The 72,089-nt window shown below is 46.0% G+C and overlaps 3 protein-coding genes across 3 annotated transcripts in view; all 3 read right to left on the reverse strand.

The window, feature by feature from the left end:
- Positions 1-2,079: 2,079 nt before the first annotated feature.
- On the reverse strand, positions 2,080-30,549 carry LOC138766412 (complement factor B-like). The gene is made up of 15 exons (XM_069943999.1): positions 30,449-30,549; positions 27,295-27,513; positions 26,385-26,530; positions 25,711-25,849; positions 20,667-20,798; positions 20,359-20,454; positions 19,603-19,740; positions 19,166-19,263; positions 17,596-17,713; positions 17,338-17,482; positions 9,535-9,614; positions 7,339-7,442; positions 5,460-5,586; positions 4,879-4,928; positions 2,080-2,425 (listed from the first exon to the last, which is right to left on the reverse strand). The coding sequence occupies exons 1-15, from the start codon at positions 30,480-30,482 to the stop codon at positions 2,270-2,272; spliced, it is 1,782 nt and encodes a 593-aa protein (XP_069800100.1). The 5' UTR covers positions 30,483-30,549; the 3' UTR covers positions 2,080-2,269.
- A 3,364-nt stretch (positions 30,550-33,913) lies between these two features.
- Positions 33,914-59,450, reverse strand: LOC138766415 (complement factor B-like). Its single transcript, XM_069944002.1, has 15 exons — positions 59,343-59,450; positions 56,967-57,170; positions 55,192-55,337; positions 54,551-54,689; positions 52,837-52,968; positions 52,436-52,531; positions 46,008-46,145; positions 43,600-43,700; positions 41,505-41,622; positions 41,254-41,398; positions 37,959-38,038; positions 36,605-36,708; positions 35,673-35,805; positions 35,031-35,080; positions 33,914-34,268 (listed from the first exon to the last, which is right to left on the reverse strand). Exons 1-15 carry the CDS (start codon positions 59,395-59,397, stop codon positions 34,113-34,115), a joined length of 1,797 nt encoding a protein of 598 aa, XP_069800103.1. The 5' UTR covers positions 59,398-59,450; the 3' UTR covers positions 33,914-34,112.
- Positions 59,451-68,205: 8,755 nt separating this feature from the next.
- Positions 68,206-72,089, reverse strand: part of LOC138766413 (complement factor B-like) — a 19,603-nt gene continuing 15,719 nt past the window's right edge. Inside the window, exons 12-15 of the mRNA XM_069944000.1 lie at positions 72,000-72,089; positions 71,235-71,367; positions 70,659-70,708; positions 68,206-68,714 (exon numbers count right to left, since the gene is read on the reverse strand). The exon at positions 72,000-72,089 is cut by the window's right edge and continues 14 nt beyond it. Of these exons, the coding sequence (XP_069800101.1) occupies positions 68,559-68,714; positions 70,659-70,708; positions 71,235-71,367; positions 72,000-72,089 (429 nt within the window). The 3' untranslated portion in view covers positions 68,206-68,558. The remainder of the gene's footprint in view (positions 68,715-70,658; positions 70,709-71,234; positions 71,368-71,999) is intronic.

Below are 72,089 nucleotides of genomic sequence, written 5' to 3' on the forward strand. Positions count from 1 at the left end.
TTGTAAATGTACTGAAAACGAGCACCGATCTTTTAGTGTAACACGATAATGGGTGAAGAAGTCGTCTTCTTCTTCACCCATTATTTTTCCCGATGAGATCCCGATTGTCAGATGGTTTCTATTCTATAAATCTAATGGATTATATGAATTGCCAGGAACCTTAAAGGAGTAGGAGGAAGTGGTGTATTCTTTCCAGTCTGACACAGTGCTCTCTGCTGCCACCTCTGTCCATGTCAGGAACTGTCCAGAGCAGCATCAAATTCCCATAGAAAACCTCTCCTGCTCTGGACAGTTCCTGACATGGACAGTGGTGGCAGCAGAGAGCACTGTGTATGACTGGAAAGAATACACCACTTCCTGCAGGACATACAGCAGCTGATAAGTATGAGAAAACTGGAGATTTTTAAATAGAGGTAAATTACAAATCTATATAACTTTCTGATACCAGTTGATCTGAAAGAAAAAGATTTTTGCAGGACAACCCCTTTAAAGACCTATTACACAAAATGATTATTGGTCTTACTTAATAATAATAATAATAATTGTTTCATGTAATAGCGCATGTTCAAAGGCAAGGATCATCCAACAGGCACTATGAAACATGCTGAAACAGCATGATCATGTCAGCAATGACGTGTAATAGGAGTGGTGGCAGTAGACTGCAGCTGACTTCAATGGGCAGTCCGAATGATCTAAAGACTGTTCGGGCAGCTCCTCCTGCTGCTTCCCACTCACTTTCTGTGTGTGTAATAGCAAAGGCAGCAAGCGGGTAATGAGGGGAATGTTAGTGCTGAGCTGACAGGTTGGCGCTTGGTTCCCCCAGTAAACGTGCCGTGCTGTACCAGTAGAGTTCCTATCATCTTCTGTCTACCCCCCCCCACACACACACACACATACACACACACCTCACAGAACTCATGTGGTGTGTCCCAGCACAGGTGTGCCACTAAGTCCTTTATGCATTTGGGCAAAGTGACTAACTCAGGTCCTCACAGGTGGGATGAAGGAGAGTTGCACTGTTACTTTTTTCCACTAGGTGTCTCTATTTTATTCTTTGTATGCATTATGTGGAGCACAGCTGAAGGAAGCATTGGGTTAACTATTGTTTGTCACATGTCATGTGTTATCTTCTGAGGATCACCTTGTCCACGTCAGATACAGTATACACTACACAGGGCAGTATGTATGGTACCCCAGCAGGACAAAACTGCAGATTAGGCCTATGTATGCTGTAACGCACGGCTAGTCTGAGAAGCCTTGGAAAGTCTGCTCAGCCCAGTGCAGGGACCTAGGACCTTGTACTACCCTCACAGGACAGGTATCTCGACATTGTAGGGCATAAGTCGGTCAGATCAAAGCTATCTATACGTGAGTATGAGTATCTTCTTCCTGTATTCTTCACTACGCTATCCCAGCAGAGTACACAGCTACATTGTACAGGGCCCTCAAGACGCTCCTCTACTCCACTCTCCTCTGGTATACAAACTACATCTACTACCTCTTGCCTGCACATGCAGTTACCAATGTGTTATTGTATTACACTGAAGATGATCTTCACTATTCTGGTTAGGCTATTGGACTCTGGTCTGTTCTTGCAGCACCCGCACCTATACACCAGGCTTACACTTGGGTTATCCAAAACTCTGGGAAGCAGTGCCTGTTTGTCCGGGGGTGGGATCAACACCACTCCAGACTACTGTGACAAGTGCCCAAGTGACCCTACACCCACAGAGCTGCCACAACACTGCTTAAGCTACCCCAACATACGTGGCCCGGCCTTCCGCACATGTCCAGCTAATGTCTCCCCTCTACCTGTCCAGGGACTGCCTACCAGGTTGTGTTCCTCTTGTTGCCTCTCCTACCAATTTTCGATACCTCACCTACTTCTTTCAACTCAGAACTGTTACCCACAACAGCCAATCAGATTACAGCTCTCACCTCTATAATGGAAAATTATATTAACAGACAACAGTATTGCCTCCTGTAAATGCTAGCTTTCTTTTTTTTTTTTTTTAGATTTTAATCATATTATTGGTTTGTGCTCAAAATGGCAGACAGAATGCTAAAGACCAAATAGGATTAATTTCAGAGGTACCATTTATATAATTCCATTTGTATCTGTGATCCTATATTGCTGTGTATAATGTAGTGCTGGGGATATTTTATTGCTGTCACTTCCTAAAAGGTATTTTTCCAGTGTGTCCAACCAAATCTTAGGCCAATGGAGCGGCCCAAGTCATTGTCTGCATGGTTCCATCGCCTGGAAGCTTTAGGCCAGGAACTCCAGCTCTGGCACCTTTTCCTTCAGCCAATCCACCATATGGAACAGATCGATATGGAAGTCCCGAGACAGCGGTGATACCGGGTCACGTCTTCTTTTAGGTCCAACACAGCTGTTGATTGTTCCCCAACTAATAATGCCCACCTAAATGGTAAAGGAGACGTGAAGTCAGTACAAACCTTACAAACACCAACAAATAATACAAGTAACGGCTATTATAACATTGATATGATTAAATGTAGGTTCTTTCAATGTACATTATGGGGGGAGATTTATCAAACATGGTGTAAAGTGAAACTGGCTCAGTTGCCCCTAGCAACCAATCAGATTCCGCCTTTCATTTTCCAAAGAGTCTGTGAGGAATGAAAGGTGGGATCTGATTGGTTGCTAGGGGCAACTGAGCCAGTTTCACTTTACACCATGTTTGATAAATCTACCCCTATGTGTGTTATGTAGAGGATATATCTGTAAGAGAGGTAGCAGTAACCAGGTAGCCAGGCCACAAACTGCTGTGTAGTAGACGTAGGGCCCTGTTAAGGTATAAATACATTTTCAATAACGGTTGGCTGACAGTAATATCTTCCTACGCATCATTTGGAGCAGTCAAGTGTTCATTTGTTTCCTATAGGGACGGGAAGGATTAACCACAGCCTGACACCGACTTATTCCTCCAAGAACAACAGTATTGGGTGGGGAAATCCATCATGCCCAACCTATCGCTTCACCAACATCATCAGTGGAAAGAAGGGAGGCCACCATACCTTATGGTTAGCCATACCCGCCTGTGCTGCGAAAGGGAAAAGGGAGGAGCCTCTGGGTGACCCATGGAAGAGAATATGGCTGACAGGAAGGAGCTGTCTGACAGTTATTGCCTGTCTTAGCGGCTCATGGTAGGGGAAGCATGGAGCACATACTGCTGTACACATAGGAGAATGATCTTTTTGGGTGTTTTACCAATGTGGGACAAATTACCCAAGGTATGCGGTTGTGTGTGTACAGGTGCCGGTGCTGACAGAGGATGACAGAGTCCTATTTGTGTAAAAATATAACATCTTTACTGTAAGGCTTTTTAGTTTAACAGTACATGTTTTACAGACAGTAACCTTGACACACTGGAGTCCTTGACCTTAGTGCTTAGAGGAGGTGCTTGAGAGAAGTAAGAGAGGTAGTTGTAGCAGTGCTTACAGAGTGAAGATTAGAGCAGAGGTGAGGAGTTTGACCGAGGAGCCCCAACCCAGCGTAGCGGTGTACTCTGCCAGAACTTTAGAACTTGCAACTAGTAGATATCTTGAGTGAAGTATTACTTGTACTCACATATAGACAATGTCTTACCTCCTTCTGCCCTCTGGTATCGTAGAACCCGTCCCAGTAGGGTAGTACAAGCCTCAGCCGTGGTTATCTGGGTGTAGTTAGGTGTCCGAGGTTTCCCAGTTACCTGCACTGCGCAGTAGGATATGTAGACCTTTACTTTTATGGTTGCTTTGTCCTACTGAGGCTAGTTCCTATCTTGTCAGAATACTGCCCTGCTCTTTTCTGACGCGTTCCTGGCATGGGTCAGGGTGTTCCTTAGTTACTACTCTCCCTGTTGTGTGCTTAGCACTGCGTAATAGATAGTGGTTTGACTGAAAGAACTGTTGGTGTCTAACTATCTGGTCACACTTGTGACTCAACTCAACTGAACTGCGTACTTACTCCCATACAGAGCTAACTAACTGCTCCTATAGGGGGTGAGTGTGTGTAGAGAGCCAGGATAGGTTGAGAGAGAGAGAGAGAGAGAGAACCTCCTATTGGTCAGCATAAAACACATGGTACACAACAACATTAACCCATGACCTTCCTCAGATGTGCAATAGAATACATATAAGTAAAAGAAACACTGACACCTAGTGGGGAAACTGTTAATTCCTCATTCACCACTTAACCTGAGAGAAAGCTTTTTGACAGGTGCATAGAGCACTAATAGTGGGACACCACACCAAGAGTCCGAATGTGTTCGAGTTGTAGAGGAGACAGGAGTCATGAACCCTGCCCTTTTTGCTGGCATATAATGTCTGAGGGGAAATACATTTGACCTCTCCATAGACTGCTGGAACTACCTCTATGTATTAAGGGAACTTTGGGTTTTCCATGCCTACACCATTACATCTTACTGTAGCACCCATGTACAATGTTAGGCTATATTCATACAAGGTAAGTTTTATATTAATCACGGCCGATTTTGCAACAATGTCCGTTATTAATACAAAACCTATGTTGTATTGCAGTCAATGGGATCCTGGCCGGAGCGTATACACATAGCATAGGCTCTGGCCGGGATCCCTAGCGGACGTACAAAAAACTGAGATGTCTACCCAAAACTGACATGCACAACCCTGACAGTGCACACAATGGAGCGCTGGCTGCACTCTCCATCATGTTCAATGGTGAATGCGGACACATGGATGTGCTTGCATCCCAATTCAACAGAAAAGAAGTACTGGCCGGGATGATCTTCACTCACGGCCGGTGTCTTACATGGAGTGAATGTGGCCTTACAATTAAACCAACATGAATCAAATTCAGTAAGAAAGTCAGACGGACTATGAAATGTCACCCACCTGGATGAAGCGTTGCTTGTACTTAACAATAAGTGGACCTCCACCGTCACCTTTAGTAGGAGAAATGGAGATACATTTTAGAGCATTGACACTAGGCCGATCCCAATACTTCACAATCAATATCCAGAAGTCAGGGGTCCAGCTCTACCTCAAGTTGTTGTCCATGAACGGAACAACCTCTTTTGTAATTCAAGAATGCCCCCTCATCTTGATACCTCATCTTTAGCAGTGGAGATGCCTGATGGACACAATCATACATTTAGTGGGCCCTGGTGAAGCTTCCATCTCAACAATTCTCAATGTTCTTATGAGATATCTGGATGATCCAACAGAGCGTTGTCTCTTTCTTAACTTGGAAACCCACCGCCAATGGTTCTGTGGGCAGCTGCCTACTCTGTCAACCTCATAAAGGACTATAACCCTCATCCTCCTCTGTCCTCAGTGTGCAGCTCAGTACAGACTCTGAAACACAACCCCGGCACAGGGATGATGGCTGCAGCTACACATGGATCATCGATGGGTATTAGAGATAAACATGAAAGTGAATGTTCACCTAAGACATATGAAGATGAATGAGTTACCTTTGCAGGTTGGTGGATCCACCTCAGGTTCTGTTCCTCCCGTACATAAAAAATTATCAGTTATCAGGTCTTTAATGTCTGGAATGTCCTTAAATTTCTTTTTGGTAGCCTCAAGACAGCTAAGCCTCTGTGGAGGAGAAAGGAAGTTGTCAATGCAGCAAGATATAGTCTGACTGGCAGATACTGAGCTAGTAGACATCCTCTCTAGCCAAAGGCCAGGCTCAGATTGGTTTTTGTTCCAACCCGTTTCCAGATTAACAGGAGCTGGACTATGGATTGTCCCAATTGATTGAGAGACATCATGTGACCAAAGCATCTAACCTCCATACATGTGACACTCAGTGTGGTAAAGACACATTAAAAAATGTTACTCTTGGCACTGACTATATACTTCAGGGTTTGCTGTTGAGCAGTGTGACAAGTAAAGTGACAGTATGTACACAGAATGTATGATATGTTTAAAGGGAACCTGTCACCCCCCGCTAGAGCCCCTCATACTTACCTGATCGCGCCAGGTCCCGCTTCTTCGGCCAGTCCCGGGATGGAGATACCCTTGTGGGAAGCCCCACGCGCGCTGCAGAGGTGAGTCCGACGCTCGTAGAGAATGAATGGTGAGTCTGACGCTCCATTCATTCTCTATGAGCGTCGGACTAATCCCAGCGGCGCGCGCACTGGGCTTCCCGCGGGGATATCTCCGTCCCGGGACAGGCCGAAGAAGCAGGACCCCGCGTGATCAGGTAAGTATGAGGGGTTCTAGCGGGGGGTCGGGTCCTCTTTAAATAACAAAGCAAAGTATTACTCAGTCACACAACAACCTTATAAACACAGTAGCTGGGAAATGGGTACCGGGACGCTGCATGAAGAGACTTGAACTCTTTAGGTGGACTTGTAGTTTCTTTAAAGAAGCATTCAGTTTTTGGATTTTGCTGTGGGATTACTTGCAGTGTCTGGTCCTTCTTTCACAGGGCAGCGTTATTTACCTTTTCTAGTCTCACTAATCTACAGCTTTGTCTGGACAGACTTGATGGGACTAGTAGTTCTGCAACAGCTGGAGGGCTCAATGTTCCCCCTTTCTGGTCTATAGGCATGGTGAAATGTCAAGAGGAGGTGGTCACCAACTGTTCCTAAAGCGACTCTGTACCCACAATCTGCCCCCCCCCAAACCACTTGTACCTTCAGATAACTGCTTTTAATCCTAGATCTGTCCTGGGGTCTGTTCGGCAGGTGATGCAGTTATTTTCCTAAAAAAACAACTTTTAAACTTGCAGCCTTGTGCCAAACAGCCATAGCCTAGAGTATCTGTGCCTTAACTTTGCACCACCCCTCAGTCCCTCCTCCCCACCCTCTTCATCATTAGGAATGCCACTGGCAGGATTTTTCCTATTCCTCTGCAGTGAACACTACACAGGTGCCTTAACGATCCAGCCCATGTGCCATGTTCTCACAGGTGATGAATAGGAGAAATCCTGCCTGGGGCATTCCTAATGATGAGGAGGGTGGGGAGGAGGGACAGAGAGGGTGTGCCAGCCTAATGCACAGACACTCTCGGCCACGCCAGTTTGACACAGGGCTGCAAGTTGAAAAGTTGCTTTTTAGGACAATAACTGCATCACCTGCTGAACGGACCCAGGACAGATCTTGGATTAAAAGCAGCTATCTCATGGTATAAGGGGTTTGGGGGGGTGGGCAGATTGTGGGTACAGAGTCACTTTAATGATACCAGAGAACAGAGATGTAGTGACCGCCCTGTTGACAGTCTAGGTCCACACATGCCTATGTACTGCCCCAGACCTGGTAATCCCATGGAGGGGTCCGCTAGGAGTTTTACTCTACTGGAGATCAGCCGAATAATCCTAATTTTACTATCCATTCTTCTTACCTTATCCCCTCGCTTTATGAACACATCTTTCCACTCTAAATTCCTAGAAGTTTCTTCTGCGACAAACATGGCCTTCTCCTCGTCTGATGGGAGTAGAGTTTTTTCTAGAAAACATAAAATGTTATGGATTCCGTGTCCCAGATTACTACGTTCCTATAAAAGCTAAATGGCGCTTGGCTGTAGAGGAAGGAGGAAAGAGCCAGCGGAGATCACATAAGTCCTGGCTGCTGATGTCCAGCCCTCCACCTATGACTGATGACAAGTTTATACATCTCTCATTGTACTCAGTAATAAATCTGTCTTCTATAGGCTCCCAAATTCCTATAAATAAAGGGGTTATTCCAAATGATAAAACATGGCTGTTTTTCCCCTAAAACAGCGCCTCTCTTGCACTTAGTTTGTGTGTGGTATTACAGTTCCAAATGACGTGAATGGAACCCAGTTGTAATACCACACACAATATATTGTGGTACTCAGCCAGTGATGTTAGTGTTGTGACGCTAGTGCTAGTCCAGCACACAGGTGTGATGTTGGTATCTGTTTTGTATATGGCCGGTAGTTGTCCCCAAATGGTCGGTAACCTGCCGGGTTGTGATGGGTCCCTTGGGCTCTTGCCACGGCAGTCCTGAGTGGCAATTGACCCACCCGGACTATCGGTACCACCACCCACAGAAAGGGTAAAAATAACTCAAGGTGTGCAGCTAGTGTGTATAGGTGCTGGTGCGTACAAAATATGACAGAGTCCCAGTGATGTAAAAATAGAACAGCTTTACTGTCAAGATCTTCAGTAGTACAATACACTTTTGTAGAATAGATAAATCCTTGACACAGACTTGTGCTTGAACCTGTGCTTAAGGAGGTGCTTGAGAGGAGAGGAGTTTGTCAGAGGAGCGCCAACCCAATTAAGCAATGTACTCTACCAGAACTTAAAGATATACTTTGTAGTGAATACTTTACTTGAAGTTGTGTTTAGACTTTGGTCTGACCACCTTCTGCCCTACAGTGTCGAGCTACTCGTCCTGTGAGGGTACTACAAGCCCCAGCTGTGGTTATCTGGGTGTAGCTAAGTGTCTGGGTGTGTCCCAGTTACCTGCGAGATAGGATACGTAGACCTTCTTTAGGGTAACTTTGTCCTATCAAGACTAGTTCCTCTTGTGCTCAGGATACTGTCCTGCTTTTTGTAGACGTGTTCTCGGCATGGGTTAGGGTGTTCCTTGATGACCTCTCCCTCTAAAGTGCTTAGCACTGTATAGTAGATATAGTAATACTGTTAGTAATAGTGTTAAAAGAACTGGTTGTTGCTACATCTATACACTCTGGTGTCTAGACTCAACCAAACTGCTCACTTCCTCCCACACGGAGCTAACTAACTCCTCCTACAGGGGTGAGTGTGTAGAGAGCAGGGTTAGGCAGAAAGAGACAGAGCACCTCCTATAGGTTAGCACAAAACACATGGTACAACATTAGCATTAACCCATTACTGATTTCAGCTGTGTAATATACATAGACATATAAAATACTGACACCTAGTAGTGAAACCTCACAATACCTCATCAACACTTTTAACCTGAAAGAAAAGGCTTTTTTGACAGGTGCACAGGAGAGAGTAAAAACACCCATGGTGGGACACCACAGTATGAGTACATATGTGGTGCTTTTTGGGAAGAAAGACATGTTTTTCTATTTCTAGACAGTCACTTTAATCAGTTTAGGATTTTAGATCCCACCCTCCTAAAAGTACAATATTAAAAGTACTCCAGAGAAAACATCAACTGTTGCCAGAAAGATATATAAATTTGTAATTTACTTTTATTTAAAAATCTCCAGTCTTCCAGCACTCATCAGCTGCTGTATGTCCTGCAGGAAGAGGTGTATTCTTTCCAGTCTGACACGGTGCTCTCTGCTGCCACCTCTTTCCATGTCAGTAACTGTCCAGAGCAGCAGCAAATCCCCACAGAAAGCCTCTCCTGCTCTGGACAGTTCCTGACATGGACAGAGGAGTGTGTCAGACTGCAAAGTAAACATCACTTCATGCAGGACATACAGCAGCTAAAAAATACTAGAAGGCTGTTTATTTAAATAGACATACTTTACAAATCTGTATAACTTTCTGACACTGGTTGATTAAAAAAAAAAAAAAAAAAAAAAGATTTTCATTCTGGAATATCCCTTTAAATCCTTCCCTCTGACACTCACCATGGTCACTGCAGGTCACAGCGTTCCCGCTCTTCTTCAAAGCCCGGGAGGTGCCAGATGTACAGGGAAGACAGATAGGTCTGCAGGAGGAGGAAGCTGGGTTATTTCTGTTATCAGAATAATTGCATTCACTTCCACTCTATCCAAGTACAATAATGCAGGCTCTATGTCACATCAGAGATGCAGTGAGCCCCACCCCACCCTGGCCTACTGTCCATGCCTACTTGACGTGCTGCCCTAGACAGCAGACCCCAACTGGGCGATGGTCCCTACTCTGCTAATGTGCTGGGACTGTCAGTCTATAGTCCACGTCAAAAACACTGATAATGGCCTGGACACAAATCTGAACCAGAGAAGAGTCAAGTAACAAGACAAAGTGTCAGAACTAGAGATGAGCGAACGTGCTCATCCGAGCATAGCTTGGTAATCGATCGAGTATTAGGATACTCGATGGTACTCGTTACTCGGACGAGCATCTCGCGATACTCGAGGAAATCTCATCATCCGTTTCCTGTAAGTTTGGGCGCTATTTCTCAGCCAATAAACATGCAGGAGACTCTTTGGGACCCATACATGTCGATAGCAGCGATTGGTTGGCCAGATCAGATGACCCTGCCATATAAAACAGTGCTCGCTTCAGACGTATGCTGTGAGAGATCAGGGACAGAGCTGCTGCTTCTCAGGGAGAGTGTCAGTGTAGGATTTAGTGTTCCAGTAGGCAGGGTATATACTAGCAATACAAACAAACAGCCCTTTTCAGGGCTTAAAAGGTTTTATTAATACTATTACTACAGATTGCTGGCTGGGACTTGCAGTGCTGCTACCGCGATTTAACCAGCACACTGTGGTGACCGGCTGCTGGCAGAAAGGGGACATTAGGTGTTGCATACAGACCCCTAAGAAGTGCTTAGTGTACTCCTTTTTGATTTTGGGGCTGGTGGTCTTGGTGTACTGCACTGTATAGCTGGGAGTTGTAGTGCATCCCGCATAGAACTTCACTGCTCATTGTATTGGGGTGACAAAGTGTGTACAGTTGTTGCCCATACCAGATAGCACCATCAAGCCCCCCCCTAAACTACTGTGTACTGCATTGTATAGCTGGTATTTGTAGTGAATCCCGCATAGAACTTACTTCACTGCTCATTGTATTGGGGTGACAGAAAGTGTGTACAGTTGTTGCCCATACCAGATAGCACCGTCAAGCCCCCCCTAAACTAGTGTGTACTGCACTGTATAGCTGGGATTTGTAGTGCATCCCGCATAGAACTTACTTCACTGCTCATTGTATTGGGGTGACAGAAAGTGTGTACAGTTGGTGCCCATACCAGATAGCACCAACTAAACTAGTGTGTACTACACTGTATTGCTGGGATTTGTAGTACATCATGCATAGAACTTTACTGCTGATTGGAAGGGGGTGTCAGAGTGTGTATAGTTCACGCCAATACCAGATTGAACCGTCCAGCCCCCCCTAAACTAGTGGGCACTACACTGTATTGCTTCTGTATAACTTCTAATTGTTCTCTGTGTCCTCACTGCCATGCTCTGACATCACACTACGTCTGCGGAGGAGCGGGACTGGTTGCTGTACCCTTGATGATGACCCCCTAAAACCCGTGGGTACTACACTGTATTGCTAGGATTTGTAGTACACCTGCATAGCACTTCACTGCTCATTGTAATGGGGTGTCACAGAGTGTGTATAGGTCCAGCCACTACCAGATTGTACTGTACAGCCCCCCCAAAACTTGTGGGAGCACAAGTATTTTTCCTGATTTCTGTATTTCATACGCAAGGCCTATCTAAGTTCCATACTGTGCAGTGTCCATAAAACGGTGAACCCCAGGGGTAAGGGTCGAGGACGATTGCGTGGGGTTCCAAGTGATGCCATTGCCGGAGGCTGGGGTTCAGGGCAGGGTGACACAGCAGCCCCTGTTGAGGAGGTAGCAGTGGCACACCGCAGACGTCCACTCCCTAGCTTCTTTGCCCAACTTACGGGGTCTCAAGGTAGACCGATATTGAAACCGCAGCAGTGTGAACAGGTGATCAATCACTCACTCACTTTTAATGGTTCTCTGTGTGCTCACTGCCATGCTAGGTCTGGTATAATTTTGGGGAGGCTCACTGGCTACCGCTTCTACCTCGTTCACTCTGTCCTCACCACCATGCATGAATTTTTGGGTGGTTCATGATATGCTATCTCTGTTTTAATGGTTCCCTGTGTTCTCACTGCCATGCTGTGTCAGGTTTTTGGGTGGTCCATATGCCTACCTCTGTTTTAACCAGGCTGTTGCACAGAATTAGGCATAATGGTGGCATTAGGCAGCCTCAGAGGCATGCATACATGCTGCCCCTGCTGTTTCCTGTCCATTTCCGTTGTGTTTCCATCAATTTCTGAGGTTGACAGGTTTTCACACGACCTTCCCTCTACCGAACCTGAGTCCCCTCCAAAAATGCTCGAGTCTCCCATTGACTTCAATGGGGTTCGTTACCCGAAACAAGCACTCGAGTATCGGGAGATATTCGTTTTGAGTAACGAGCACCCGAGCATTTTAGTACTCGCTCATCACTAGTCAGAACCGAGAGAGCAGCTAAAGGGACCAAATCCGAACCAAAGAGAAACCGCCAAGGTCAAAAACACAGACAGGAGCGCAGTACAAAATCTTAGATAAAGCCAATGTCAGCAAACACAAAGGGTCAGGTACACAGATATAGCAAGGGAATAGGGAGTGCTAGTGTAGTATAGTAATCCACAAACTATCAATATTCCTCCAAAACTGTCTGCAGGAGTGCCAGGCCGCACGTTTGGCCTAGTGTTCCTAAGGGCCGTATTACACTGCCTGATAACTTGGTGTAAGTGAGTGCCGATCTGCTAGATCGGCACTCGCTCCCTGTGCCCACACACAGCTCGATAATTGTGCAGCAAGGGCTGTATCTCTCTGTCTATCTATCTATCTATCTATCTATCTATCTATCTGTAGTGTCCCAGCACAGGTATGCCACTAGGTTTTCTATGCACTTGGGCAAAGTAACTCACTCAGGTTCTCACAGTGGGATGAAGTGAATGTGTATTATGTGTTTTCCTCACTAGGTGTCACTGTATGTATTGTCTACTTATTGTCTTAAGCACAGCTGAAGGAAGCATTGGGTTAAACTGTATATTTTCAGCCTATTTCAGGTTCAGGCTTGTTTCCCTCTCTTTTCTGCCTTATCTCCCTCTTTTACGCACACAGTCCCACCAATCACACACTAGCTAAGTTGCCCCTATAAAAAGGAGCTAGTTCCTTGTAGGAGGGTCTTTCTAGCCAGTCAGTAGAGAGAGCAAGACACAGAGACTGTTCCTGCTGCAGTGAAGTCAAGGCCTGGCTCCGGCCAGGACCCTTTTCAAGGAGTTTGAAACTTTCTTTTATGCCAGTAACCACCGCTAGCATGCAGTGCTAGAGCCCTCAGGAGGAAGGACTTCCTCTGGGACAAATCTTGTCCACGCCAGGGATACCATCTACATGATATGCTACACTAGCAGGACGGTACCCCAACACTATAGGACATAAATCGGTCACATCAAAAGGGATATACGTGAGTACGAGTATCTTCTTCTTATTGTATCCTCAACCATGCTATCCTGGCAGAGTACATTCCTACATTAGACAGGGCCTTCAAGACGCTCCTTCTACTTCACTCTGCTGTTGCTGACAAAGTCTACTACTGCAGTGTCCCAGAACAGCCATTCTTATGCTCATATTTTTATTATAACTAGTTCTGTTCTGGAAAGCTATGGTCCACTGCAAACTGCGTGTATTGTGTCCCCCTTCTCAGTATTTAAGTCTGCCATTTCAGTCATTTATTGCATGTGAATTCAGGTATCAGTGTCAAAAGGTATTATGTCCCCTCCTAGTGTTCAAGGATGGTACTCCTCATGTATATTCCTCTGTATATGCCTAATGGTGTGATGATGCAATGGCTGGATGTCACGTGACTGTGCCCTGCTTCCATGGTAACACCAATAGTCATCGAGCTTTTGGCTGGGGTTACCATGTTACTTCCTGTGCTACCTTAGTCTATTCCCTGCCACATAGGGGGTAGGTCGTGAGTCGAGTCTTGTCCTCCACCTTCAGGAGACAAGTTGTGTTTGTCCTCTCTCCCTGCTAAGAGAGAGAGACCTGCGTGTGCTCTGCTGCTCCAGTCCACTGGCTGTGTTCCTGTCTCAAGTCTCAAGATTCTCATCTGGGTGTCGATTCTTCAGTCATTCTTCAGTTCCTCTCATCATCATCCTCTCAATTCATCAACAGCAAGTATTCAATTCAAGTCTCATTCCACCCAGCATCTCTGCTTCAGTATCACTACTACTCCCATTATTCAGCACGCTAATCTCACAGCCTATTGCAGCATCACCCATTATTCTGCTTTATTCAAGATTGCCTTATTCCCGGTTGCATCCGGAGAGACTGTTACTACTAGTTACCACCGTTACAATAAATACACAACTACCGTTGTTTCTGAACCTTGGCATTGGTGTGATCATTGGTGCCCTGACTAAGGACAACGAAGAATCGCATGCCCAGTATTCCCGCATGGTCAGGAGCCCGGCTTCTAGCTGTAGCACCCTTGTGCCTAAATCGTGACCACTACTTCCTACAGCTGCCCCGATTCCTGGACCCATCCAACATCTGTATAGCGGAGTGGCCCCTAGGGGCCAGGGCATCGCACTACCTTTACTACTACTGCGCCTGCAGTTACCAAAGTATTATTATTGTATTGCACTGAAGATTTTAGGTAAACTCACGTTATCCTGTATAAGTTGCTGGGCTCTGGTCTATTCTTCCTGCAATCGCACCTACACACCAGGCTAACACTTGGGTTACCCTAACCTTGAACGCAGTGTCTGTTTGTCCAGGGGTCCAACACCACTCCAGGCTACTGTGACAAAAGCCCAAGTGACCCTACACCCACAGAGCTGCCGCAACACCGCATGCCTGCCGCGGCATACAGCACATTCTTTGCGATATCCATGCAGCCCTTGCCTAATAAGTGTAACATAATAAATTATACATACTTCTCTGCACTACCTGATATCCTGCCAGCTTCTGCCCGCTCCTGGGACTGTCCCAGTGATTAGCTGAATGCTCTGTCACTTTAGACACTGCGAGGAGCGGGCTGAAGCTAGCAGGATATCAGTGAGCGTGGACAGGTACCACGTTTACCCGAAAATAAGAAATTCTCCTTAAATAAGACACCCCAGCTAGCCTACCAACTAGCCTAAAATAAGACATCCCCTGAAAATAAGGCACCCCCAGGGCCAGGGGGAGAGAACCAAGGGGGTGGCAGGGGGAAGAGCCGAGGGAGGAGCTCGGGGGACAGAAATAAAACATCCCCCGAAAATAAGACATAAAGCCTCTTTGGGAGCAAAAAATAATATAAGGCGCTGTCTTATTTTTGGCGAAAAACAGAGGGGAAGATTTATCAAACATGGTGTAAAGTGAAACTGGCTCAGTTGCCCCTAGCAACCAATCAGATTCCACCTTTCATTCCTCGCAGACTCTTTGGAAAATGAAAAGTGGAATCTGATTGGTTGCTAGGGGCAACTGAGCCAGTTTCACTTTACACCATGTTTGATAAATCTCCCCCAGTATGTTTAGTTTATTATATATATATATTTTTTTTACACAGCCTTCAGCCGCCGGATGCTGTGGAGTTGAGTCTATTTTATGTGTGTTATTGTGGAGTTGAGAGGACATTTTGTCTCTGTTCCTCCATTCTATAGTCTTAGGGTCCAATTCCACCGGATGAGCAACGACGTAAACGAGCGCCGATCTGCTAGATCGGTGCTCGTTTACTGGGCCTATTTCACGGCCCTATGATCGTGAAACAAGGGCTGCAGGGACATTGTTACCGATGTCCTTGCAGCCCTTGCTTCATACATTACCTGTCCGAGCGCAGGTTTTCTTCTCCCGATCCCGCGCGGCAGCATCGGCTTCGGAGCGGGGCTGACTGAACTGACAGACCGCTCAGCCAATCACTGGCCGCGGTGGTCCTGGCCAGTGATTGGCTTAGCGGTCTGTGAGTTCAGACAGCCCCGCTCTGAAGCCGATGCTGCCGCGCGGGACCGGGAGAAGAAGACCTGCGCCCGGACAGGTAATGTATGGTTCTGCTAAAATCGTCGGTCGGCGCCGCGCACCGATATTCAGCCGTAGCGATGCGCTGGTGACGAATGACAATTTTAGGTCTGAACCTAAATGAATGATCAGCCGATGACATGATCATCGGCTGATCGTTCTCTCTATTTCACGGAGCGATAATCCCCATTTGGCCCAATTTGGCTGATTATCGTTCCTGTGGAATAGGCCCCTTACAGTGTGTACGTGCTGTGTATAATGCTGTCTATGCAACTATTGGGAAAGAGGTCCTCTCTCTGTCTATTTACCATCTTTTATTACAAGGAGAACTTGTTTTTTCCCTGCTCTTTCTTCTCTTTAGTTTAGGGTCTGAGGATCCTTGACTATAGATAAGGGCAAGGACAGCCGGGGACAAATATCATGGCTGCTCTTGCAGAATATGTAAACAACCTGGGGCCTCCTACCTTTTTTCTAAGTTCTTCTGTTAAGATATAACTAAGAGATTTTCACTGAATAAATCAGATCAGCTTGAACACTGAAGGTGCTCTTCATGTGTCTTGGTTGATAGTCACGGACAGCTGTCACATCACTTCCCTGATTAGGCAGCACCCAGGTATAGCTGGGAGACTTTATTTTAAAGGGGTAGTGCGGCGCTAAAAAATTATTCACAGAATAATGTAATGTATGTTATGTCTGTGAATCGCCCCGTTCCCCGTGTCCCACCACCCCCACCCGTGTACCCGGAAGTCTTGGTGCATTATACATTACCTGATCCGTGTCGAGGGCCGTCCGCCATTTTGTGCCAAACGTCATCTTCGGACGGATGGCCGAGTTGCTGCCGCCCGTCCCCCCTCCGCCGCATCACAACTGTGCTCAGCCGCGATTAGCTGAGCACAGTTATGCTCAGCCAATCGCGGCTGAGCATCGGACGGAGCTGTTCGCCGGCCGGCCGAAGAAGACGTCACTGAATGAAGATCGGAGACTGGTGTCGGCACGTGACAGGTGAGTATAGCGCACCACACTTCCGGGTACACGGGTGGGGGTGGTGGGACACGGGGAAGGGGGCCATTCACAGACATAACATACATTACAAAGTTGTATAACTTTGTAATGTGTGTTATTCTGTCAATAATTCTTTACCACCGCACTACCCCTTTAAGTCTCACCCTAACAGATGTACAGTGCTTGGAGAAGTGCTTTTCGGCTGCGTGCCCTTCCTAAACTTCTTAAAAGCCCAGGTATTCATCCATTCTGCCTGCTAAAGCAGAGATACCAAGGGCCTCAAAAGGGAAAGCTGACAAAACAGATTCTCAAGTGCCACAAAACGCATCTTGTGAACCACGGACTTTTGTGTACTGTACTTTAAAGAAACCTGTTTAGTAAAAGTTAGCTGTTCTGCAACTACATGTGACTGTCTGCATTTTATTCACATACTATCTCACTGCATGGCACGGAGAGGTAATAGTAACATTTCAAACATTTCAATGGGCATGTATAGGGTCCCAGGGTGAGTGGACTACCACTCCGAGCCCTGTGCCGAGTGCCACAGCGGTACTGCAACATCCTAGCCCTTGCCTACCCCACCTGCAGCCCCTGGGCTACCACACCATGATTTGCTGATTGTGTCCAATACCTTGAAATCTTTATGTTCACTTTAACCAAGTGCAAAGAAAACGTTCCCATATTTTACCTGATTGTTCGGGAAAACTCAATCTTTTTATCCAGTTCAATGAGAGCCAAGTCATAATCAAAGGATTTTACCACCTTCTTGTCCTGTTTGCTGAGTGGGTTGTACTTGGGATGGCGGTAGAGATCCTTTGCTTTAAATCTGTTCTCTACAAGAGATGTAGGTGAATATGTATATGTAGCCGTGTAACATTTTATCCTTAAGGAGATTCATATCCCACTAGAGAAGACGCTGGAGGTTGTAGTTGATAGGAGCACTTACCTCCCACACTGATACTGATACTATGGAGCTCTTCATCTAGATGGAAGCAGTGAGCAGCGGTCAAGACAAAATCCCTGCTCACAATAGATCCTTTACATTTCTCTTCAGTACCTGCCCGCTACAATAAAAAAAAAAAAAGGAAAAAAGTTAAAAAAAAGACTGCTGAAGACACAAAAAAAACCTGTGTAAGCTTTTCTCTCCATCTCCTCGTCCTCCCCCCTCCCTTCTGAGACAGCTGATGTAAACAAGCCCCTGACTGGCTTTATCTGCTGAGGTCAAGTTACTAATGGTTTTACTGTAACTAATCCTTCCAGCATTACAAAGTTGCAGAAACAGCAAGCCAGGAACTTGTTTACATCGGCCGTCTCAGAAGGGAGGGGGGAGGAGGGGGAGACAGAGAGAAAAGCTCATACACAGACTTTTTTTGTCTTTGGCGGAAAGCAGCAGCTGACAACTGGGGGAAGGAGACTGAATACATAACAACAAGTATGGAAGGAATTGTTAGTCTCACCATTGGCAGCAACATATGAAAAGTTATATTTGAGTGGAATATTGGTATGGAAAACATTTTCTCCTTCATCTGCAGCCTCCTTGTTTACACATACAGGCAGGGCCGGCTCCAGATTTTTGCGGGTCCTTGGGCGGGTCCTCTTCCTCTGTCGGTTACTCTTCACACTGTAAAGTTGAGGACCTTTAGGTCATGTGAACAGGTCCTTATCCCTTTTCTCTCTCTGTGCAGGTACTGCTCCGTCTCCTGTGTCTTTTGATGTTCAGTTCTCACTCTGCACTACAGTGAGCAGGTTGAATATCAGAAAACTGGGCCCCTCTCCATCTCTGGGCCCATAGAGATGCTGTGGGCCCTGGCACTTGCCCAGGTAAGCCTTGTGCTGACGCCAGCCCTGCATATAGGGCTGGTTACTGGGTCCTGATGCCGGTGGAATCAGTCTCCAGCCCTTTTCTCTCTATCCCTTATCTAAGGGCCCTATTCCACGGGCCGAGGAGGCCCCGATCAACGATGTAAACGAGCGTTGATCTGCTAGCGCACTCTATCTTCAGAATCAGCTGACTGGCCACTCAGCCAATCACAGGCCATGGCGGTCCCAGCCTGTGATTGGCTCAGCTAACAGGCCATTCTGAAGATAGAGCGCGCGGGACCCGGGGGGGAACGATGATTTTAGGTCTGGCCCTAAATGAACGATCAGCCGATGACACGATCATCGGCTGATCACTCTCTCTATTCCACCGAGCGATAATCGGCCGAATCGGGCCAAATGGGGCCGATTCGGCCGATTATCGTTACTGTGGAATAGGGCCCTAACTAATTTAAGAGCAGGTGGAGGGATTTGGCAATGGAGGATCCTATAAGAAAGGAGACAATACTCTGTGAAACTACGATTCTTAAGAGGACAGCTAGGCCTTAGCAGTGTACAGGGCGTGAGGATGACGGAATATGACCCTATTAGACGGCATCTGGAGTCAGTATATGGCAGTGTGGAGGTGTTATACATAAAATATAAGTGACATAATCACGCCCCCTCCTTCTCTATAAGAGTTAGTAATGGCTTCTTACAATGATGGAAATTTGGGCGATCCAAGGAAACTGTTCTTGCACTCCGAATTGACCTGGCTCTCCGGCAAGGCCGCACGCCTGGAGAATTTCTGAATCATCTAAAGGTTAAACGTAAGAGGAAGCAAACTTGTTAATGTACAGAAGCCATATATACAGGATTGGCGTGAGGGTCCAAGGGCGTAAAAATGTGTTGGAGTGCAGTGTCTCATTGGGATCCCTGTGGAGCCTGTGGTTGGGTGGAGTCTGTGAACGGCCTTGTTTTCTATATGTTTGTTTTATCCGTATTGTTTGATGTTGTTCCTACATCAGTATCCAGTGGTGCAGACTACAGACCTATTCCCACCCTGTGGACCGTTCTTCTGCACTATTACACATGCCGGCACAATGATGTCATAGCATTACAACAATAGGGAAGGAAGAGGCATAAATGTTCTTACCCAACATGTGATCAAAGGCCTTCTTCATATCGTTTATACTTCCTATCTTGAAGACATGCTTAGCAGGATCTTTCTTGGATGCAATATCATTGATTTCATTATCGCTTATATCATCACCCAGGCCAAACACATAGATATCTGGGCACAGGAGAAAAGGGATTTATATGAGGTAACAGATTATAAGTGTTTAGGAATATTGAGAAGGATTTGAATCATGAATCAAACATCATGAATCAAACACCTTTAGTCAGACCTAAGGGACCATATTTATAATACCGTTCACTAGAAAAAAAGACACAGACCGGCACAGCAGGTGATCCCCTTAGGAGCTTAATTGGTATGTCGACATGGAAGAATATTAGTTGCAATGGAGTGGAGGCAAAGTATCTGCTAGACGGGGTGCTCAGGCGTAAATGTAACAGTGTCCATCATATTCTCAATAAGATGCCACTCGGCCATGATGTTCTCAGGTGACAGCTGTTTCGCGTTATGCAACGTCTGGAGAAGTGTTGCATAACGCGAAACAGCTGTCATCTGAGAACATCATGGCCGAGTGGCGTCTTACCTGCTGAAATGTTGGTATATGTGTTTTTACCGTAATAAATGAGCACAAAGTTCTGCACTTTGTATGATGGTGAGTGCCGCCTCCTTTTCTTACTGAGCATATTTATAATACAGTTTGTTTTGATTATGGGGATCACAAGTATGCGTTAAATCAAGACACAAGTATACAAGTATATACTATCTATTCCTCACCCAGAAATTCTTCCCGATTATTGTCCTTCCTGATATCCAGAAGTTCTCGGATCCTCTTTATTTCCACAGTAGGGTCTCCACCCATATTATGCCTTCCTAAAGGAGGTGAAAGACAATTGTTGCAAATCTGAGGAAGATGATGAGTTTAGCATGGGACACCTCCAAATGGGATGGTCTTCTGCTGGACCTCTAGGGCCTACTACACTACCAGAGCCTGGACCCACCATAAGATCTCTTGCACTATGTTGGGCCACTGTAACCCAGGCTGGGAATTTGTGGAGTAAACACAGTTGTGGTCTGATACTTACCATCGGTCATCAACAGGATTATATTTCTCGTTCTCATAAACTCTGTGATATTTCTCACATGTTCCAGAGACATCATTTTATGAACTTCCTTCAGGGCAGCCCGGGTATTCTTCCCCTGCTTATCTTCATGTTCTGTAAAAGGGAAAAAAAGTATATATAAATATATGGAAAATAGTGGGGAAAGATAGAAGTGGTACACATTGCCTTCACTTGTAAGCCAGGGAAAGGAAAGTCACAAAGACCAGAGAGATGATTAAAGGAGAAGTCTAGCCAGACCCATCTGCTGGGGAGGGGAAGGATAAAAGAAACAACATGCTCTTACCTCCACTGCTCTAGCGCTGGCACCATACCGCGGCTCCGGTTCCCGCCCACTTCCTGGTCTGGGCGGGAACCGGGTTGCGACCAATGAGGTCTGCTCAGCCAGTCAGCGGCCATAGTGGGGTCGTGCCTCGGCCGTTGACTGGCTGAGCGGACCTTACACGTCACAACCTGGATCCCCACTCAGACCAGAAAGCGGCCGGAAACCCGGGGACTGGAGTAGCAGTATGTGGCCACCAGCACTGGAGCATGTTATTTCTTTTATCCTCCCCACAACATACTATAAGGATCCATTGACAGTAAGTTGCCTCCTGCTACTGGAACATGGCCGCCAGTCACAAAGTATTGAGAGGGCTTGGCTTCCAAGCCTCCCCAATACTTACTTAATGATCGCATGACATGGATAGATGTAATCTCAAAGGGGTATTTCCATCTCCAAATGTGGTGGTCGCTTTTAGTGCCCAACCGCTGGGATGATGTTATGTCAGTGGTTGGAATATAGCTCAGCCAGTGGTGGTACAGTTGAGACGCCAGTACTAACTCAGCACAGAGGTGTGATGGTATACAGTACCTGCTTTGTTTACTGGCTGGCTATATTGATCCCCAATGGTTGGTGACCTGACGGGTTTTGATGGGTCCCTTGGGCTCTTATCACGGTGGTCGGGAATGGGAAGATGACCCACCCGGACTGTTGATACCGCCACCCACAGAAAGGGAAAAATAACCCAAGGATGGTGTAGCCGGTGTGTGTATACAATCATGTCCAAAAGTTTTGAGAATGATACAAATATTAATTTTTACAAAGTCTGCTGCTTCAGTTTTTAAAATGGCAATTTGCATATACTCCAGAATGTTATAAAGAGTGATCAGCTTAACAGCAATTACTAGCAGTCAATATTTGCCTAGAAAATGAATTTTATCCCCCAAAACACTTTTCAACATCATTGCAGCCCTGCCTTAAAAGGACCAGCTAACATCGTTTCAGTGATTGCTCCAGTAACACAGGTGTGGGTGTTGATGAGGACAGGGCTGGAGATCAATCTGTCATGATTAAGTAAGAATGACATCACTGGACACTTTAAAAGAAGGCTGGTGCTTGGCATCATTGTTTCTCTTCTGTTAACCATGGTTATCTCTAAAGAAACACGTGTAGTCATCATTGCACTGCAAAACAATGGCCTAACAGGGAAGAGTATCACAGCTAGAAAGATTTTACCTCAGCCAACAATCTATGAAGAACTTCAAGGAGAGAGGTTGCATTGTTGCCAAAAATGCTCCAGGGCGCCCAAGAAAGACCAGCAAGCTCCAGGACCGTCTCTTAAAAGTGTTTCAGCTGCTGGATCGGGCTACCAGCAGTGCAGGGCTTGCTCAGGAATGGCAGCAGGCAGGTGTGAGTGCATCTGCACGCACTGTGAGCAAGGCCTGGTCTCAAGGAGGGCAGCAAAGAAGCCACTTCTCTCCAGAAAAAAACATCAGGGACAGACTAATGTTTTGCAAAAGGTACAAGGAGTGGACTGCTGAGGACTGGGGTAAAGTCATTTTCTCTGATGAATCCCCTTTCCGATTGTTTGGGACATCTGGAAAACAGATTATTCGGAGAAGACGAGGTGAGCGCTACCACCAGTCTTGTCTCATGCCAACTGTAAAGTGTCCTGAAACCATTCATGTGTGGGGTTGCTTCTCAGCCAAGGGAATAGTCTGTCTCACAGTCTTGCCTAAAAACACAGCCATGAATAAAGAATGGTACCAGAATGTCCTCCAAGAGCAACTTCTCCCAACCGCCCAAGAGCAGTTTGGCGATCAACAATGCCTTTTCCAGCATGATGGAGCACCTTGCCATAAAGCAAAGGGGATAACTAAATGGCTCAGGGAATAAAACATAGAGATTTTGGGTCCATGGCCTGGAAACTCCCCAGATCTTAATCCCATTGAGAACTAGTGGTCAATCATCAAGAGACGGGTGGACAAACAAAAACCAACAAATTCTGACAAAATGCAAGCATTGATTGTGCAAGAATGGACGGCTATCAGTTAGGATTTGGTCCAGAAGTTGATTGAGAGCAGCCAGGGAGAATTGCAGAAGTCCTGAAGAAGAAGGGTCAACACTGCAAATATTGACTTGCTGCAGTAACTCATCTAACTGTCAGTATAAGCTTTTGTTACTCATAATATTATTGCAATTATAATTCTGTATGTGATAAAAACATCTGACAAACACACATAAAAACCAGAGGGCAGCAGATCATGTGAAAATATAATATTTGTGTCATTCTCAAAACTTTTGGCCATGACTGTAGGTGCTGGTGCAATGATCACTAAGTCCAAGTAGAATAAATAAAGTGGTTTTACTGAAAGTCTCTTACAATACAGAGTAACTCTTCACTGAAGCTGTGCTGAGAGATGCTTAAAGCGTAACTGTCATTTCAGGGTCATTTTTCTGAAAACATTAAATATCAACAGTTCAAGCGATTTTAAGAAACTCTGTAATAGGTTTTATGTACTAAAAGAGTTTCCTTCTGGACTGAAAAAGCAATCTCCCAGCCTCCCCCTCACATCAGATGAAGCAGAATTTCTGTCTCCATTATGTGGCTATGGAGAGGGGAGGGGCTGTTAGGAGTGACTGAGCACGGAGCAGTCCTGCACAGCACAACACCCTGCAATCTTCTCTCAGTAAGTTCATAGATAAGCACTGACCTTTCTGACACCTGGATTTAGCGGTTTAGGTGCCCAGGGAGTCTACAAACAGTTGACCTTCATGTCACCTCTTCCTGCTCCCTCATCTCCCTCAGCTCCTCCCCCCTTCATAGGCTTACAATGGAGAGAGCAGAAACCGTCTTCACTGGCTTCTCTGTAATGAAGACGTGTTTGCCTAATAATGCACAGATAAGAAGTCAGGGGGGAGGCTGGGAGATTGCTTCTTGAGTACAGAAGGAGGCTTTTTTGGCTGATGAAACCTATTACAGAGTTTCTTAAAATCGCTTATACTACTGATTTCTGCAATAAAAAAAAAAACATGACAGTTACTCTTTATGTGCTGAGGTAGAGTAGCAGTGCTGGTTCAGTTAAGTGTTGAGAAGAGTTTAGAGGAGTTGAGAGGAGTTTGTCGGGAGAGCCAACCCAGTGTAGTATTGCGATCTGCCAGAGAGAAGAAATACTTGAGAGAAGAAATACTTGAAGAAGAATACACTTGTGCCCGTGTTTCGACCTTACTGTCGCTAAACCACCTTCTGCCCTGCAGTGTCGGGTTGCCTGTCCCACAAGGGTGACACAAGCCCCAGTCTTGATTACTTGAAAGTAGCTTAGTGTCCGAAATTATCCGGTGTCACCTGCGCTGCGAGAGAGTACAAAGGCCTTGGTTATGGTTGTTTGCTCTATCCAGGTTAGTTCCTCTGTCTAGAATACCGCCCTGCTCTGTTAAGAGAGGTTTTTGGCGTGGGCTGGGGAGATCTCTGACTTGTCCTCCTTTAGCTGCTTAGCACTGCATAGTGTCTGTAGTTATAGCTTGTAGAAAGAAAGTCTCTGTGTTCTCTATACACGTGTGTCTGTCCACTACCACACTCTGGACTAGACTAGACTAGACCCTAGGGGGTTGTGTGTGTGTTTATGTATAGAGTGCAGAGATAGGTAGGAAAAGAAAAGCATCTCCCATTGTCTGACACAGACCATGTGGTACAAAAACAGTAACTCTATAGTGACCACAGCTATGCAACATATAACAAAGCTTAAACATAACACTGGCACCTTGTGGTGAAACTAAAGAATGCTTTATCATCACCACTGAAGCAATAACTTTCTGACTGGTGCCTAAAGTACATAACTGTGGGACACCACACATAAAATAGGGAATACCAAGCTGATTGCTGAGGTTCTGACCACTGGGACCTCCACCAATCCTGAGAACGGGAACTTAATCACAAAGCAATTCCAATGAATGGAGCTTGCATGGCTACCAGTCATCCTCAAAGTGGCAGCCAAATGCTTCTGAGCTCTGAACTCGAAAGGGTTTGCCAATAGTATAGAGAAGTAATTGAGAACTGGGGCTGTCAACCCTCTATACATTGCATGGCAATTACGTCCCATTCTCTGCATCAGTGGGGGTCCCAAAACAGACAGACCCCCCACAATCAGCTTGTTTTAGGGGAATACCCCTTTAAGCATTACACTGTGTCCACTGATATCAATAGAGATTAACCAAAACACAGCAGCCACACCATCACATGTCTCGATGTCAGTGTATTCTAGAACATTGCCCGCTGGGAAATCAAGTATGCAAAAGAACACTGCAGAGACACCATCACATGTCTTGACGTCAGTGAACTAGGCAGACCTTCCTCTGGGAAGGAATAACCCAGTCAAGGAATGTGTCCAATCAAGGAAACCACCCAAGCAAGGTATCCATCCACAGACAGTTGTTTTAGGGTATTTTCCCCTCACCAGTGTGAAGTAGTCATTGCTCCCACTAGCCAGATTCCTACTCCACACTGATGAGGGGCAAATACCCCGAAACAGCTGTCTGTGGATGGATACCTTGCTTGGGTGGTTTCCTTGATTGGAGACATTCCTTGACTTGGTTATTCCTTCCCGGAGGAAGGTCTGGCTAGTTTACTGACGTCGAGACACGTGATGGTGTCTCTGCAGTGTTCTTTTCCAACATTGAAATCAATAGGTCATGGTTTGTAATACTGGAGAGGTCTGGTTCTCCAGAAGAATAGACACTCTTTGTTACCTGAATATTTAAACTTTTTAATCCTCTCGATGACCTTGTCGGTGTCCGTACTCTCATTGTCTGAGAGCTGCACAATGGGTTTTACAAATGACGCATACGAGATGACAGCGTAGCGAGGGACAATATCAAAGCTGGCCATCTGTAAGTACAATGATATACAGGTTGTATCCATCATAACATAAAGCCAATGCAAAGGAGAACAGTGAGGATCCCCATGATGTCCAATCAGCTGTCATTATAAAAAGCAGTCTGGGAATGAGCTGAGGGATTGCAATAGATAATACCTTTACTTTATAATAAGAGTCCCAGATGTATATAGGGCAGCATATAACCCATTTTCACAAAATCACATTTACTTCAGTGGGGGTTGGAGTCCAGGCCATAACTCTTATTTTTTCAATTTACAGAGCCATATGAGAGCTTGTTTTTTGCGGGACTAGTTGTACTTTTTAAAAGCAACCCGAAGTTTTGTTTCTTACTTATAGTACTACTATTTGTGCACCATCTGGGGTGACACTGAGATATACAGTATATATATATATGATATTATGTTCTGTATGCACACCATGTGAGGGGAATATACTGCAGAGAGTTCAAGCCAACACAAGGCCGTCCGTGCATACAGAAGCCTATGAGGGTAGAGGCCATGACTTGTTTGTATATGTTCTCCTCACCTTTTCTATGAAAACTTCACTGATATCCTTAGCTGTTTTAAAGTTTTCCCGTCCTATACGTTTAGAGGTATCGATGACTATGAAGATGTTCATGAGTCCATCTATTTCCACTCGTATTCCACCTCCGATTTTGGGACCAGAATTGTCTGTGAAAAGTATGAGAAGCCATTTTATTTTTAGAATACCCTAGAAGAGGTTGTCCAACCCCAACTGCTATCACTTGTTATCGTGCTACAATGAAAAAAGTAGTCATATTCACCTGGCGTAGCTGACACTAAGGCACACATGGAGATGAGAAAATGACGTTACACTGGGGGACTTCGCCGTGCTGGGTGAGTATGTGGGAGGGTCCATACAGTTTTTTCTCATGGGGCCCTATTAATCCTACCTACGCCCCTGCCTGTTTAATTCTTCGTCTGGCACCTCCACTCTCGCTCTACCTTCCGGCTTTATGTACAAGGCCGCAGGGATGATGTGCCATTATATGTGCCTGAATGATGCAGGCCAGAAAGCACTGAAGCTTCTAAATGGCTGCAGAGATCACATGGGTCACATCTCGAAGGGAGGGAGGAGAAAAAGGTTTCAGCGACAGTGAACAGAAGGCTTCAGGCACCTTTTGCTCACCGAAAACCCCTTTAAATGTAATTATATTTCCAAAAAGGTCCATGGAACCTCAGTTACGAGTCTCAAAACACGGGACTAGTCAGATATCCCTCCAGGGAAGGACCCAGCCATGGAATGGCTCCTGTACAAAGACCACCAAAACTACCATATTAAGTGGTCCGTTCAGTTAATATGCAACTCAATTACGAGTCTGATGACATGACCAGGGAAATACCAAAGCCGAGTACACACACACGGTGCCGCACTATGGCCCAGTGGAAAATACAGCCCTGCCTATAAGTCTTACCAACCAGTCCATTAGCGTTGCATTTTGCCTCCACATTGTCCTCCGTCCATTGACCATTGGGGAAGCACTCTCGTGTGTCGGCTGGGTACGGGTATGTCCCTTCAGGGCAGGTATACTCCACTATACTGCCAACATGTCCGCCATCAGTCACAGTATAGAAACCATCGGTAATGCTGATTTTATTAACATCACATAGAGGGATGGGGACGGCAAAAGACACTAAAAACAAAAAGGGAAGATTTCAAAGAAGGAAGTGCCTTCAAAGAGCAGCAGGAGGAACCTATACACCTACACAAGATTTTTTAATAAGTTCCATTTGAAATATCATTATGTGTTGGGAGAGTCATAGTTCGGCTGACAGTGACCTCTGCTGGCTTCCCCATACACATGAACGTACAAAATTTGCTGAAGATTCTGCAAGTGTGAATGTACCCTTAGGGAACCTGTCAACTTTTCAAACTGCTGACACTGTTAGATGCTGTTAGATCAAGGAGACACATGGTACTGTGGTGTCCCACCACGGGTGTTCTTTCTCATGTACACCTGTCACAAAAGCTCCTTACTCCAGGTTAAGTGGTGATGAAGGTATTTTAGAGTTTCACCACAAGATGTCAGTATTTTATATGTAAGCTCTTATGTATTGCACAGATGAAGCCAACAGAGGGTCACTATTTTATTGTGTACCATTTGCTTTTGTTAACCTATGGGAGATGCCCTTTCTTTGTAGCATATTACTCTTCTTCTTTTCTTGCACACATTCCTTCCCACCATTCATAGGGTCCCTTGCATAGTCCCTGCCTGGTGTCCCACCATGGGTGTTACTGATTTATATACCCCTCGCAAAAGTCTGTACTTCAAGTAACTGTGGTAATGAAGTAGTACCTAAGTTTTGCCACAAGATGTCACTATTGTAAGTAACTATACTTGTATATTGCACAGCTGTAGGTAATTATGGGGTTATTGTTTGTTGTAATCTATGCACCAATGAGAGCCCTCCCTTCTTCTCTACCTATCTCTAAGCTCCTTTCTTTGTATGCTTTCTTCTCCACCACTCACAGGGGACATTACACCTCCTGTAGGAAGTTGTCACATGGGGAGAAGTATATACCCACACTTAGTGAGTCTTACCCAAGTCTTGGTGGGGAGAGTTAGCAAGACAAGTTGGTCCCTGCTGTAGTCTATCTGGGCCCTGGCTTTGCCAGGTCCCCACTCTAAAACAAGTCCGTAGTGTAGTCTGAGGTGTGGTAGTGAACAGATGCACATAGGAGATGCAGATACCAGTTTTTTTTAAAGCAGCACTACTCCAAGGAGAGGACAAGTCAAAGAACACCCCAACCCACGCCGAGAACAAGTCAAAAAGTGCAGGACAGTATCCTGAAACAAGAGAAACCGATCCGGATAGAGCAAAGTTGCTAGAAGCCTACATACTCTATTTTGCAGCGCAGGTGTAAGCAGGTAATTTGCCCACCTTGCTCAACTCAGGTAACAAGGTCTGGGGCTTGTGTCACCCTGGTAGGATGGGTCACGCGACACTGGTGTGCAACAGGTGATACACGACAGATAAGGTCAAAACACGAACACAAGTATACTTCTACTTTATAGTCTTCAGTATTCTACTTCTTCTTCCTCTTCTAAAGTTCCGGCAGAGCACACTTCTACCCGGGGTTGGGACTCTCAGCACACACTCCTCTTCACTACTCCGAACTTGAAGCACAAACTCCTCTCTACTGTTCTGGACTCTCAGTACAAACTCCTCTCTACTACTCTTAGCTCTACTACGCTAAAGGTTCTCAGCACAGATTCTGTTCCATCAAGTCTACAGTCTGCTATCAGCTATTGTACAAAGTATTTTCTCAGTAAAGAAGATCTATTTATGCTAACGGGACTCAGTGATTATTGCTCAAACACCTAAACAGTAGAGACCACATCCTTGGGTCATCTCCCCTTTCTGTGGGTGGCAGTACCAATAGTCCAGGTGGGTCACAACTTTACTCCGGACCATTGTGATAAGAACCAAAAGGAACCCCCCTCACAGCCCGGGAGGTCACCGACCACAGGGGAAAGGGTATAGCTCGCCACTCTAAACTAAAAGCAGGTGTGCCTCCATACCTGTGGGCCCACCTGGCACTGGCGTCACAACAGTATACCATCTGGCTGAGCTATATCCCGACCAACCACCACAGGGGTGGCGTCACACTCTGCCATCTGGCAAGTGATCGGACGGCCGTAGTGCACCACACCTTTAGGAGGTTACTTCCCGACTGCCTATGAAGGGCGCACACGGACTGCATGTGGCATCCTCCATATATTGTGGTTCCACAGGTTATCCAGCATCATACAGTATATTCAGTATGTTGGTGGTCATTCAGCTTTCCAGCATCGTATATTCCCAGACCCGCTGAAACTGTCGCAGTGGAGCCATGCTCTGGTGCTGACAGTTAACCCTATAAATGCTGCAATCAGCACGACCACAGCATCTATAGAGCTACAGAGAGAATTCTCCCTCTGTTCACCATCAGGACTGTTCAGTGTGATCGCAGAGTCCCGATGGAAGCCATGGACACTGGAGTCTGGACTCTGGTGTCCTGGCTGCTTATGGAGGTCAATAGGGAGGGCTGGCAGAGTACACTGCTGCGACCTCTGCCCCCTTGCCCATTTGCCAAGCTTGTGACAGCGGCAGAGGATAAAGAGGAGAGGGGAGAGATAGGGATTTCAGCTTATGGGATCATTATGATCCCATAGCTGAAGTCCAAAAACAATGAAAATCAGTGTGGCGCCCTATGATTGTGTGAAAAACAGTGGGAGAAGTGTTTGGGTGTGGTTAAGGGGCGTGTCTTCAGACATGGGTGTTGTTAGGGCATGTCTTTGGGTGTAGTTGGGGCGTGTCTATGTCCCTTTTGCATTCAGCTAAAGTTGGGAGGTATGTAACTGTGCAGATACAGGGCTTGAGCAGCACTGCAGTAACCAACACATAAATTGGTGGCCGTGGATTGGCACAAGAATTGTGTCAATGTTTAGGCCAAATTTTTACATTTCCCTTTATAATACAAAGTTGTACAATGTTTTGAAAGATTCCCCCTTATACCCCCGAGGAAAACCCCTTTAAATTTTCAAATGTCCAAGTCTATTTCATATCTGCTATTATGTTACTTACATGCTATATGGCTGAGGAGGATTAGAGGTAACATCTTGGTCCCTCTCCAGTTCGTCGTCTGTCTGCTCCCCTCTCCTCCCGGGATCTGGATCTTGCTGAGGGATTTAGGCTGTGTATATAGAGAGTCAACGCCGGTCAATGATAAAATAAACAGCTCGCTTTCACAACAGGTGTTTGCAGAGAGAAGGAGCAGAGAGATATTACCCAATTCACCAAACACATCTTACAACTTCATTCCACTTTTTTGTTTCATGTGCAATAAAGCCAGTAGGTATGTGGGTTGCTCCCTATATATAGGATCCCCTGCTGTGCCCCCCATATAGTAATAATGTTCCCTGCTGTGCCCCCTGTATGTAGGAGCCTCTGCTGTGCCCTGATATAGTAATAATGTCCCCTGCTGTGCCCCCATAAAGTAATAATGTCCTCTGCTGTGCCATTATATAGTAATAATGCCTCCTGCTGTGCCCACATAGAGTAATAATGTCCCCTGCTGTGCCCTTATATAGTAATAATGTAACTGCCCCCTGTCTTGCTGTGCCCCATTGAACTGCCCCCTGTCTTGCTGTGCCCCTATAGTAATAATGCGTCCTGTGCTGTGTCCCCATAGTAATAATGCTCCCCTGTGCTCTGTCCCCATAGTAATACTGTCCCCCTGAGTTGCACAACACTAAAAAAAAAAAACAACAACATTAAACTCACCTAATCCTGGCATGAAGTGGGTCCTTCTATCTTCTGATCTTCTCTCTTCTCCAGCCTGTCACCGCGGGGACGGATCCTCCAGCAGGTGCAATGATGTCATATCATAGGTGAAGGAGATGCAGGAGATGACCTGTGACACAAACCACAGGTCAATGAAGAGGAGCAGAGCCAGCTGCATCCTCCTAACCTAAGCTTCCAGTAGCCTCTCTGGTACGTTCATACAACCATCCAGCATTGTATATTTACATCTTAGTGTATCTCGAAGTGTTTTTCATGTTTTCTGTTTACAGTCTATAGTTACCAGCTAGAGACCATGTTTGTCACATGACTGGTATAGCATGTTATCTGTGTATATCCCTGTGTGTATTCTCGTGGACGCTCATCATCACATCTCATACATGTTTGTATGTTTGTATCTGTATTGCTTTGCATAGTAACGTTTTATACTGTTCCGCCACACGTCAGTGCACCTTAGTAGGTGCATTATCTTTCATTTCCACCCTATCCTTGCAGTTATAGTTTGACATTGCATCTTTGTCAGTGAATTGCTGGGAGGGAGTTTAGCTGCCTGTCCACTTATGGCCCCTCACACATAGGAAGGACAGGCCATTTTTGACAGTGGTGGTGGGTACTAGGTTAATAAGAAGGGGGGGGGGGGGTTGCGTTGTATATCTGTTTTATCGCTGGCTCTGTAATGTAGGGTATGCGAGAAAAAAAACACAAACGTTTTTGAAAAAAAAAAATTTTTTGACTGCAGTCTCTGCCAGACAAACATTTTAGGCTTCTCGCTAAGGCACTATTCCTATTTGTATTGTATTTGTATTGTTGCCCACTTTATGTCCCTATGTAGTATTTATACCCAGTTTTAGCCCACATATAGTACTCAAGGTCCCTCTATACTCTCATAGTAAAAAGGCCACCATCTATACCCTAATATAATAGATTATCCCCTCCATACCTCCATATAGAAAATAGACCCTTCCTGTGCCCCCCATATAGTAGTCAAGCCCCTCTGTACCTTCATATAGAAGTTCAGCCTTCTCTCTGCATCCACATAGTAGTTTGACTTTCTGTGCCCCAATATAGTAATTAAGTCTCTCTGTTTCCATGTAGTAGTAGATAGGGCCCTCTGTGCCCTAGGGCAGCAGCAGCTGGTAATACGGCCCTGCCTGTCACCTTCAACTTTATGTGCTCCTCACAAGCGCAAACAGTTAAATATTCAGGCACAGCATCCTATAGCCAAGTGGGTTCCCCAGAAGCAGGAGGCCAGTACTCACTTGGTGCTGGCCAGGGGCCACCTACAGCCACCAGGCATTTCTTCAGTCTGTCTGCAAAAGCAGTAGTGTTAGGACCAGCGGACGTAAGCCCACTGTGTCACGTGCCCGTCTATCCCTACGGGCATTGTCTAAGCTTATCCTCTGTTCTTCACAAGATACTCCTGATGGTGAAGATAGACTTTCCCAGAGGATACGCCAGGTCGCTACCTCTTGAGATAGACAAAGCATGTGACAGCTGGTCCGTGCGTTGCCAAGCTGACAGTACAGACAATTATGCACACAGGACACACTGGATAAAAGTAATGGATGCAGGTGACAGATGCTGAGGACGAAGACACAGGTGCTGGTCACACGGTGCAGTTCACACTAAGCGGGTAACTAGCAGGAACGGTAGCAGGAGCAAACACGGCTTGGGTCAGGTTCACACTCAGGACAGCAAAATGCAGGTATACTGGAAGAGTAGGAGCATACAGCAGGAACGCCAGGGAACGAGGACACACCAGCAGGAACACAGGAACAGGAACCAGGACAGGGAATACAGTAACGCTTTTGCAGAGCAAATGCACAAACACCTTAGCAGGACCAAAGGACCTTGATGCTCAGGCAGAGCCCATAAGCAGGAAGCTTCCTTAAATGGCAATGACACAGGTGCAGAGTAATTAAGACACAGAGCAGTGTCCCCCCCCTCCCCCCCCCTCTAGACGCAGGGTCAGGCGCATGGCTGGCCGGATTCAGTAAGAGGTGGACGCCTCTCATTTAATTTTGGCGAGGCCTAATCTTAATAAATGTTCCCCTTTTGTCTAAATGACCATAACAAATTGAATGTGTTTTTGTAAATATAATTTTGCACATGTTCTTGCTAATGTTCAGCCTCTGCCAATGTCATGGATGGGTTTATGAAATAGCTGTAGCCCCATCTGCCTGGGACCTGCATTTCCCGACCTGCGGACATATTTTAATAGAACAATAAAGATTGTGTTTTACACATAGTCAGTCAGTGAGTACCACAGTTTCACCTTCTTTACCTGTCCAGCACAGGAGCAAATCCCCAAACCTCTCCTGCTCTGGACAGTTCCTGACATGGACAGAGGTGGCAGCAGAGAGCACTGTGTCAGACTGGAGAGAATACACCACTTCTTGTAGGACGTAAAGCAGCTGATAAGTACTGGAAGACTCAAGATTTTTTTAAAATACAAGTAATTTACATTTTCTGACAACAGTTCATTTAAAAAACAGTTTTTTTTTCCTCCAGAGTACCCTTTTATTAAACACATTCTAATCAGTGAAAAGGGGCCCTGTGTATGAATATTTGTGGAGACAATAAGAACCAATCAGATTACAGTGTTATGCCAGACGCAGACTACAGTGCCCCCTACTGTCTGTACAAGTTAGTACATGCCTCAGACGTTTCGCTTTCTTCCTCTTTCTTTTCCCCATATTATTGGTTTGTCCTCAGTATGGCTGACACAGTGTGGAGGAGCCTATTAGGTTGATTCTAGAAGTCTTGTCTATATAATCCCAGTAGTACATGTATTGTATCTGTGATCCCATATTGCTGTGTATAATGTAGCGCTGGGGATATTTTTGCTGTCACTTCCTAAAGTCTCTTTTTGCAGTGTGTCCAACCGAATCTTAGGCCAATGGAGCGGCCCCAGTCATTGCCTGCATGGTTCCATCGCCTGGAAGCTTTAGGCCAGGAACTCCAGCTCTGGCACCTTTTCCTTCAGCCAATCCACCATATGGAACAGATCGGTATGGAAGTCCCGAGACAGCGGTGATACCGGGTCACGTCCTCTCTTAGGTCCAACACAGCTGTTGATTGGCCCCCAACTAATAACGCCCACCTAAATGGTAAAGGAGATGTGAGGTCAGTACCAGGCTATAGGCACACATAATACTTTGGCCCGTGTTTCTGTCAGTATTTGTAGACAAAATTAGGAGTGGAAAATTTATAATGGATAGATGTGCACAGTTTGGCTATGTTCACACAACATTGTTTTTCTGTAAAGAACAGACGCTGTTTGCAATGGAATCAGTGTCCGTTCTTTACTGCAGTCATTGTAATGCCGCCCGCTGTGTTCCCACATTGATTCTTTAGAACGGGCGTTAAAATAATGTACATATCTATTATTTCAATGAACAGCGTCTGGAATGATCTATTATGGTGTTTTGCCAAGAGTGTGAGTGTGTTAATAGTTGTAGAGGAGGCATGAACCCTGCCCTGCTTGTTGACACATAGGGGCAGATTTATCAAACATGGTGTAAAGTGAAACTGATTCAGTTGCCCCTAGCAACCAATCAGATCCCACCTTTCATTTTCCAAAGAGTCTGTGAGGAATGAAAGGTGGAATCTGATTGGTTGCTAGGGGCAACTGAGCCAGTTTCACTTTACGCCATGTTTGATAAATCTCCCCTATAATGTTTGAGGGAAAATGCATCTTTCCTCTCCATAGACGGCGGGAACTACCTCTATGTGTGAAGGGAACTTTGGCTTTTCCATGCCTACACCATTATATCTTGCTGTAGCTTCATGTACAATGTCACAATTAGCCCAACATGAATCAAATCCAGTAAGAAAGTCAGATGGACTATGAGATGTCACCCACCTGGATGAAGCGTTGCTTGTACTTAACAATAAGTGGACCCCCAGCGTCACCTGTAGTAAGAGAAATGGAGATATCTGTACATTTTAGAGCAGGTCATATGGTCACACGAGGCCGACCCCAATACTTCTAAGTTCACAATTAACATCCAGAAGTCAGCGGTCCAGCTCTTCCTCAGGTTGTTGTCCATGGACGAAACAACCTCTTTTGTAATTTAAAGGACAACTCCGGCCAAAATGTATTTTTTATGTTATTACATAAGTAAAGTTAGACAAATTCCTAATGTACACTAGTTATGGGAAATGCACCTATACTGCTATTTCCCTTAATTTAGTAGATCAGACAGTCTTCAATTTCTCTAAAAAAATGTGATGTCACGACCCAGGTGTATGTACCTGAAGTGTCCAGCAGGGGGCGCAGTATGTAGAAATTACATGTAAAAAATTATAACATCATTTTTTACGTGTAACTTCTACATATACTGCGCCCCCTACTGGAAACTTCAGGTATAGTCTGTACAGGCTTTGAAACACAACCCCGACACAGGGATGATGGAGGCAGCTACACACATGGATCATCGATGGGTATCAGAAATGAACATGAAAGTGAATCTTCCCCTATGATAAATGAAGATGAATGAGTTACCTTTGCAGGTTGGTGGATCCACCTCAGGTTCTGTTCCTCCCGTACATAGGAAATTATCAGTTATCAGGTCTTTAATGTCTGGAATGTCCTTAAATTTGTCAATCTTTTTGGTAGCCTCAAGACAGCTACGCCTCTGTGGAGGAGAAAGGAAGTTGTCAATGCAGCAAGCAATGATCTGACTGGCAGGTAATGAGCTAGCAGACATGTTCTCTAGCCAAAGGCCAGGCTCAGAATGGTTTTGGTTCCAACCCCTTTCCTGATTAACAGGGGCTTGACTAGGGATTAGCTTAATTGATTGAGAGACATCATGTGACCAAAGCATCTAACTTCCATACATGTGACAATGAGAGTGGTAAAGACAGGTGTCCCTCTTTGGCCATCCAAAAAGTTGGGAGGTATGATGTTACCCCTGGCACTGACTATATACTGTACTTCAGGGTTTGTTGTTAAGCAGCATGTAGCAGTGGGACAAGTAAAGTAGAAGCACACAGAATGTATGATGTTTAGAGAGCAAAGTATTCTTCAGTCACACGACAACCTTATAAACACAGTAGCCGTTAAATGGTTACCGGGACGCTGCATGAAGAGAATTAAACTCTCTAAGTGGACCTGTAGTTTCTTTAAAGAAGCACTAGTCTTTGGATTTTGCCCACCCCCCAGTTTTGCAATAGCCGGAGGGCCGAAGAATCCCCCATCCTGGTCTATAGGTATTGTGAAATGTCAAGGGGGGGGGGGGGGGGGGGGGGGGGAATCACCGACCGTTCCTAATGAGACCAGAGAACTGAGATGTAGTGACCACCCTGTTGGCATCTGGGCCCACACACGCCTGTGTACTGCCCCAAGCCTGGTAATCCCATGGAGGGGTCTGCTAGGAGTATTACTCCACTGTATATCAGCCCAATAATCCTTATTTTATTATCCATTTTCCTTACCTTATCCCCTCGCTTTATGAGCACATCTTTCCACTCTAAACTCCTAGACCTTTCCTCTGCGACAAACATGGCCTTCTCCTCGTCTGATGGGAGTAGAGTTTTTTCTAGAAAACATAAAATGTTATGGATTCCGTGTCCCAGATTACTACGTTCCTATAAAAGCTAAATGGCGCTTGGCTGTAGAGGAAGGAGGAAAGACCCAGCGGAGATCACATAAGTCCTGGCTGCTGATGTCCAGCCCTCCACCTATGACTGATGACAAGTTTATACATCTCTCATTGTACTCAGTAATAAATCTGTCTTCTATAAACTCCCAAATTCCCATAAATGAAGGGATTATCCCAAATTAGAAAAACATGGATTCTTTTTTTTGTGTCAAAATCTGCTCCTCTCTTGCACTTAGCTTGTGTGCGGTATTGCAGTTCCATTGAAGTGAATGGAACCCAGTTGTAATACCACATAAACATGAGGACATATGTGGTGCTTTTTAGAAAGAAAACCATGTTTTTCTTTTTTTTTAGAAAGTCCCTTTAATCAGTTTATAATTTTAGATCCCCACCGTACATTATTAAAGTACTCCAGAGAAAACATCAACTGTTGCTAGAAAGCTTTACAGATTTGTAATTCACTTCTATTTAAAAATCTCAGGTCCTCCAGTACTTATCAGCTGCAGTATGTCCTGCAGGAAGTGGTGTATTCTCTCCAGTCACACACAGTGCTCTCTGCTGTCACCTCTGTCCATGTCAGGAACTGTCCAGAGCAGGAGAAAATCCCCTTATATCATATGATACGATATGTTGTGTATTCCTTATATAACCTCTTTTATATTCCTTATACAACTTGTTTTGTATTCCTTATATACAACTTATATGCATACTGTTAAGAACTTCTCCAAATCCCCGCCCTTTACAGCCCTGCTTTCTATTTGTGAACTTAATGTGTGATGTAACATATTCACAGTATATATATATATATATATATATATATATATATAGATATAATTTCTTTTTGATCCATTTTACATAATTCTGTAATGCATGTAAATAATTGCCTGTACTGTTATAACTAAAAATCTTTAATAAAATATATATTTAAAAAAAAAAAAGAAAAATCTCTCCTGCTCTGGACAGTTCCTGTCATGGACAGAGGTGGCAGCAGAGAGCACTGTGTTAGACTGGAAAGAATACACCACTTCCTGCAGGACATACAGCAGCTGATAAGTACTGGAAGGCTGTTTTCTTTTTTTTTTAAATAGAAGTAATTTACAAATCTGTATAACTGTCTGACACCAGTTGATTTTAAATAAAAATTTCATTCTGGAATACCCCATTAAATCCTTCCATCTGACACTCACCATGGTCACTGCAGGTCATAGTGTCCCTGTTCTTCTTTAAAGCCCAGGAGGTGCCAGATGTGCAGGGAAGACAGATAGGTCTGCAGGAGGAGGAAGCTGGGTTATTTCTGCTATCAGAATAATTACATTCACTTCCACTCTATCCAAGTACTATAACAGATGCAGTGAGCCTCACGTAAACCTGGGCTACTGTACATGCCTACGTAATGTGCTGTCCTAGGCAGCAGACTCCAACTGGGCGATGGTCCCAACACTGCTAATGTGCTGGGGCTGTCAGTCTATAGTCCACGTCAAAACCACCGATAATGGCTGGGCCACAAATCTGAACCAGAGAGGAGTCAAGCAAAAAGACAAAGGGTCAGAACCAAGAGAGCAGCTAACGGGACCAAATCCGAACCAAAGAGAAACCATATAACAAAGCCGAGGTCAGAAACACAGACAGGAGCGCAGTACAAAATCATAGACGAAGCCAAGGTCAGGAAACACAAGAAAGGGGTCACGTACACAGATATAGCAAGGGAACAAGGAATGCTAGTGAAGTAGGGTAAGCCACAAATCAGTATCCCTCCAAAACTGCCTGCAGGAGTGCCAGGTCACTCGATTGGCCCAGGGTTCCTAAAGACCGTACTACATGGCCTGATGACTTGATGTAAGTGAGTGTGGTGTCCCACCACAGGTGTTCCTTGTATGGCACCTGTCGCAAAATCCTTGTACTCAAAAGTAGGGTGTTGATGAAGGTTTTTATTGTTTTTTCCACCAGATGTCAGTATTTTTTGTATAAGCTTGTATATATGTGTTGCACAGCTGTAACTACTATAGGGTGACTGTTTATGTACCACCTGGTCTGTGCTGACCAATACGAGATACTCTCTCTTCTCTTACCTATCCCTGCTCTCTATACACACACACACAGCCCCTAGGGGACAGTTGAGTTGAGTTGTGTGTTAGTGAGTTAGTCAGAGACACATGTGTATGGAGAACTTAGAGACTTTCACTTCTAAGGGTATCACTATATACACAATGCGGTGTTAGACCCCCAAAGGGAGTACAAGTCAGAGGTCACCCCAGCCCACGCCGTGAAACTCTCGAAACCATGCAGGGCAGTGTCCTAGGGCAGAGCCGGATAGAGCAAAGCAACCATACGAAGGTCTACGTACTCTTTCTCGCAGCTCAGGTGACACCGGATAATTTGGGACACTTAGCTACTCTCAGGTAATCAAGACTAGGGCTTGTGTCACCCTGATAGGATATTACCCCGACACTGCAGGCCAGAAGGTGTTTAGTGAAACATGGGCACAAGTATTCTTCTCACAATTATCTCTCTCTTAAGTTCCGGCAGAGCACACTACTACCCTGGGTTGGGGCTCTCACGACAAACTCCACTCTCCTCCTCTTCACTGCTTAAAACTCAGCTACACCAGCACCGCTATTCTACCTCAGCACTTAAAGTATCTCCCAGCACAGATTCAGTGAACACAAGTCTGTACCAAAAAGAAGTTGTTTATTACCAGCGTATCCTATATCACTAGAGACTCTAGTAAAGCCATTTTATTTATTTTACTGGGACTTAGTGATCATTGCACCACCACCTACACATACCAGCTACATAGTCCTTGAGTTATTCTCCCCTTTCTGTGGGTGGCGGTACCGACACTCCGGGTGGGTCATTTCCCAACTCTGGACCACTGTGACAAGAGCCCAAGGGACCCATCACAACCCAGCAGGTCGCCGACCATTGGGGAACAGTACAGCCAGCTGCAACCTAAAAGCAGGTATACCAACACACCTGTGTGCTGAAATAGCACTGGCGTCACAACTATACCATCCCATATAGCTGTGCTTCCAACTATGCGTTTGGTAACTTAGTGGGAAAACACGCCCTAATCTCCTCCCAATAGCTGCGCAATGTTGACCAGATTATCGGCAACACTGTGCGGCTCTGGGCCTATCACAGCCCTGCCAAAAGTTTCCCTCAAATTCTGTCCAATCCTGTGTCAAGCTACCTCAGGCTCCTCTCCACCAATAGACAACCGCCTAGAAGTCTATATGTTAGGGTGCAGAGGGTCATGTGCACAGATTAGTCTTAGTCCAGATCTAGTATAGTTCAGTTCCTGCTAAGTATCCAGCTAACTCATAGGGACAGAGAGTGTTGTACATGGGGCCTGGTCATCTGGCCTTGCCTGATGCTGCGACCCTGAAATGAATGATGAGTATCCTGAGTTCCTATGTTCCTGTCTACTACCAATGGCTGGCTGAACTACCTGGGGTGCATCTGCTATTTAAGAGGAACCACCTGTCCACGCTGAGGATGCTATCCAAGTCTTTTCAAGTCCCACAAGTCTGGAGGGAGGTACTACTATCAAAACAGAAGTTGGAGAAGTGTTTTTTGCCTGCGTGCCCTGCTGCAGTCTGCTTGACCTTCTAAAGTTGGAAATTAGCTCCGTCCAGTTGTTCAACCCCCCTGGGGCCTGTTCTCTTAGAATCTGCCCCTCCACATTCTCTTTCAGCATTGCCAGACTCTCTTGTCTAGAGTTGCCAGAATCCCCTAAGTGCCTTGGTTTTTGGACAGGTCTCCTCCAGGTAGTCCCCCTTGTCACCTATAACAAATTCTATCTAAAGTATCCTCTAAGAGACTTCCCAAAAGCCAAGGTATTCCTCCATTTTGTCTGCTCAAGCAGAGATTCCAAGCACCTTTAGGCTATGTTCACACTACGTATATGTCCGGCGTAGTTCGTACGTGGTCGGACATGTGGAAACTACGGCCGTGTAAAAAATAGACATGCGGGCGAATTGCGAACATACGGGCGAACCGCGAACATACGCCCTTAGTACAGTTATGCTTCCTAGCTTGTTTTGAAGCGGTCTGAAGCAGGTCATTTACTTGGAAATCTTCGCCCAGCCCAGTAAAAATCAAGTTCGATTTGGCTGAAAAAGTATTCCGTACGGGGCCGCATTGAAATTCACGGCCGTGAGTTGGAACAGTTCCGGCCTGCAAACAATGGTCTTGTTCATTTTTCACTTATCTGATCTGTAATTACCCCCGACTTTCTGCATTTAGCTTACGTACTATCGCACTGCATGGCACGAAAAGGTAATAGAAACACTTCAATGGGCGTGTATATGGGCCCAGGGTGAGTGGACTACCACTTTGAGCCGAGTGCCGCAGCGTTACTGCAACATCCTAGCCCTTGCCTACCCCACCTGCAGCTCCTGGGCTACCGCACCATGATTTACTGATTGTGTCCAATACCTTGAGATCTTTATGTTTAGTTTAACCAACTTTCCCATATTTTACCTGATTGTTCGGGAAAACTCAATCTTTCTATCCAGTTGAATGAGAGCCAAGTCATAATCAAAGGATTTGTCCACCTTCTTGTCCAGTTTGCCGAGTGGTTTGTACTTGGGATGACGGTAGAGCGTCTTCACTTTGAATCTGTTCTCTACAAGAGATATAAGTGACATATAGGTAGCCGTGTAACCTCTTATCCACAGGGCCGTCTCCCACTAGAGAAGACGCTGGAGGTTGTAGTTGATAGGAGAACTTACCTCCCACTCTGATATCAATACTATGGAGCTCTTCATCTAGATGGAAGCAGTGAGCAGCGGTCAGGACAAAGTCTCTGCTCACAATAGATCCTTTACATTTCTCTTCACTACTTCTCCGCTACAATAAAAAAGGAAAAATGTGTAAAAAAAAAAAGACTGCTAAAGACACAAAAAACAGTGTGTAAGCCTTTCTCTTTGTCTCTGCCTCCTCCCCCTCCCTTCCGAGACAGCTGATGTAAACAAGTTCTGCAGTCTATGGGTTACAGTGATTAATAGGCTCTCATAGTTCCTGACCCCTGGGGCTCCCCCACACGGCCGTCACTTGCCAGGCTGTCTATAAGCGCAGTGGCGGCCCCTGCGTTCGGTCCCTAGGGGTCCTTATTCCCTACACCCTACACTATTAGCAAGAGGATTCTACTTTTCAAAGCTACAGAATCTCACCTTCTATAAATACAGTGTAAACTATGGACTACAAACACTCCCTATCATATATCAGTGCCCACTAAGTCTATATTCGTTACTACAGTACCAGAAAAATCTTATGCTGTCAACAGTATTGGATATTGACACTAATTACCATGTATCTACGCTTAATTATTACAGTGATTATGTTCTTATTTCATATTCTCATTTATATTCATATTCTGATTGTATTTTTTATTTGATTTAAAATTTCAAGTACCATGATCATTCTTAACACTATTTGTCATATAACAAACCATTCCGGAGATTGCAGAACAGCTTACCCCAGGTTTTCCATAGGATCCAAGACCAATTAATCTCAACCAATCAAGAAACACCAGCATTGTATAAATAGATCGGAATACCAAGACAACTTTATTACCTTTTTTTGCTGTTGAAAAAGATACCAATGAGGGTATCGAAACGCGTCCAGCCAATTTAACATAATTTCTCCTTGTATCGATACACTATGAAAGCCTATAAATCACCGGAACCCATAGACTGCAACTTTAATTTTGGCGCCAAGGACAACCACGGTTTTCTGCGGGCAACATTACCTACTGCGCAAGCGCTACAGCCCATCCCCATTTAAACAACGGTAAAGAGTGCCACCAGCGCCTACCCAGCCAGTGGAGGACAGCGCAGCAACAGGAGGACATAGCTCCAGCCCAGATTGGTCTGCCAGCAGCGGGATACGGTGAGAGGTGTATCATACACCACACTAAATCATTTGCGTGTTACCAAATATTGAGCCTATGTGTTGCAATTATCCATCGGCATTTGACAGTGCAGACAAGAGTCCCGGACCGCACAAGGGTCAGCTCCACTGCACATTGTAGCCGGCACCTACTACTATCGGCTCAAATATTGCTTGCACAAAAACTTTCTTCTCCCCTAAACCTATGATGGTATGTTTATCACTTCTGGAACTACAAATTATTACACCAATGAACTTTGAACATTCTGTTTATGCGATACAGGAATAATATCGCGCTCCTAAAGGATCAACATTACGGGACTGTTATCCACTTTATATGAAGTTTGCTATCAACTAATGACTTTTTTTTGGGATTTATCCACACCTGTATACTTATGCTCTTAATTGTCTTGTTTGCATACTTTTATTCTATTCATGCTAAAGCGATTTACATGATTTATTGTACATATGTATTGCTTCTATTTTGTACATCAATTTTTAATACACACCATAAAGCTTATTTTATACCTTTATAACTTGACTAGAGGACCAGCTTCCTTGTTTACACATATAGGGCTGGTTGCTGGGTCCTGATACCAGTGGAATCAGTCTCCAGCCCTTGTCTCTCTTCTCCTGAACTAAATGATTTATGAGCAGATAAAGGGATTTGGCAATGGAGCATGCTATAGGAAAGAAGACAATGCTCTGTAAAATGTTGATTCTTGAGAAGACAGCTAGGCCTTAGCAGTGTACCGCAGTGTACAGGGATGGATGATGACGGAATAAGACACACTTCCTGCAGGACATACAGCAGCTTTTTTAAAAAAAATAAAATAGAAGTAAATTACAATTCTCTGGCACTTTCTGGCACCAGTTGATTTGAAAAAAATTTGGGGGGGCCAGCTACCCCTTTAAGCGTTAGTAATAGCCACTTACAATGATGGAAATTTTGGCAATCCAAGGAAACTGTTCTTGCAATTCGTGTTCTTCATCTGGCTCTCTGGCAAGGCCGCACGTCTGGAGAATTTCTGAATCAACTAAAGGTAAAATATAAGAGGAAGCAAACTTGTTAATGTACATAAACCATTTACAGAGAGCTGGCGTGAAGGTCCAAGGGCGCAAAAATGTGTGGAGCCTGTGGTTGGGTGCAGTTTGTGAACGGCCTTGTTTTCTATAAGTTTGTCTCATCCCTATTGTTTTATGTTCTTGCCACATCAGTAACTCATGGTGCAGGACTACAGACCTATTTCACCCTGAGGACTGTTCTTCTGCACTGTCACACGGGGAAAGGTGATGATGTTGTGGTGTCCCACTAGGGGTGTTACTATGTGTCTCAAAGGGTTATGGTATTTGTGTATACCAGATTCTGTGAACCAGTAGGATCTCTACTTTCTTCTATCCTATCACCTCTTCCCTTTCTGCTCTTCTATTGCACTCTTTCCACCCAACCACAGCGCATCTCACACGCTGGTTAGGAAGTTAGTCCCTTGGGTGAGGGAGGAGTCTTAGTTGAGATTCTGTGGAGAAAGGATGCAGCTCACATAGCTCTCCACAGTGGTTCTACCTGGGCCCTGGCCCTCTGCCAGGACCCCCAAAGTCGCAGTCTTAGTCAGTACCCCACACGGGTAGGACGCAGAACAATCTCCTCTTACAAACTTCTTTCCTGAAGCACCTAACTCCTGCGTAATGCAGTGCTAAACCCTACAGGAGAGGATTAGCCTACAGATCACCTCAACCTACTCCGAGGACTAGGAGTAACCACAGTGTAGGACAGTATCCACTGAAGAGCCAAAGAGCTAGGAACTGATCCGTGTGGAGCAAAGTAACTGGAAAGTCTATGAACTCCATCTCGCGACGCGAGTGTCAGCAGGAAACCCTCAGCACTCTGCTCATCCCAGGTAACAAGGTCTGGGGCCTGTGTCACCCATTAGTACGGTTCAGCCAAAGCTAGTGAGCATAAGGTGGGGTAAAGACTATAGGAAAGGTCAATACACAGGCACAGGTTGTTTTTTTTCTTCTTCTTCTACAAGTATTCTTTTATACACTCCAACATCCCGGCAGAGCACATTACTACTTGGGTTGAGACTCTCACGGCACCCTCCTCTCTACTATGCTCTGTAACTGGATTGAAAACTGGCTTAATAATTATAGCCAGAGAGTGGTGGTCAATGATTCCTACTCCGAATGGTCCCCGGTAATAAGTGGTGTACCCCAAGGGTCAGTACTGGGCCCTCTTCTGTTTAACTTGTTTATTAATGATATTGAGAATGGAATTAACAGCAATGTTTCTATCTTTGCAGATGACACCAAGCTTTGTAGTACAGTACAGTCTATGGAGGATGTGCAGATGTTACAGGATGACTTAGACACACTGAGTGTTTGGGCGTCCACTTGGCAAATGAGGTTCAATGTGGATAAATGTAAAGTTATGCACCTGGGTACTAATAACCCACATGCATCATATGTCCTGGGGGGAGTTACTCTGGGAGAGTCACTGATAGAGAAGGATCTGGGTATACTTGTAGATAATAGACTACAGAACAGGACACAATGTCAGTCAGCGGCTTCTAAGGCCAGCAGGATATTGTCATGCATTAAAACAGGCCTGGACTCTCGGGACAAGGATATAATATTACCGCTTTATAAAGCTTTGGTGCGGCCTCATCTGGAGTATGCCGTCCAGTTTTGGAACCCGATTCATAAAAAGGACGTTCTAGAGCTGGAGAGGGTACAAAGACGGGCAACTAAACTAATAAGGGGAATAGAGCATCTTAGTTATGAGGAGAGATTAAAAGAATTACATTTGTTTAGTCTGGAGAAGAGACGTTTAAGGGGAGATATGATTAATTTATTTAAATATATAAATGGCCCCTACAAGAAATATGGGGAAAAGATGTTCCAGGTAAAACCCCCTCAAAGGACAAGAGGGCACTGCCTCCGCCTGGAGAAAAAAAGGTTCAATCTCCGGAAGCGACAAGCCTTCTTTACCATGAGAACTGTGAATCTGTGGAACAGTCTACCACAGGATCTGGTCACAGCAAAAACAGTAGAGGGCTTCAAAACAGGGCTAGACAAGTTCTTAGAGCAAAATAATATAGATGTATATGTATAGAACCTATCACCCCTCCCCCTTCCCTGTATCCATCCCCTCCTTGGTTGAACTTGATGGACATGTGTCTTTTTTCAACCGTATTAACTATATGCTACCTCAGTACAACCTTATCAACTCTACTACATCCTACTCAGCACTCGGCTGTCCCACCACTACAACATCATCCGGGGGGCCTCACCACAATGTCATAGCATTACAACAATAGGGAAGGAAGAGGCATAAATGTTCTTACCCAATATGTGATCAAAGACCTCCTTCATATCATCTATACTTCTCATCTTGAAGACATGCCTAGCGGGATCCTTCTTGGATGCAATATCAAAGATTTCTGCATGGCTTATATCATCACCCAGGCCAAACACATAAATATCTGGGCACAGGAGAAAAGGGATTTATATGAGGTAACAGATTATAAGTGTTTAGAAATATTGAGAATATAAATGTCATGATGGATATTGTCCTTATAATGTCCTTGAGCAGGGATGAGATGTACGGGAGGCTGAGGGGGGCAATCAGTGAGATACAGGTTGTTTTTTCCTTTTATTTTGCCATCTGAGTAGTCCGGTTTATCCCCTCACTTTATTTCAAACATATGATTGCTCGGCCTAGCCAACTCTTCACATGTATGGTGGGATCGAGAGAGTTGTGACCGATGTTATCTTTATGGTCAGCCTTAGGGAAACCACACATGCAGTGTCCTAGTACCTATGTTCCATCTACTAAAAGTATTGTCATGTGGCTGGGGGTATTTCCTAAAAGGGTATACACAATGGGGGACATTTAGGAAGCCTGTGTCATGGGCGTACGCCAGGTAGATGGTGCAGATTCGCCCCTTCTCTTTGCAGTCTCCTTCTCCCGATGGGCAGCCAAGGGGGGTTGAGGGGTGCAGCGCATCTTATTTATAATGATAAAAATATTCACCTGCTGGAAGCAGGGCCATCCGGGTTTACTAAGAGGCATGCGCAATCCCTCAGCCAGGCCGGGGGGTCCATATAGCAACAGTATAGCCGTATAGCAACAGTAAAGATGACAATACTCCCTGAGCTTCTATACTACTTTGCAGGTTCAGGTTTCTGTGCTTGAGCTTAAAGTGTCACTGTCGTTTCATTTTTTATTTTTTTTTTGCAAAAATCAATAGTCCAGGTGATTTTAAGAAACTTTGTAATTGAGTTTATTAGGCAAATATGCCATTATCTGCATTCAAAAAGACTCCCCCCCTTCTCTCTCTCATCCACTGCTCATTATCAGGAAATCTCGACTCTTTTACTTTAGTCATGCCCTGTGTAACCTATGGAGAGGGGAGGGGGAGGAGGGAGATTAGTTACCAGCAGAGAACAAAGAAAGGGCTATTCAGAGGTCAGAGAGGTCAGTGCAGACTGTCAGAGGAGATATCCCGGTAATGTAGCTGTAAATTAACTCTTTGTTGTCCTGTTTTGGTGCCTCATCTCCCTCCACCCCTCCCCTCTCCGTAGAGAACAATGAAGACCGGGGGGGAGAGCTTCAAACTGGTTTTTCATTATAAAAATGCATTTTTCGGCTAATAAACCCAATTACAAAGTTTCTTAAAATCGCCTGTACTATTGATTTCCTAAAAAATAATAATAATAATAATTTAAACGACAGTGACACTTTAAGTCGATTCAATCCATGATATTTCAGTTTAGTTGTTATGTTCGTCCCCGTGATATCCTGGTTTTATATGTACTTCCATTTAAGTAGAGATGCAGTGGGAAGAGGCGCAGCCACCCAGGGGGGCAGATGTTGGAGAGATGGAGCACCACACGGGGACTTGTCGCGGTGAGCCAGGAGTGGGACCAGCTGGCAACCCCTGGATATGCTGGCTCAACACCATTGCAGTACTAGGAGTTGTAGTTGCTGCTCTAGTGTGGAGTAGGGAGTCTTGCACAGCTGCAGGTGCTCAGTGCGAGTGACAACAGAGGCATAGATAAGTTCAACTAAGAATAGTTTACTGTAACGCTTTGAAGGACAGAACAAAATCTTACAGCTTCTGGAATACTATAGAGGACAATCACTCCCATGGGAGGTATATACTCTGCCAGTGTTCTCACACGTGTAGTCAAAAATATAGTATCCACAAAACACTAAAACGCTGCTAAGAGTTTAACAATCTTAAGGAGTGTAACGCCCGGAGTAGTGGATCCACTGGACCGGCACCAGCGATGGCACAAACCTCACCAGGGAGCGGAGTCTAAGGGGCCGCTGGTTTTCACCAGAGCCCGCCGCAAGGCGGGATGGACTTGCTGCGGCAGGCGACCCCCAGGTCGCTACCCCTGGCTTGGTTGCTGGTGTCGGCAGGCGAGGCGTGGCAGGAGATGGCACAGGCAATAGTCTGCAGATGAGAGAGCACGTGACAGGCTGGACACGGGAACAGGTGGAGTGACAGGGGAACAGGAACCAGGAACAGGGACTTGGGACCAGGTAACGGACAGGACACAGGAACAACAGGGAGCTGGGCCAAACGCTATGGGAAGCATGTAGAGGCTCCAACACAGGGAACAGGGCAAGCTGGGATTTATAGGGGAGTGATAGGTGCAACTACCAATTAGGAGCGCACTGCCCCTTTAAATCTGAGACAGCCGGCGCGCGCGCGCCCGAGGAGGCGGGGACGCGCGCGCCGGCCCGCACAGCGGGAGACAGGAGCGTGGAGAGGTGAGGCGCCCCCCGGGGCCGAGGTGATAGCAGCGCCGGGTCCCCGACTATGGACACCGGCTGCTGCATGGGGCAGGAAGCGGTCGCGGCGGCGGCCCGGAACGCGGGACGCCGCCGCGGCTGTGATAGTACCCCCCCCCTTTGGCCTCCCCCTCTTTCTTGCCTGCAGATGGCACAGGAAGCCACAAAGTCTTTGACATCTTGAAACAAACTGGACCACCAGTAGTGGCGAGAGATCCGTTGGCCGGTCTTACGGACTCCAGGGTGCCCGGCCTCCAACGAGGAATGACCCCACTTCAAAATACCTCTTCGAAGCGCAGGGTGAACATGAGTCTTTCCGGGGGGTACTCTCCGAAGCGAGGAGGTGACGACTGGTGCTAGGCGATCAGGCGGTAAAACATGGCAAGGGACTGTGGGTCTGTGGACGAGGACCTTCTGTAAGTTCTCCCGGTGGTGAGAGGACCCGACCTTAGTCTTGGGTACGGAGAGAGGGTACACCTCGGCAGAGAAGGCATCCGCCGAGTCTTGGTCTTCTGCCGGTAGGTCGGATAGAGGCTTGGCTGGGACAGGAAACGACATAGTACACTTGGTCTGAGGTGACCTGAGACACTGGTTGGAACAGTCCTGACCCCAACTGAGAATCTCCCGGGTTCTCCAGTCCAGTTGAGGGGCATGTTCTTGCAGCCACGGGAGTCCCAGGAGGACCGCGGGGGAAGAATGGGGCAGGACGTAGAAGGATATCTCTTCTTGATGTAAAGGACCCACCTGGAGGACTAAAGGTGCGGTCTGGTAGTACACACGGTCGGTAAGAATTTCGCCTGTGACCGAGGAGATAGTCAGGGGCCTGGCTAGTCGGGTCACGGGTAGCCGCCATCTTTGGACCAATGTTGCCGCAATAAAACTGCCTGCTGACCCAGAATCGAGGAAGGCAGTAGTCTGATGATTTCGTCCTGAGAGAGTCCGGATGGAAACTGGCATAGACAGACTTGGAATGGTGGCATTCACACCTAGGGACACCTGTCCCACCGGACCTAGGTGCGAGCATTTTCCGGATGTTTGGGGACGTAGGGGACATCCCAGCCGGAAGTGATCGGAACCACCGCAATAGAGACAGAGATTCTGCTCCAGGCGCCGGATTCTTTCATCAGGCGTCAGGTGAGCCCGTTCCACCTGCATAGGAATCTCAGGAGAGGGTTGGGACATCGAAAGGTCAGGATTCTGGAAAACCGGCGCCAGCTGGGGATGGCGACGGGAACGGGTTAGTAAATGTTCATGCCGAACCTCCTCCTCCCTCTCCGAAAAACGAGTATCAACTCGGGTGGCCAGTAGAATGAGTTCGTTCAGGGAGGTAGGCAGGTCTCGGGCAGCGAGCACGTCTCTCACACGACTAGACAGGCCCTTCTTGAAGGTGGCCAATAGGGCGGCCTCGTTCCAGTCCAATTCGGCTGCCAGGGTGCGGAACTGGATGGCGTAGTCACCAACAGAGAAGCTGCCTTGAGAGAGGTTGAGGAGAGCAGTCTCGGCTGAAGAAGCACGGGCAGGTTCCTCAAAGACGGAGCGAAACTCGAATAGGAAGGCCCGGAGATTGGCAGCAACTGGATCATCACGGTCCCACAGTGGCGTGGCCCAGGCCAGGGCTCTACCTTCTAATAGGCTGATGATGAAAGCCACTTTAGAGCGCTCGGTGGAAAACTGACTACTCAAAAGTTCAATGTGCATGGTGCACTGAGTCAAGAATCCTCTGCACAACTTAGAGTCCCCAGAGTACTTGCTTGGGAGGGCCAGTCGGAGTGAAGAAGAAGCGTCAGGAGGTGGTGTGCGCTGGGCAGTAGTCTGCTGCTGTAAGGCGGCAGTGAGTTGCTGGATCTGCTGTGACTGTTTCTGGATTTGTTGCGCCTGCTGAGTGACCACTCTGGCGACGTCACGGAGATCGGGCACCTCGCCGGGATCCATGGTTGGAGCCTACTGTAACGCCCGGAGTAGTGGATCCACTGGACCGGCACCAGCGATGGCACAAACCTCACCAGGGAGCGGAGTCTAAGGGGCCGCTGGTTTTCACCAGAGCCCGCCGCAAGGCGGGATGGACTTGCTGCGGCAGGCGACCCCCAGGTCGCTACCCCTGGCTTGGTTGCTGGTGTCGGCAGGCGAGGCGTGGCAGGAGATGGCACAGGCAATAGTCTGCAGATGAGAGAGCACGTGACAGGCTGGACACGGGAACAGGTGGAGTGACAGGGGAACAGGAACCAGGAACAGGGACTTGGGACCAGGTAACGGACAGGACACAGGAACAACAGGGAGCTGGGCCAAACGCTATGGGAAGCATGTAGAGGCTCCAACACAGGGAACAGGGCAAGCTGGGATTTATAGGGGAGTGATAGGTGCAACTACCAATTAGGAGCGCACTGCCCCTTTAAATCTGAGACAGCCGGCGCGCGCGCGCCCTAGGAGGCGGGGACGCGCGCGCCGGCCGGCACAGCGGGAGACAGGAGCGTGGAGAGGTGAGGCGCCCCCCGGGGCCGAGGTGATAGCAGCGCCGGGTCCCCGACTATGGACACCGGCTGCTGCATGGGGCAGGAAGCGGTCGCGGCGGCGGCCCGGAACGCGGGACGCCGCCGCGGCTGTGACAAGGAGACAGTAGTTGCTTCTAATATTGAATGCAGTTGTAATTGATAGCTACTTAAAATAGTTGAGTTGAGATACACGGGAAAGGCCATCTGCCTACACTACTGTGTGGGTGAGGAACAACACGATCAGGGAGTTCAGATCCACCTAATGGAAGAGTTAGTTGTCCAGGAGACCCTCAAGGGTCACGCTAGTAACTTGAAGTAGAGACTCTGCCTTTGCACTTGTGTTGTATTGCTGACCAGTCAACAATGCCTGTTCTCTCTTGTTCAATCCTATCTCTTCTCTCACACACACTCAGCCCCACCACTAACAGGAGAGTTTACTTTAGCCCCTGTCGGAGGAGTTTAGCTGGTGGAGGAAGTGAGGGGGGTCCTTACTTAGTTTTCAGTGTGAGAGAACGCAAACAGACTAGTTCCTGCAAAAGGTAAGCTGGGGCCTGGCTTAGCCACAACCCCTGACAGGGACCAAAGATTGCAACCAAAAATTTGTCTATGCAAGTAACCAAAACAAGTATGCAGTGCTAAGCTCACCTTAGGGTAGAGAAACCACGTAGGAATACCCTTGCCCACGCCAGGAACCTCTCTAAACAGTGCAGTGTCCTGAAGCAAGAGGAACTTACTCCAGTAGGACAAAGCTACTGTACACGGTCTACGTATCCTACTGCGCAGTGCAGGATGACTGGGAAACCTCGGAAGTCTGCTACACCCAGTAAACCAACGAATGGGGCTCGTATTACCCCCCTAGGATGGGTACCTTGCAACTAGCGGGCATAAGGCTAATCAGAGCCACTATTGGCATCCGTAAGCGTGAGTATCTTATTATCTTTTCCACTTGTACACCTGTTCCGGCAGAGCACATTTACTACATTTGCTAGGGATCCTCTGGCAACTCCTCTCCTCTTCTCTCTCTACAAAGTACCTTCTACTTTTGGTTATCCCCGTGTCAGCACTAGTATTGTGTATCAAGCTTTGCACTACTGGTATTACGTGTACTATTCAACTTGAATCCTACTTCAGTAAAGTATTATATTTTTTGACTAAACGCACGGGACTCTGGTCAAATCTGTCAGCACCTGCACCCACATCCACACACCAACGTATACTTGGGTTATTTCCCCTTTCTGTGAGTGGCGGTACCAACAACCCAGGTGGGTCTGCTATTAACTCCAGGTTACTATGACAAGTGCCTAAGTAACCCTCAACACTCCCGGAGGTTTGCAACCATTAGGGCAGCCAAGACCACCAACATCTGGTTCCAAAGGCAGAGCAAAGCCAAACATACTGGCTATCCAGCGTTGTACTATAATCTAGTACAGGGCAGCACTGAGTTATTTCATCACACAAGTATATACTATATATTCCTTACCCAGAAATTCTTCCCGATTATTGTTCTTCCTGATATCCAGAAGTTCTCGGATCCTCTTTATTTCCACAGTAGGGTCTCCACCCATATTATGCCTTCCTAAAGGAGGTGAAAGACAATTGTCGCAAATCTGAGGAAGAACATGAGTTTAGCATGTGACACCTCCAAACGGGATGGTCTTCTGCTGGACCTCTAGGGCCTACTATACCATCTGTACCTGGACCCACCATATGATCTCTTGCACTATGTTGGGCCACTGTAACGCAGACTGGAAATTTGTGGAATAAACAAGAACTCTGGCGATGAATTAAAGAGAAAAAGAAGCAGTGTGGCTGGGAGGGTACAAGGATGAAGCACTGGCAAAGATGAGGAATCTGAAGGACCAGTTGTGGTCTGATACTTGCCATCGGTCATTAACAGGATAATATTTCTCGTTTTCATGAACTCTGTGTCATTTCTAACATATTCCAGAGACATCATTCTATGAACTTCCATCAGAGCACCCCGGGTATTCTTCCCCTGCTTATCATCATGTTCTGTAAAAGGTAAAAAGTATATATATATGGAAAATAGTGGGGCGTAAATCATGAAGCAGCTGGAAGCAGGTGTAGATTTAGTATGCTAGGCGCAGGTTTGGGCACCTGGCCGGCCGGATTCACTAAAAGGCTTGCGCCTCTTAGTGAATCCTGCCGGGGAAAAGGGGGCGGGGCCTTATATAAGACCAGCGTACTTGTACCCCGGTCTTCATAAATCCCCCCCCTCCCCATTGCCTTCACTTTTAAGCCAGGGAAAAGAAAATCACAAAGATCAGAGGGATGATTAAAGGAGAAGTCTGGCCTGACCCAACTGCTGGGGAGGATAAAAGAAATAACATGCTCTTACCTCCTCAGCTGGCAGCATACCGCCACTTCGGTGCCCGAGTCCCCGGCCACTTCCTGGTCTGGGCGGGAATCGGGTTCCCGGGTTGCGACGAATTAGGTCTGCTCAGCCAGTCAGTGGCCATAATGGGGTCCCCACATGTCATGACCCGGGTCCCTGCTCAGAGCAGGAAGCAGCCAGGGACCCGGAGACCGAAGCAGCAGGGCCGCTTCTGTCATGAGGCGGAATGAGTATTCCGCCTCAGGCGGCAGATTCTGCGGTCCTGGATTAGGCGGCATAATCTTACCCACTGCTGTCATTTTTGTTGGGGAGTCTCGGAAGCCAAGCCCTCTCAATGGGAGGGAGTGTTAGGTCTAGGTTTTGAGATGGGGCGGCCGTGTGAGGTTTGCCTCAGGCGGCAGAAATCCGTGAATCAGCCCTGCGGAGCAGCAGTATGCGGCCACAAGCACTGGAGCATGTTATTTCTTTTATCCTCCCCCATTTTACCCTTGATTGACAGTAAGTTGCCTCCTGCTACTGTAACATGGCTGCCAGACAAAGCACAAAGCATTGAGAGGGCTTGGCTTCCGAGCCTCCCCAATACTTACATAATACCCACATGAAATAGATATATGTCATCTCAAAGGAATATTTCCATCTCCATTGAATAGGGAATAGCAAGCTGATCGCTGAGGGTCTGACCACTGGGACCTCCAGCAATCCTGAGAACAGGGACTTAATAACAAAGCAATTGCAATAAATGGAGCTTGCATGACTACCATTCATCCTCAAAGGGGCAGTCGAATGCATCTGAGCGCTGAACTCAAAAGCGTTTGCCGGCACCATACAGAATGAATTGAGAACAAGGGCTGTTAGCCCTCTATACATGGCATGGCAATTATGTCCCATTCTCGGGATTAATGGGGGTCCCAAAAGTCAGACCCCCAACAATCAGCTTGTTATAGGGGAATACCCCCTTAAGCATTACACGGTGTCCATTGATATCAATAGGTCATGGTGTGTAATACTGGAGAGGTCAGGTTCTCCAGAGGAAGAGACACTCTTTGTAACTACTGTCCACTGAGGACCCTATACAGAGGACCTCTCTGTATTATGCCATAATAGGGTAAATAAAAACAGGACAACCACTTAAACCTCAGTGGTGTATAGTCTATTAGTGACCGGCTGATGTTCTGTGACTAGTTGTGTTTCCTTATATCATTAGTAAAGTTATTGTAGAGGTGACATGAACTACATTACCTGAATATTTAAACTTTTTAATCCTCTCGATGACCTTTTCGGCGTCCGTACTCTCATATTCTGAGAGCCGCACAATGGGTTTTACATATGAGGCATACGAGATGACAGCGTAGCGAGGGACAATATCAAAGCTGGCCATCTGTAAGGACAATGATATACAGGTTGTATCCATCATAACATAAAGCCAACGCAAAGAAGAACAGTGAGGATCCCCATGGTGTCCAATCAGCTGCCATTATAAAAAGCAGTCTGACAATGAGCTGAGGGATTGCTATTACTTTATAATAAGAGTCCCAGATGTACATAACGCAGCATATAATACATGTGGTGGCATCTACTTCAGTGAGGGTCCAGGCCAGAGCTCTTATTTCAATTAACAGAGCCATATGAGGGCTTGTTTTTTGCGGGACTAGTTGTACTTTTTAATAGCAACCCGAAGCTTTGTTTCTAACTTATGGTACTACTATTAGTGCACCATCTGGGGTGACACTGATATATAGACAATATATGATATTATGTTCTGTATGCACACCATGTGAGGGGAATATACTGCAGAGAATTCAAGCCAACACAAGGCCGTCCCTGCATACAGAAGCCTATGAGGGTAGAGGCCATGGCTTGTTTGTATATGTTCTCCTCACCTTTTCTATGAAAACTTCACTGATATCCTTAGCTGTTTTAAAGTTTCTTGGTCCTATACGTTTAGAGGTATCGATGACTATGAAGATGTTCATGAGTCCATCTTTTTCCACTCGTATTCCACCTCCTATTTTGTGACCAGAATTGTCTGTGGGAAGTATGAGAAACCATTTTACTTTTAGAATACCCTAAAAAAGGTTGTCCACCCCCAACTGCTATCACTTGTTATCGTGTTACAATGAAAAAAGTAGTGATATTCACTTGTCTACAGCATATTCACCTGTTTACAGTGGCGTAGCTACCATGGCGGCGGACCATGCCTCCATGGAGCTGGGGAAACAAACTAACGCAGGGGGACTTCGCCGTGCTGGGTGGGTATGTATGTGTGTGAGGGCCTATACAGGATTTATGGGGCCCCATACAGTTTTTTGCTATGGGGCCCCATAAATCCTCGCTATGGCAGGGCCAGAAAAGCACTGAGGCTTCTAAATGGCTGCAGAGGTCACATGGTTATATGGCTAAGCCAACACTGCTCTGCTCCCCAACTGAGAATGAAGATTTTTGGCCCCTTATTCTCGGCAACAGCAGGGAAGGGACAGTGGCTAAACCTCCATATTAGTTAACTGGTATGACTGGTACAAAAGTAAAACATATGAAACATACAGGTGAAGATATAGGTGGTGAAGATCCTACATGGAGACAATCCTGTCAGTGACATCTGAGATCGCTTAATTAAGAGGATTGTTCCTGCAAAATCTAATTCAAAGTAGGATCTTAGATTGTTTTGCCCCATCATACAACATGGTCATCAGTGTAACACTGGGGGTATAAACAATACATAGCTTAAAGAGGATGTACCACCAGTTTTTCGAACCGCGGCCCGGTTCCCGTGTACGTCGCCGTTCTATGCACCGGTACCGGCCGTGCTCAAGCACTTGAGGCCGGACGGCCCACCCCCAGTGGGAGGGAATTCCCGCTCCTCTATGACGCGGCTCCATTGATTCTAAAGGAGCCGCGTCATAGAGGGGAGGGAATCCCCTCCCACTAAGGGCCGGCTGGCCGGCCTCCAGTGCTTGAGCACGGCCGGTACCGGTGCATAGAACGGCGACGTACACAGGAACCGGGCAGCGGTTCGAAAAAACAACCCGCGGCACGAGCTTCCCCATGATGGCGCCGTTCTATCGGTGGCCAAAATTCAAGAGGATCTACCTTGTGGTACATCCTCTTTAAAGGGGCTGTCTGGAGAGAAGAAGACAGCTGAAGCAGGAAGGGAGGGGGGAGAAAAAAGTTTCAGCGTCGGTGAGCAGAAGGCTTGAGGCACCTTTTGATCACCGAAAACCCCTTTAAATGTAATTATATTTCCAATAATGTCCGTTGAGCCTCAGTTACGAGACTCAAAACACGTGACTAGTCAGATATCCCTCCAGGGAGGGACCCAACCATGGAATGGCTCCTGTATAGAGACCACCAACACCACCATATTAAATGGCCCCTTCAGTCAATAACCAGCTCAATTACGAGTCTGATGATATGACCAGGGAGATACAAAAGCCGGCTATTATTTCCACCTCTAGTGGTGAAAAATTAAACCAAGCTAAAAACTCTATATAAACATTAGTGTAAACATGTACTGCCCCCCCCCCCCCCCCACCACCACCACCACACACACACACACACACACACACACAGACAAGGTGCTGCCCTATGGCCCAGTGGAAAATACAGCCCTGCCTATAAGACTTACCAACCCCCAGTAAGCAGATATGTAGTCCATTACCTTTGCATTTTGCCTCTACGTTGTCCTCCGTCCATTGACCATTGGGGAAACACTCTCGTGCATGGACTGGGTACGGGTACGTTCCTTCAGGGCAGGTATACTCCACTACACTGCCAACATGTCCGCCATCAGTCACAGTATAGAAGCCATCAGTAATGCCGATTTTATTAACATCACATAGAGGGGCAGGAATGGCAAAGGAGACTAAAAACAAAAAAGGAAGATGTCAAAGAAGGAAGTGCCTTCCAAGAGCAGCAGAAGGAATCTGTAAGGCAGATATTTCTTGTCCAGTATGAATGATAACACGTTCCAATCCTGACCTAAACCTCAGAGCTGCATTCACAGTTGTGCACTTTTCATTCTCAGGTGACCTCAGATGACTCATTCAATTAAAGGGATTATCCAGGGGGAAACCCAGCACTACCTCACCTGACCTCAGCACTAGACCCCGAGTTCTGGAAAGCCCATGGGATACTGACGGTTGGCCAATTATTTAGTCAGAACGTCTTCAAATCATTTGACCAACTGCTGGCAGAGTACGACATGCCGAGGGGCTTCTTCTTTAAGTTCTTGCAGATTCGCCATGCCATCGCAAGTCAGTTCCCTAACCCCAGAAAGCCTGTCTCTGATTACCCATTGATTGGAGTCCTTAAGACCCAAGGTCCGAAAGGGCTTGTCTCCATCCTTTATACTCACCTTTTGGCATATAAGACAGCTGAGATGCCTCTTAGGGCAGAGACCTACTGGACGACTTGTATTCCTTCCATGACTGCAGAGGATTGGCAGGAGGTTATGGCCTCACACCGCTCGGTTTCTCCGGCAGCTAATCACAAAATCATTCAACTATACATTATCCACCATAGCTATCTCACACCCACGCGGCTTTTCCGCATGGGGCGTATGGACAATGACTAGTGCCATAGGTGTTACTTCCATATTGTCAGAGGTTCTGACTAGGTCCTTACAGATAGACCCCCTCATTTGCCTGTTTGGAGTCTTAGATGAGGAGGCCTGGAACCCTCATGAGCGCACCTTTCTTAAAGAGGTGCTTTTCCTGGCACGCAAGGGGATCGCCCTGAGATGGATGAACTCTCGCCCTCCCACGGTATCTAAATGGAAGTAAATTGTAAATAGTGTTCTTCCCTTCTCCAAAATTGTATACAAAAATCGTGGTTGCCCTAAGAAATACGATAAGGTATGGGGCCCCTGGTGTGAACAGCCTTTGACACAGTATTCGGTACACAACTATAGAACGACCATTGACTCCATGTTAGCATCTTTGTCAGGTTAAAACGGTTGCTGAGCTGTTATGCTCACTATGCTACATGTTGTTTTTTTACTACTGCATAATGCTAATTCTTCTATGACTTATGCTGAAGATTGTATGGTTTCCTCTTTTGTAGTTACGCTTGTGCAGAGCCCCTGCGAGGGCGGCTAGTAAATTCATGTAAATTCTTCTGTATCAACATGTTTGGTTATTGATCTCTGCACATATTTCAATAAAACGAATTAAAAAAAAAAAGGGATTATCCAGCGCGACAAAAACATGGCCACTTTCTTCCAAAGACAGCACAACTCTTGTCTCCAGTTCAGGTGTGGTTTGCAATCAAGCTCCATTCATTCCATTCAAGCTCCACGTCTCCTTGTTCCTCTTCCCATCCCTATTCCTGCCAGCTCTATTACAGAATGTCACACTGGCAGCTCTCCTGATACAGAGAGCTCTTCCAGTTATGTCTATTCTAAGTGCCCTATTCCACCGGACGATTATCGTTCGCATAATCGTTAATGATTAACGATCTCAAACGACCGCTATTGCGAAAGACCTGAAACGTTCACTCATTTCCATGGAACGATAATCGTTACTTATGATCGTATTTGCGATAGTTTTTTCTTGGCTATTTATTCGCTATTGCGTTCGTATCTCTTGCGAACGACGTCTTATTCAATGCGAACGATTTGAGAACGTTTTGCGAAAGGGAAACGATAAAAATAGGTCCAGGTCTTATAAAGCGATCAACGATTTCTCGTTCGGTCGTTAATCGTTAACTGCATTTTAACCAAACGATAATCGCTTAGATTCGAACGATTTAATGATAATCTGGACGATAATCGTCCGGTGGAATAGGGCCCTAATACTAACATGTATTATAAAGACATCAGGTATCTGCATGCTGCAGCACTAAGAATATGTAACTGTGTAGATACAGGGCTTTTGCAGCACTGCAGTACCCAACACAGCCATTGGTGGCAGCACAAGGATCGGGTCAATGTATAAAACAAATTTGTACATTTCCCTTTATAATGCAAAGTTGTACAATGTTATTAAAGAGAAAAAGTTTCCCCCTTGCGCCCCTTTAAATTTTTTATGTTACTTACGTGCTATATGGCTGAGGAGGATCAGAGGTAACATCTTGGTCCCTCTCCAGTTCATCGTCTGTCTGCTCCCCTCTCCTCCCAGGATCTGTATCTTGCTGAGGGATTTAGGCTGTGTATATAGCGAGTCAATGCCGGTCAATGATAAAATAAACAGCTCGCTTTCACAACAGGTGTTTGCAAAGAGAAGGAGCGGCGAGATATTACCCAATTCACCAAACACATGAAATTCTCAGGAACCTACCAGGGAAATCTAAGAAGCCTGCAGGCTGGGGATATCAGAGACATGGACAAAAAGCTGGGGGAAATTTCAGGGTCGTTTCTAGGTCATTGGGGTGGTGGTTGGTCGGTGTTGTTGGTCAGCTCAGCCAGTGATAGAAACATAGAAACATAGAAGATTGTCGGCAGAAAAAGACCACTGGGTCCATCTGGTCCGCCCTTTTAGTATTTTCTTTCTTATTATCTTAGGATAGATATATGTCTATCCCAGGTGTGTTTAAATTCTGTTATCTGTTCTGTAGGTGTGATGTTGCTACCTGCTTTCTATGTGTGGCTGGTTGTACTATCCCCTAAATGGTCTGTGACCTGCCGGGTTGTTGTGGGTCCCTTGGGCTCTTGTCATGGCAGTCCTGAGTGGCAACTGACCCACCTGGACTATCAGTACCGCCAATCACAGAAGGGGGGATAAATAACCCTAGGTGAGCAGAGTCCCGTGCGTTAGTATAAAAATATAACAACTTTACTGTAAGGCTTTTCAGTATAACAGAACACGTTTTCACAGATAATCTTGATACAGACTTTAGTGCTGAACTTAGTGCTTGAAGGAGGTGCTTGAGAAAAATAGAAAAAGGTTGTTGTAGTAGTGCTTGTAGAGTAGAGAGTAGAGGAGAGGAGAGGAGTTTGCCAGTGAGTGGTGGGAATGAGTGTGTGCAGGAAAAGGGAGAACGAGGATAGGTAGAGAGAAAAGAGCACCTCCTAGTGGTCAGCATAGCACACATGGTACACACACAAACATTAACCCATGACTTTCTTCAGCTGTGCATAGAAATAAGTACATAGAAAATACTGACACCTAGTGGGTAAAATTAGTACTCATCCACCAGTTAACAAGAGAGAAAAGATTTTTGACAAGTGCAAAGCAGTGGGACACCACCATTGGGACTACAGGGCAAATCTTGATAAAAGCAACATAAAAATGTCATTCAGTGACTCACAGGTGACATGTTCTTTGATCTGAGGTGACACTTTCCTTTTCCTCTGCATCTGGCCCAGACCACCATGATGATTTCTTCCAGCTACAATTCATCTCTTCTGAACCTGCCAGACAAACATCTTAGGCGTTACACTTTTTCAACAACTTCATTCCACTTTTTTGTGTCATGTGCAATAAAGTCAGTAGGTAAGTGGGTTGCCCCCTGTATGTAGGATTCCCCGCTGTGCCCCTATATATTAATAATGTAACTGCCCCCTGTCTTGCTGTGCCCCCATAATAATGCCACCTGTGCTGTGTCTCCATAGTAATAATGCCCTTTGTGCTCTGTCCCCATAGTTATAATGTCCCCTGTGCTCTGTCCCATAGTAATAAAGTCCACTGTGCTGTGACCCATAGTAATAATGCTCCTTGTGCTCTGTCACCATAGTAATAATACCCCTTGTGCTCTGTCCCCATAGTAATACTGCCCCCCTGTGCTCTGTCCCCATAGTAATAATGTCCCCTGTGCTCTGTCCCCATAGTAATAATGTCCCCTATACTCTGTCCCCATAGTAATAATGCCCCCTGTGCTCTGTCCCCATAGTAATAATGTCCCCTGTGCTCTGATCCCATAGTAATAATGCCCCCTGTGCTCTGTCCCCATAGTAATAATGTCCCCTGTGCTCTGTCCCCATAGTAATAATGTGCCCTGTGCCCTGTCCTCTACTTAATCGCTGTCCTCTACTGGGGGCATCTTCTTAACTTGTGTTCGTTACTTTCTTACATATAGTGGGGCTTAGTAATCCTCCTTATTAATGAGGTGCACACTCTCAATATGAGATCAGTACCTGTGTAATTTCCAAACGATACATGTAAAAAATAGAGAGGGTACTCACCATAAAATTAATCCTTTATTTTTCTTACTTCAATGCGTAAAACCCATTAGAAGTGATAGCAGACGGCATGAACGCCAACACCTCAACAATTACAGCTGTTTCATGCATGTGCTCACTTCCTCAGACAACTGCACTAAACAGCTGTAACAGTGATTGTGGAGGTGTTAGTGTTCGTGCCCCCTCTATTTTCTTCATGTATTGTTTGGACATTATGTAAGTACTGATCTCATATTGAGAATGAGCACGTCATTAGTTAGGATCAGTGGGGGAGATTTATCAAACATGGTGTAAAGTAAAACTGGCTCAGTTGCCCCTAGCAACCAATCAGATTCCACCTTTCATTCCTCACAGACTCTTTGGAAAAGGAAAGATGGAATCTGATTGGTTCCTAGGGGCAACTAAGTCAGTTTCATTTTACACCATGTTTAATAAGTCTCCCTCCATGGGTCTTTCCTGAAATCCTGTACTGACAATACATGTAATTGTAGTGCCAATCACTTTTTCTATATTTGCATGAAAATTACGCGCAAGTTTGGAGCCGACGAATGGGTTGTGCCATTTCACCCATTAAAATGAGAATGAGTATGGTGTGTAAGTATGGTCTGGACTGGAGTAGCTTTATGACTTTTTAAGCTCTTCTGCACCACAAAAAGTTGCATTTGTTAGGCTATGTTCACACTACGTAAGCTTCCGGCCGTAGTGCGCTCCTTGAATATGCGGCCGGAAACTTACGTAGTTAGCGTACAATGCAAAGTATACGATCCCGGCCGCACAGTTCGCACTTCGTACGAATGTACGCCCGGATCGTATACGGCGCCGTAAGAAATGAACCAGAGCATTGTTTCCGTCCGGAAGGCTTGTAACTTACGCCCGTAGCGTATCGCACGAAATTCGTACGAAGTGGTGATTTCTTCATTTTTCCACTCTTCTATGCCGATCCAAAAGGTTCTGTGGGGTGTCCGGGGCTAGGCGAAGATTTCCAAGTAAAAGACCGCTGTCAGATCGCTTCGTAGGGGGCTCAGGAAGCGTAAGTAGAGTACGGGCGTACGTTCACAATGCGTACGCATTGCGTACACATTGCGTACGCATCCGCCCGCACATCGAATATTGGCACGCCCGTAGTTTCAGCCGCACATGTACGGCGCCGTACGAAATGCATACGGATTCGTACGTAGTGTGAACATAGCCTCAAAGTGTAACTATCATTTTAAAAAGCTTCTTACATGTCAAAGTGTCGGGGTCCAGGTGCAGAGACCCCCGACGATTGTAGAACGAAGGGGCAGACACACTCTGTCCCCTCTTCTCTGCTATAAAGTTGTAATACGAGCGATCTGCGTTATAATAGGAGCCTATGGAACTTTTGGTGTACGGAATTGCCAGAAGTTCCATAGGCTATAGTCCATACAAGGTTTAAACTTTAGAAAAGTTGCACATTTTTGCTCAATGATGCATATTTGTTTAGTTTCTATGCCAAAAGACATATGCAGGACAATGATTAATTCCGCCCATTAAGTAGCCAGCATGTACCTGGGCCACATACCCACATCTCTCCTGCAGAGCTCCAGTCAAGGAAGTTGTGTATATTTTGTAACGCTTCATTCATCGCCGCTATAGTTACATACCTTAGAACAATAGACCGTCAAGTCCAGGCTGGTTTTGTAATGGGTACGGCAAAGCTGGCACCATGTCCTGAGCTTACCACACCAGGGCAGGAAACGTTTGCTGCTTTTCTAGTAATGGTACTGGCAGAACTTTTTACATCAGAGATAGAGGTGAAGCTTGACGGTATAGTGTTTAATACAGACAGCACAGTAGTGTTGGGCTATATTTACAATGAGACAAGGAGATTTTATGTCTATGCACATAAGAGAGTACAAAGAATTAGGAGACGAACACAGCCTACCCAATGGTGCTATATACTGACCACAGATCATGAAGGAGAACAAGAGCTGTACCAGCATCCCGTCTTATAGACACTATGGGGGGCAATTATAAATAAAGCCCCACCCCCTTTTTCCCATCCGGATTTTCTGAGAGGCGCATGGCTCAGTGCCGGGTGGAACTACCAGCAGATGTAGATTTGCATCATGATTTACGCCTGCGAGCAGGGGGAAATCAGGCAAACGGGGATTTGGCAGACGTACGCCAAGGAGAAGGGGCAAATTTGGAAGACTTGAGAGTTTTAAATAGAATTACAAATCTATATAACTTTCTGACACCAGTTGATTTGAAAGAAAAAGATTTTTTTCGCCGGAGTACCCCTTTAAGGCTATGTTCACACAACATATGGAGACCGGCCGTTCCGTGACCCGGTCGGGTCACAGAACGGCCGGTCTCTGCACGGATCATCCCGGCCGGTACTTACGTACCGGCTGGATGATCTTTCGGCCGCAGGGTTCTGATGCGGGTGCATTAGCGCACACCTGCATCAGAACCTCCCATAGCACACAGTGAAGCGGGCTGCCGGAGCCGCTCGCTTCACTGTGTGAACTGACAGGGTTTCCTACGGCCGCAATTCATTGAATTGCGGCCGCAAAAAACTGATATGTCAGTTATTTGCGGCCCCGTGCAGGATCCCGGCCGGAGCGTATACAATGTATACAATAGTTAATGTTCACCCGTAGAAAGTACGGCCGTTGTTGCCAATGGCAGCAACGGCCATACTTTTACGTAGTGTGAACATAGCCTAATGCTGTATACAGCAGGGTTTCCTGTGCTGTAGCTTGGGTTGGGGTTTGCTTCCCAGCTTTGGGTGCACACTGCATTTTTTGCTGTCCATTTAATGTATGTGTAATGATTCATTTTAACGTATACAAAAACGTGGTCAAGCAAGGGTATATTGTACTAAATTACTCATAGTGCACAGGGACTGAGAACCAGTGTAAAAGACTTCCTACGTAGCATGAGAGTGGCCGATGTTTGACACGGCCGTGTCAAACACTATCCATTCTCTGTGATGTTCACCCGGTTGGATGGTCGGGTGAACATCACTTTCTCTTAATTGGAATGCGGGCGCATTCGACTGTGCCCACACTCCAATGAACCATAGCACACAATGGATAGTACGACCCGGGGCCGTTCTATCTACTGTGTGCACAGACTGTTTTGTGCGGCCTCAATTCCGTGAATTCAGTGAGAGGCTTCGGTGTCTTGCAAGATTCCTACATGGGCGAGCATGTCCGACTAAACTGAAGGGCCAAGAAAAGAGCCTACCTACCTGCGACAAAGCACAACCTTAAGGAAGGGGAGATAGTGGAGTACACCCCATTCACCAGGGAAAGAGGAAAATGGGCTGCTGCAGTGTCCAGGCTATTTACAGGAGCCATTTCAGCCCACAGCATCCCAGGATTAGGAGGAAACATGAGAGCAGTATCACCAGCGGAACCTGTGTTCACTGTAAAAGGAGTGGGCCGAGACGCCTGTTACTGCCCAGCCTCGGAAAAAGGTGTCCGCTTCCCAGCCACCTGCCAAAAAGGAGTAGGCTGTTCCAAAACAAAAAGAGACGCTATGCTGCTGTCAGTGAGAAAAGACAGATGCTCTGCTGAGCCTGTGTTAAGGCCCTGTTGGCCCTGTGTGCTGTGTACCTAGTTCATCCCTGAAACACAGTTCTAGTATCCCGTGCCTGGCCCTGCCGTAAACTTTCCCCTATCCCTTTACCCCCTCTCTGGTGAGGAAAGAGACGTTTGCTCTACCTCACATCGTTGCTGCTGATGTATATGGACTGACACATCAAAGCACCAGTAAGAATGTATACGGACTGATGGATCCTGTTTTCCTATTATTGCATTATGGACAATTTAATTATTGCCTCCTGCACTTTACAAAGTTTTATGTACTTTTACATGACTTGTTATTTATATGTGTATTTGTATATTCTTATGTGCCTTTATATATTGCCTTATCCAACTAACCTACCTTCTCTTGTGACTTCCCCTCGGTGCTACGCAGTGGACAGCTTATTTGAAGTGGGGGAGTATGTAGTGTCCCAGCACAGGTTTGCCACGAAGTTTCTTATGCACCTAGGTAAGTGTGAGTTAGTGTTTGTTTTTTCCCCACTAGTTGTCGCTGTTGTATTTTTTGTATGTAATATATGGAGCACAGCGGAAGGAAGCAATAAGTTAATTGTTTTGTCACATGTCATGCTTTATTCTGTCACAGAAGCAGGTCTGTTTTCCCTCTTTTTCCTGTCCTATCACCTCTCTTTTTTCTCTGAAGTCACAGCCCCATGAATTACCAGTAGGGTTAGTTTGTCCCTATAAAAGGAGGTTAGTTCCTGGTGGGAGGGGTTCTGTAGTTCTTGAGTTCTCTAGTCAGGAGTGTTGAAGAGAGAGCTTGTCGTTTTGTGCTGTTAGTCTCAGCTAGCATGTAGTGCTAGACCCCTCAGGAGGAAAGGACGTCAGCTGAGGATCACCTTGTCCACGGCAGGTATACTCTGTACACGACACAGGACAGCATACCTGAGTTAGGTACTGACCCCAGTAGGACGAAGCTGCAGTTAAAGTCTATGTATCTTACTGCAACGGCAATTCTAGGAAACCCTAGAAAGTCTTCTTAACCCAGCGCAGGATGGGTATCCAGACACTATAGGGCAAAAGGCGGTCAGATCAGAAAAGGGATCTATACAGGAGTATGAGTATCTTCTTCACAGCTACATTGGACAGGGCCATCAAGACGCTCCTCTACTCCACTTTCCTCTTATTTGCAAACTACTACCACTACTTCTTTCCTGCACTTGCCAAAGTATATTTGTATTGCACGGAAGTTCTTAAATAAATGGACGTTATTCTGGTTAAGCTATTGGACTCTGTTCTATCATTCTGCACCTACACACCAGGTTACACTTGGGTTATCCAAAACGCTATGGAAACAGTGCCCGTTTTGTCCGGAGGTGGGTTCCAACGCGACTGCAGGCTACCGTGACAAGTACCCAAGTGACCCTACACCCACAGAGCTGCCACAACACTGCACTAGCTACCTCGGCACCCAGGGCCCCGCACTCTCTGAAATACCACACACAACATAGGCGCACCTATGGCGCTGGTTTGTTTTCTGTCTAGCCATCCATCCGTTCTTCTTTCTCTTTATCTCATATCTATCTGTCTAAAATATATTGGCCAGCATGAGGACTACACCATAGCGGATGGACCTAGCATGGGGGATACACTAGCTAAAGGCTCCAGCAAATTTTAGGATGTAGAAAAATAATTCCTCACCTCTGCAGTCTCTGCCAGAGAAACATTTTAGTCTTCTCGCTAAGGCACCATGCATATGTTTATTGCTTCACACTGTTGCCCACTTTATGCCCCCATGCAGTATTTAGACCCAGTTTTAGCCTCCATATAGTACCAGGGTCCTTCTATGCTCTCATATAGTAAAAAGGCTACCATCTATACCCTAATATAGTAGATTATGCCCCCCCCCCCCCTATACCTCCATATAGAAGATAGACCCTCCCTGTGCCCCCCATATAGAAGTCAGGTCCCTCTGTATTTTTATAGTTCAGCCTTCTTTGTGCATGCATACAGTAGTTAGGCCTCCTGTGCCCCAATATAGTTATTATTTCCCTCTGTTTCCATGTAGTAGTAGTTAGGGCCCTCTGTGCCCCCATATAGAAGTTAGACTCCTCTCTTTGCATCTATATAGTATTTAGACCTCTGTGTGCAGGCAATAACCCCCCCCCCCTCCCCTCCTGAAGGTAGTATCCTTCATGTAGGCATCCCCCTCCAACACCATCTCATGTAAAGTATTCCTCCTGTTATGTATTCCCCATGCAGGCATCTCCGGTTAGCTCTCAGTTAACCAGCACATCTTATACCCCAACCCCCATAGATGACATCCACCGCAGGAGTTAGCCCCACCCACCTCCATAGGCCTCCTCCTCTATAACTCAGTAAACTGATGTCGCCTCTCTCCCTGCTATGCGAGCGCATGAGTGACATCACTCAGCTCTGAGGGAGGGAGCAGCCTTTTGTGGCCACAACAGTGATTGGCAGGTTGGAGAGCCAATGCTCTCCTCCTACCTTGGGTGGGCTCATAAGTGGCTGCCCCCTCTGCCCCCACCAAATTATGCTACTGTTCAGCGGTATGTTCTTTTGTGGTGGTAAAGCTGTCCCACTGGAATCTAGAATCATCCTGAATTTGGGAAATAACTCTATAATCCCCTTGGCACTCTTCTGCTAGACCTATAAGACTTTAAAGACTCAATAGTCCAAAACAGGGTTAAAAACAGCTGTGCCCATGACTTACGCCAGGGAGAAGGCACAGATTCACTCCTTCTTCCTGGCATATGCCAGGCCTATCTCCTGCTCCTGTCTTAATAAATGTCCCCCTTTGGGTCTAAATGGCCATAATAAATTGAATGTGTTTTCGTAAATATAATTTTGCACATGTTCTTGCTGATGTTCAGCCGCTGCCATTGTCATGGATGGGTGTATGAAAAAGCTGTTGCCCCGTCTGCCTGGGACCTAAATTTCCCGACCTGCTGCCATAGCAAACTTCTCCTGCTCTCGACAGTTCCTGACATGGACAGAGGTGGCAGCAGAGAGCACTGTGTCAGACTGGAGAGAATACACCACTTCCTGCAGGACGTACAACAGCTCATAAGTACTGGAAGACTGGACATTTTCTTTAAATAGAAGTAATTTACACTTTCTGACAACAGTTGATTTAAAAAACAATTTTTTTTTCTCTCCAGAGTACCCTTTTATTAAACACATTCTAGTCAGATAAACGGGGCCCTGTGTATGAATATTTGTGGAGACAATAAGAGCCAATCAGATTACAGTGTTATGACTTTACTAAAAAATGGCAGACGCAGACAACAGCACCCCCTACTGTCTGTACAAGTTAATACATGCCGCAGATGTTTCACTTTCTTCCTCTTCCTCTTCCCCATATTATTGGTTTGTGCTCAGTATGGCTGACACAGTGTTGAGGTAAATTCTAGAAGTCCTGTCTATATAATCCCAGTAGTACATGTATTGTATCTGTGATCCTATATTGCTGTGTATAATGTAGCGCTGCGGATTTTTTATTACTGTCACTTCTTAAAAGCTCTTTTTGCAGAGTTTCCAACCAAAGTCAATGGAGCGGCCCCAGTCATTGCCTGCATGGTTCCATCGCCTGGAAGCTTTAGGCCAGGAACTCCAGCTCTGGCACCTTTTCCTTCAGCCAATCCACCATATGGAACAGATCAGTATGGAAGTCCCGGGACAGCGGTGATATCGGGTCACGTCCTCTTTTAGGTCCAACACAGCTGTTGATTGTTCCCCAACTAATAACGCCCACCTAAATGGTAAAGGAGAAGTGAGGTCAGTACCAGGCTATAGGCACACATAATACTTTGGCCCGTGTTTCTGTCAGTATTTGTAGACAAAATTAGCAGTGGAACCGACAGCTTCTGTGCTTTCAACCCACACCTGGTTTTGTTGAAAAATACTGACCAAAATACTGATGGAAATACTCTATCACTGGCCATTACCCATAATTCTGAATTAAATTTGTATTTTAATTTAAAGGGCTATTTTACCTTAAATGGTCTCTGTTGTTTAGATTAACTTCCTTTCATTTGATTGTCATGTGATTCCTAACATTTTTGCTGATCCCTTAAAGGAAAAGTCTGGTGAAAATTTTTATTAATGTCTTGTATTGTCCCCCAAAAGTTATACAAATCCCCAATATACACTTATTACGGGAAATGCTTATAAAGTGCATTTTTCCCTGCACTTACTACTGCATCAAGGCTTCACTTCCTGGATAACATGGTGATGTCACTTCCTGGATAACATGGTGATGTCACTTCCTGGATAAAATTGTGATGTCACGACCCGACTCCCAGAGCTGTGCAGGCTGTGGCTACTGGAGAGGATGATGGCAGAGGGATGCCCAGTGTCTCTCCAGTGCCCTGTGTCCCTCAGCATCCCTCTGCCATCATCCTCTCCAGTAGCCACAGCCCGCACAGCTCTGGGAGTTGGGGCGTGACTTCACCATTTTATTCAGGAAGTGACATCACCATGTAATCCTGGAAGTGACATCACCATGTTATCCAGGAAGTGACATCACCATTTTATCCAGGAAGTGAAGCCTTGATGCAGTAGTAAGTGCAGGGGAAAAAGCCCTTTATAAGCATTTCCCGTGATAAGTGTATATTGGTGATTTGTATAACCTTTGGGGGACAATACAATACTTTATTAAAAATTTTCACCCGACTTCTCCTTTGATTTGCAAAAAATTACTCCTTAACCTAGAAAAATAGTAGGTCTTGGCCACTAGAGGTCTCCCTTCCCTGAGATCTGCTGTCCACTGTGTGGTGTTAGGAGGAATCTGTCTTTGGAATATATATCCAAATTTCTCCCTACGGGGGCATCCAGAATTCCAGACAGTTCCGGATACACATCTGGAAATTGACAGATCACTGCTCTACACTGATGAGGGGCAAATCCCCGAAACAACTGTCTGTGGATGGATACCTGTCATTTTGACTGTCATTTTCCTTGACTGGAGACGCGTGGCTTGGTTGTTCCTTCCCGTTAGAAGGTCTGGCTAGCTCACTAGTGCATTTTTTAATAACTGTTGGGCAAAAGTAACCTCTCCATACACATCTCTTGGTGCAGCCAAACATTAATGTGTTCCCAATGGGCGGGGGTGTGTGTGTGTGTGTGGGGGGGGGGGGGTGAATGAATAAGCCGCAGGCAGACAGCTATGACACTGGCTTATCCCTCCAGAGGCAAAGGGGTCAGGTGTTGGAAGTCCATCATGCCTTACCTATTTTTTTCACCGACATTAGCAGTCAGTGGAGAGTCAGGAGGACACCAGTCATACCTGCCTGTGCTGTGAAATGGAAAAGGAAGGAGCCTCTGGAAGACAGTATGGCTGACAGGAAGTAGCTGTCTGACAGTTATTGTCCATCCTAGAGGCTCATGGTAGATGAAGTCTGGAGCACATACTGCTGTACGCATAGGAGAACGATCTATTATGATGTTTTGCCAAGAGATTGAGTGTGCTCATAGTTGTAGAAGAGACGGGAGGCATGAACCCTGCCTTGATTGTTGGCCTATAATGTCTGAGAAGACCTGAGCGGGTGGATCCCTCTCCATGGACTGAGGGGGCTTCCTGTATGACAGGAACTTTGGCTCTTCCATGCCTACACCGAAACATCTAACTGTAGCACCATGTACAATGTCACAATCAAACCAAGCCAGAAAACCAGACGGACTATGAGATGTCACCCACCTGGATGAAGCGTTGTTTGTACTTAACAACAAGAGGACCCCCAGCGTCACCTGTAGTAAGATGAAAGAAAACTCAGAGACATTTCAGAGCAGGTCATATGGTCACACAATGCCAATCCCAATAGTTCTCACAATCAAAATCCAATAATCAGGGGACCAGCTTCACTTCATGTTGTTGTCCATGGATGGGACAAGCTCTCTTGTAATTTATGAATGCCCCCTTACCTTGGTACCTCATATTTAGCATTGGAGATGTCTGATTGACAAACATTATTTAGTGGTCTCTGGTTAAACAACCCTCCCCCCCACCACCACCACCACCACCAATGGTTCTGTAGGCAGCTGCCTACTCTGTCTACCTCTCATACCTGCCCTCCTGCTGCTTTCAAAACTGATTCTCATGGAGGACTGTAACTCTCATCCTCCTCTATCCTCAGGTCTGCAGCTCTGTACAGACTCTGAAACACAAGCCCGGCACAGGGATGATGGCTGCAGCTACACATGGATCATCGATGGGTATTAGAGATAAAGATGAAAGTGAATGCTCCCCTATGATAAATGAAGATGAATGAGTTACCTTTGCAGGTTGGTGGATCCACCTCAGGTTCTGTTCCTCCCGTACATAGGAAATTATCAGTTATCAGGTCTTTAATGTCTGGAATGTCCTTAAATTTGTCAATCTTTTTGGTTGCCTCAAGACAGCTACGCCTCTGTGGAGGAGAAAGGAAGTTGTACATGCAATAGCAATAGTCTGACTGGCAGGTGCTGAGCCAAAGGCCAGGCTCAGAATGGTTTAGAATGGTTTTGGGTTCCACCCCTTTCCTGATTAAAAAGGGGCAGGACTAGGAATTGCCCTAACTGGTTGAGAGACTTCATGTGACCAAAGCATCTAACCTCCATACATGTGACATTGAGTGTGGTAAAGACACTGCAAAAATGTTACCATTGCCACTGACTATATACTTCAGGGTTTGCTGTTATGTAGTGTGTAGCAGTGTAGTGTGTCCTTCTTTTATCCTTTCTAAATAGTGTTTCCATCCTGATGCAGGAACGTATGATCTGGTTACTAACGCTCCATAATCTACAGGCTTTATGGGAATAGTAGTTTTGTAACAGCTGGATGGCTGAAGGTTCCCCCATCCTGGTCTATAGGTATTTTGAATTGTCAAGGGGGGGGGGGTCACTGACTGTTCTTAATGAGACCAGAGAACTGAGTGGTAGTGACCGCCCTGTTGGCAGTCTAGGCCCAAACTTGTATACTGCACCAAGCCTGGAAATCCCATGGAGGGGTCCGCTAGGATATCAGCCCAATAATCCTTATTTTACTATCCGTTCTCCTTACCTCACCCCCTCGCTTTATGAACACATCTTTCCACTCTAAACTCCTAGACCTTTCCTCTGCGACAAACATGGCCTCCTCCTGGTCTGATGG

This window comes from Dendropsophus ebraccatus, chromosome 10 (genome assembly GCF_027789765.1).
Source record: "Dendropsophus ebraccatus isolate aDenEbr1 chromosome 10, aDenEbr1.pat, whole genome shotgun sequence".
NCBI lineage: Eukaryota > Metazoa > Chordata > Amphibia > Anura > Hylidae > Dendropsophus > Dendropsophus ebraccatus.

Coding starts and splice junctions, on each gene's coding strand:
- LOC138766412 (XM_069943999.1), bottom strand. CDS start 30,482: ATGTTACCTCTAATCCTCCTCAGCCATATAGCAT. Junction 25,850..26,384: donor GTGAAGTTTTCATAGAAAAG/GTGAGGAGAACA, acceptor TTGTACTTACAG/ATGGCCAGCTTTGATATTGT. Junction 7,443..9,534: donor TGTGACCTGCAGTGACCATG/GTGAGTGTCAGA, acceptor TATGTTTTCTAG/AAAAAACTCTACTCCCATCA.
- LOC138766415 (XM_069944002.1), bottom strand. CDS start 59,397: ATGAACTGGAGAGGGACCAAGATGTTACCTCTGATCCTCCTCAGCCAT. Junction 55,338..56,966: donor CGTAGAGGCAAAATGCAAAG/GTAATGGACTAC, acceptor TACTTCCCACAG/ACAATTCTGGTCACAAAATA. Junction 34,269..35,030: donor ACAAGCAACGCTTCATCCAG/GTGGGTGACATC, acceptor TTTACCATTTAG/GTGGGCGTTATTAGTTGGGG.